Genomic DNA, 65,517 nt, shown 5'->3' on the forward strand with positions numbered 1-65,517 from the left:
GTCGTCAACTGACCAAAAACTGTTGTATCATCTCAGAAATAATTCAAAAGTAAGAAATTTGTGGTCAAAATTGGATCTTGAAATGATCACTCCCGTGTTCATTTCGTCTCGCATTCACTATTGCAATTCTCTTTTCACTCTTTTCAACAAGTCAACGCTAAAGAGACTACAGACTGTACACAATGCGCCTGCCAGACTTTTGACGGGTGCACCCAGAACAGCCCATATTACCCCTACTTTATCCAGTCTTCATTAGCTTACAGTTCAAATCCGCATTGCGTTTAAGATTTTAGTCCTGACATTCTGTGCGTTGCCTAGTGGGGCCCCTCGGTACATCACTGACATGTTATTCCCCTACTCTTCAGCGTGCAGCATCCGGTCTTCAGGCCAGGGTCTTCTAAAGATCCCAAAAACTCGCTTTAAAACCCGTGGAGACATGGCATTCCAGACTATAGTTCCCAGACTCTGGTATAATTTGCAACAGTCCCTTCGTGATCTTGACTGTGTTGAAAACTTTTAAAAAACATTTAAAAACTTTGTTTTATTAAAGTTTTTAGTTAATGCACCATTTAACTATCATTTTGAATCCACTCTGTATCCTTTTTATGATGTTGCCCCTGTTGTTTTAAAGTTAATTGTTGTTTTACATAACCTATGTTTTGTACAGCCCTTTGTGATTTCATCTGTGAAAAGCGCTTTGTAAATAAAATGTACTTACTTACTTACTTACTTCCTTACTTACCTAAAGGCCACTGTGGGCACTGGTGGGACTAATTTGCAATTAGACACGCGGCACATCAGGTATACCTGTCGAGCTTCCAGTTTTTGCCAGAAAAAAACTTTTTTCGTCCTTCTTTGCCAGCGTCTTCCGGGTTGTGTTTTTCCCCCGATGTTCCTTACCACGAAAAACTAAAATCCTCATGAGTACTGCCTCTACTGCAGCTATCAGATCCACTTGACTCAAACATTGTGAATAGAGTGTGGTGAATTGCATGTTACGTACTGTGAATTCTGGACTACAGGTTGGTACGTTTTTTCCCAGGCTTTGAACCCTGCACTTTATACAATGCCGTTTATTTACGGGCTTCATGCCGCCAATGAATTTAGCCTCGTCACAAGTGAACAATTAAATTACCAACCAGGTCGCTCACAAAATCAGCTTCCTAACACTGTACCTAACCCTTACAAGCCTTGCGACCAGGCAAAATATGTTGACGCACTATGCAAGGAATGTCCCCAGCAATTTTCATATTGTAAGATGACAACTATAGACCTCAGATTTAAACAGGCTTTTTATTTATGTATTTATTTAATTGTGTTTCACTGTGTCTTCTGTTTCTTTTGAAGCCATGTGGACACATCATTAACTCCCAGTGTAAAGTGACCTCAGGTCAGAGGTCGATTGACAGCGCTGACAGTGATGTCAAGTGGCTCGACATGCCGTGAGCCCCATCTGGCCTGCAGGAGGACGTGACAGTCTGGTGTCACATATGCATCACCTGGTCTTTTGCAGCTCCCTCTTTCTTAGTTTAAACCTCTGTGTAATCCATTGAAACTGGAATGAGCTCTGTTTACTGTATAGATACAGTAGCTCAAAAGGTTACAGGCAGATTTTGATAAAGCCTTCAGCATATGTCACAAATGAGATAAGGAACAAGCGATTCGATTTTGGGGCTGATGTGGATAATCATCTGGATTGAAGAATTGTAAAATGTGTAAAAAGTGAAGCGCCGTGAATACTTTCCGGCTGCACTGTAGTTCACTGTGTGTACTGTATCTATAGCATTGACTGTAAGAGTTTCACATTTCAAATTGAATTACAGAAATAAATATAAAAAATACTTTGTATACATATAGTATAAAAATACATTTAATTAAAGTAGATTTAAAAATGATGTATTATTCATCTATATTATATACTAGATGAAACATTTAATAAATATATTCTTTTTTTTTAACTGTGTAATATGTGCATTCTAGATCATTTGTCCAGACTTAAAGGGGAAGTGCACTTTTGGGGGGAATTTTGCCTATCTTTGACAATCATTATGTAAGACATGATCACGGATGTATTTTTTTAAATTGATTCTAACTCGTAAATAAACGCAAATAAAAGTCCACTTACAACAGAGCCAAAAGTGGGGTCCTTTATTCCGCCCATAAAACCCAATAAAAAATCATATCAAGAGAGCCAACAATACTCCATTAACATTTCTTGACTATATTAACCAAGTATTAGTGATATTTTTATTATAAGCGCTAACACAGACAAAGTATGCATAGAGGCGACGTGATCCCAAGCTTGTGTGCCAATGTTTACATTATTGACTGGACAGCTGCTTCCTCGCTTCCTTGCTTGTGGAAGTTTATTGTAGATCATAAATCATGCGTCTCACCTGAAATAATGTGATGGTAATGGCGAGAATGACAAGATAAGACGCTTGGTTCCACCCACCTTTTCTTCGCGAGTATAATGAGTCATTCATCATCTAAACAAGAATATAACAAGATCAGTCGGCCTGACAGCAGACATCGTACAGTAGGTGTTGTTTTATTATGTTTGTTGACTCTCGTAAAGTCTGCAGTGAGTAATAATCAGTTATGTTGTAGAAAAAAACAAGACCGTTGATGTTTTCTTTAAATGAACGCGCTGCATATGCTTAAAATGATCCAAATACGTAAATATTAAATGTTATTATAAATGTGCCTCTTGCTACGTTACATATATGCTTACATTGTGTATATAAAACGTTAATGGAGGTGATTGAATGTTTTTTAAGGGTTTTATAGGCAGAATAGGGGATGGCGTGGCGAGGTTGGGAGAGTGGCCGTTCCAGCAACCTGAGGGTCCCTGGTTCGATCCCCAGCTTTTACCAACCGAGTCACGTCCTTGAGCAAGACACTTCACCCTTGCTCCTGATATGTGTGTGTGAATGGGTGAATGTGGAAATAATGTCAAAGCGCTTTGACTACCTTGAAGGTAGAAAAGCGCTCCAAGTATAACCCATTTAGTGTGAAGTGAAGTGAAATATATTTATATAGCGCTTTTTCTCTAGTGACTCAAAGCGCTTTACATAGTGAAACCCAATATCTAATGTTTACATTTAAACCAGTGTGGATGGCACTGGGAGCAGGTGGGTAAAGTGTCTTGCCCAAGGACACAACGGCAGTGACTAGGATGGCGGAAGCGGGGATCGAACCTGCAACCCTCAAGTTGCTGGCACGGCCGCTTTACCAACCGAGCTATACTATAGAATAATAACCATGGGCTCCATTGTAAGATTCATTTATTTACTATTTAGAATACATTAAACAGGAAAACATATGTGTTCTCCTACATAGGAATTGTGAATGATGGGCAAAAAAAGGGCAGGTCCCTTTAAAAGGTTGCACAGTCCTGGTGTATGTAAATGGACAGACAATTGTGCGATGCGACAAACAAACATGATGGCCAACCCCGAGAATAATGTTTCAGCGGCTGTCCATGTGACCACCACCTTACTCAACTGAATTGTGATGTTACTCCTTACAAACATATTATTCTGCAGTCTTTCCATTGACCTTCGCCCATTGCATAGATAAACGAATGCATTTCAGTTAGCTACACTAAGCTTAGATTATGTGCGTGTGTTTTGTGTTGATATCGATACAAGCCACGCCCCTCTCCGCCCCCCACCGGCTACCCCAAAGCTAATGTTTAGGGAAACACTTTGTGTGTGTCAGATTTGTGGTGACGCTGACTTGCAAAAGACGCTTCCAGCATTGAGCCAGAGCCAATATTGAGCCTCAGTAATATACTGTAGTGTAAGCTGGTTAGCATTTCATGACACAGTCCAGATTTGGGCCCAGTTTTAATCTGCCATATTGGGATCATATTTTGGGGGCTTTAAGGGCATGCTTTGCACATTTTTACAGAAGCAGATGCAAAAACGGTTCCGCTACTAATAGTCTGCACAAAATTGCCACTGATAATAAGCCTGTTATGATGATTAAGAGGTTGCCCCTTCCACTGTTGTTTCTGGGTGCGTGAGTTCTTAGTATCGGAAATGTTAAAACAAGCTGAGAACAACAGGCCACATGACAAAAGTAACATCTGGCTCAGGCTGCAGAGATGATTACTCTGCAGCTCTGCGAGAACTCATCCTGCAGGCCTTGCTCTCACCCTGGCTTACGCAGATCTCTACACACAACACGCACGGAGTGATGGAGCCAGATGGCACAGTCTCTTTGACTGTCACCTAAACCTCTATGGAATACTAGTAGGGATATGTTTTGGTACGCAAAAACACCAACAGCAGAAAGCTGGAGGCTGCTAATTGGTGCTGTCGAAGGTGATGTTGTAAACCACAAGAACAAATTATTAGGGGTGTAACGGTACGTATATTTGTATTGAACCGTTTCGGTACGGGGGTTTCAAATCGGTGCAGAATTGTACCGAATGAATTTCCAGACGGACATATTAAGTAGCGTAAACAATACTCAAAATGCCAATTTGAAGCCAATTAAGACACTCTGTCCTGACAGCACCGCAAAAGAGGACATGTCCGGTGAAAAGAGGACGTAAGGTCAGTCTATCCTAGCCCGATCGCTGCTAGCACCGGACATGTCCTCTTTTGCTAACATGCTAGCAGCGACCGGGCTAGGATAGACTGACCTTACGTCCTGTTTTCACCGGACATGTCCTCTTTTGCGGGGCTGTCAGGGCAGAGTTTCTTAAATGCCTCAAATGTCCGGCATTTTGAGTTATGGTTGCGTGTATTAACAATGTACGTTCAGGGTTAAGAAGGGGTGAAAAACAAAACACATTGTGCGCGCAACAGCAGCATTCGTGAGGGAGGGGCAAAGAGCAAGAGAGTTATGATAAACGCGCATGCGTGTCCAGGCTCTGCTTTTTATTTATTGATTTATCAGATATCATTTTTTTATTATCAATAGCAGGGGTATCAAAAGTGTGCCCCTGAGGCCATTTGCAGCCCACAGTTAATGATTTAAAGGCCCACTGCACATTCTAAAAATAATATTAAAATAAACAAAAACATAACAAAAGTGAAAAAAAAAGCTTGAAGGTTAAATGTAATTTAGAAAAAGTTGCGATGTTGACAAATAAAACAAAGCTGTTTTTTTTTCTTTCAAACTGTCATTGCTCAAAACATAATATTGAATCAAGATCAATGTTATTATGAATTATTGACCTATCCAAGGTTCCCACTACTTCACATCAAATATTCCACTAAGAAAAATATTTTTGGTGGAAGATTTTGCAAATTTGGTAACTAAATAACCCAAAAAATTATATTTTGTTGTTTTCTTACTGTACCGAAAATGAACTGAACCGTGACCTCTAAACCGAGGTACGTACCGAACCGAAATTTTTGTGTACCGTTACACCCCTGCAAACTATGGTGACGGTTTATCATTTAACAAGTGAAACTTACTGCTACATATATTGTTTTGTCATCCCTTACAATTTTGGAGGAAAATCATCCACATAACCCATTTGGAGTTAAAAAAAGAAAACAAAGAAAAAAAGCAGTAATAGCCATTGAAGACACTTTAGACCTGTTTTTCACTGCTTGAAAAAGCCGACATTTTAAGTTTTTGCATATGAAGCACCCTGCTGTATTGTGTGTCTGTCACTGGGTCATGCCATTACTATAACTAAGCGTAAATATTTATACAATAAAAAGTATAATTTCAAGGAAGGTCACATTAAACATTTTATTTTCCTTTTGTAACTTTGTTCATTTTTTGTGGGGTTTATTCTACATTCCATAAAGACACTGAGATGAACCATTTCACAGCATAGGCACCATTTGCTGACTCGTTTTAGGTTTTACAAAAGCAATCCAAAAGGTTATTACGGTTCGTTTTCTCTTTGTTCCCATCCATTTTTCTGCTTTCTTTTATATTTCGAGTTATCATTCCATACAGTATATGTATTGTTGCATTTGAAACAGTGGTACTGTTGGTAATAGACTTAGACTTAAACTTCCTTTTTATTGTCATTCAAATTTGAACTTTACAGTACAGATAACAACATTTCGTTGCATTAGCTCATGGCAGTGCAGGATCAAAAATCAATAAGGTGCAGATATTAATAAATACATTACTGTACAGATAAATATATTGCACTTTTGCATATGCATCCAAGTTTATGGATGTATGTTTATATTGTCTTTATATTACAGCGAGTTAATCCGTTTATGGGGGGAATTGAGTGGATTATTATGATGCGTTCAAAAGTCTTATGGCCTGAGGGAAGAAGCTGAGGTAATTGTTGTTATTATTCATTATCAATGGTGCTATTTCTATTGGTATTTGTATTGCGCCATTTGTAGTGCAATAATGCTCATTATCATTAATGTGTTATTGATATTTATTTAACTAAATGCTTCTTTGCTATCACTTTTCATATCATATTTGTACATATCGTATTTGCTGATGCTGTTCTGTTGTTGTTATTGTTGTTGTGCTTGTTTTGGGCATCTACATCAACAATATGATTTGCTTGAGTAGCTGGACAGGACAAAAAAATAGTTTTGGGGTTTTGTATTTTTTTCCTTTGTTTAGTGTTGCTTACTCATGTCTAGCGCTCTTACTGTATATGTGGGGGTTTTTTTCTGTGTTATTCTCCTCACCTGTTCCTGGTAAAAAATTAAGAGACCGTAAAGGTCCCCTGCCTCTTGTAGCTACTTATTTGTGTATGTCAGTGTTCTGTTTGTAGTTGAAATCTTGAAACACATGTGTTTTATTTTTATTTTATTTATTGTATTTCCATTTTTTAAATTTTGACTATTTTATTATTATTTTATTTATCATTTGATTTGATTTTTATTGCCTGGTACCGGCTTCGTCCCACCTCCAAAGACATGCAACTGAGGATAGGTTGATTGGCAACACTAAAATTGCCCTAGTGTGTGAATGTGAGTGTGAATGTTCTCTGTCTGTCCAGGGTGTACACCGCCTTCCGCCCGATTGTAGCTGAGATAGGCACCAGCGCCCCCCACGACCCCAAAGGGAATAAGCGGTAGAAAATGGATGGGATAGATGAATGCCTGGTACATAATTAAATGACCATCTAATCTGGACCTCTCTATATTCTGGAGTCACACCAGCAGCCAAAAAGCACTTCCTTGACAGTAACTTTCTCAAAATAATCTTAAAATCCCTGTTTTCAAATGAGTAACAGGAATGAAAGTCACAGAAGTAAGATTTTTTCGGAACAAGCAAACACATGAAGTATGGACCATGTGACTTTGTTATAGTTATATCTTTGCACAGTGGTTAACAGGACTGAATAAAAAACTATGGGTGTAACAATTAGTTTTAACAACATTCAAGTTGATTCAGAATTTGTGGTTGCCGATATGACAAAAGGACAATATTTTTTCTTTATAGCGATACGATACGAAACAATTCAGTGAGTTGAAATCGATTCAGTAACTTTTTAGCAATATAATAAAATCCAGCTGTGTGACTGGGAAAAAAATATAAGAAACTTTACCTGCACCAACCAGGTAAAGTTTCGTATTTTTCTGTTATTTCTGGTCAGGGAATTATTTATCAATGAATTAACAAGCAAGTAAACAACAAATAATGGCCAATGCATTTACATCAGATTTGAATAAAGTACAACCAACATTTTAGGTTTAATGAACAAGAGGAATCGTTTTCTGCTCACATTTTCAACAGTCAAGAACTTTTCAAAAAAATTACAGTAATCAACATTTCAACAGTACATTACATACAATATCTGGTCTCTCCTCTGGCATCGCCGATGAAGGACTGTGTCCCAGGTGTGCAGAAGCATGTATGTCTCCTCATCCTTGTTGATGGTGTTGGCCCCTCACTTCCTAATTTCCATAGCCTCCTTGATTCTTCTCTTGTATTTTTGTAAAACAACACATTTTTTTGATGAAATTACTGTTCCTTGTGTGCTTCATGTTGTGTTGCAGAAGTTGGTGCATCAGTGTAACTTGCTTCGCTATCCCTTCCGTTGAGTTGATATTTTGTGACTTAAAGTTTTTATATTATTGTGTTGTGTCCTTTATCTTTGTTGTGGCTTTTGTAATCGTGCCGTAACTGAAAATTTTTGTGTTCTAATTTAAGATTTTGTGTAGTGGTATTTGCATTTGTTATGACCTTTCTCGACCACTGTAGCTATCCGCCATTTTTGTTTTGATGACGCCACAAATGGGCAAAAACAGACTTACCCCGAATGTCCTCAGAATTCGAAACGGCCGCGGATTGGCACACTCACGCCGGCAGACTCGTTCTGTTTTTATTCAAGTTGATGTGTCAATTTCCAACGCCTGCAAAACGTCACCGACATGCCGTTGCTAAATATATGCAGAGCTTCTATTTTTGCTGGACGCAGCAACAAATCCGTTCAATTTAGCTCAAATACGCTAGTGTAAGACAGGAAGTCATGCACAAACCCTAAATGAAGTATCCGGTTTACTTTCAAAATAAAATACCCCGTCTTCAAGGCAGGGCGTATTTTACACTTTGTAACATCACAAGAATCAGGGACAAACGTGAAGTCAAGTGTTGATAGTTTTTCAGGTGATTTCAACAACAACATGAATGAGGAGGCGTTAATTTTGGAGGCTCAGAACCATGCAATCAGGCTTCACGGTGGCAGAGGGGTTAGTGCGTCTGCCTCACAATACAAAGGTCCTGCAGTCCTGGGTTCAAATCCAGGCTCGGGATCTTTCTGTGTGGAGTTTGCATGTCCTCCCCGTGAATGCGTGGGTTCCCTCCGGGTACTCCGGCTTCCTCCCACCTCCAAAGACATGCCCCTGGGGATAGGTAGATTGGCAACACTAAATTGGCCCTAGTGTGTGAATGTGAGTGCGAATGTTGTCTGTCTATTTGTGTTGGCCCTGTGATGAGGTGGCGACTTGTCCAGGGTGTACCCCGCCTTCCGCCCGATTGTAGCTGAGATAGGCGCCAGCGCCCCCCGTGACCCCAAAAGGGAATAAGCGGTAGAAAATGGATGGATGGATGGAGAACCATGCAATCATTTTTGACACTTCGCATCCTTTTAAAAACAACATAAAAAATGTAAACGTCTGTGTGGAGGGGGCGTGGTCCAGGTGTCGCCTGTGGGCGGAGCATGTGCGGAATCCGGGTACAAAGCAGCTGCAGGTGAGTGGATAAACCAGCTGGACCAGGTTGTCTAATCACCTGTCTCTCTATTTAAAGCAGCATGAGGAGCCTGGAAGGAGAAGGGAGCCCAGAGAGACTGAGGGGGCCGAGAGAGACTCGACAGAGTAGAAAGTAAAAGAAAATAAAACTCTGTAAACGCCTGCTAATCTAGCCTGATCATTCCCTGTCACCAAGATGCTGCAACCAGAGAGTGGTACAGTCTGGCATTTAACTGCACAAGTTGTTGGGAACTCGCATGGCTGCAATTCTGTGTCCCCGATGATGCAAGAATCCAGGAGAGAGGAGCGAAGGTAAGAAGAATTTAATACTGAACTCATAAGAAAACAAATAAACACAAAGCAGTCTTGTATAGTATCATTCTCAACATGAAATTATCATCAAGCACTGAGGAGTGCTCGAGTGAAAACATAAATAGGCACTAGTTGGATTGACAGCAGGTGTGAACTGCTGCCAATCAACGAAAAGGGAAAAACAACAGTGCTCCGTGACTAAAACAGGAAATACCACAAAATAAGAGCACTGAACAGGAAGTAAATACAAAAACACAAAAAACTAACAGAAATAAAGTGACAGACTGTCACAAAAGTAATACAATTGTACAGTAAGTGGTTAATATTGTTCATTAATGTTTGAAAACAACTCATAGATTATAGTACAGTTTAACATACTGTATGACATAGGGATGTAATTCACGCATTTCTAAAGAATTTGCGAGTCATCATAAAAGACTGCACTATTTTGCTGCATGACAGAGAATTGCAGGACAGGATCGGGTTTACCGTTTAACGTCCTTAATTTTGAAAGTGCGAAACTTCATATAATGTCTGCCGTTTTTAAATCCAAAGTTTTTCTTTGTCTAGTGTACATAAAATCTATCAATCCCTTTTTCATAACGATCTTCGATCGATACCTTTCTCCCGTAATGCAACCTTGCCGAGCGCAGCTCGATATACCTAAAGTTTAGGAAAATAACATACAAAATATAATCGTTAGACCTCTAAATAAAAACCATTAAAAAAGACTAAAGTGTGAATTTTTACTTTTTTCTAAATACACTTAAAGTAGTTGGGATAATGAGTAACACAAATATGTTGAAAAAAAGTTACATTTCTGAAGGATTTAAATTCTCATATTTTATGGTAAAGTTTATATTTAGGAGTGCGGTGGGCAACATCGTCACAGAAACATTTTTCAAAGCAAACAATATAACCACATCACCACCTTATGTTACCTTTAGTGGTTAAGGCTTAAGCTGTTTGTTTACATGCTTTTTTTATTTCACTTTGCTAATTAGAATGAAAACTAAATCATCTTTTGATATGATGTACTTAGTTCATAAGTACACAGACTTGTACTTCATGTTTACTGACAGGCTAATTCTTATTGTTACACTTTTTTTCCAAATGTAATTTTATGTTATACTCTTCTGACACCACCAGATGGCAGTTTAGTGTCCACATGAGCTGCCACCTTAACGTGGTAGAGGAGTTTGCGTGTCCCAATGATCCTAGGAGATATGTTTTCCGGGGGCTTAAACCCTGGTAGGGTCTCCCAAGGCAAACAGGTTCTAGGTGAGGGATCAGACAAAGAGCAGCTTGAAGACGTTTTATGAAGAAGACATATCGAGGACCCAGATTTCCCTCGCCCGGACGCGGGTCCCCGGGGCCCCCCTCTGGAGCCAGGCCCGGAGGTGGGGCACGACGGCGAGCGCCTGGTGGCCGGGCCTGTTCCCATGGGGTCAGGCCGTCACAGCCCGAAGAGGCAACGTGGGTCCCCCCTCCAATGGGCTCACCACCCATAGCAGGGGCCACAGAGGTCGGGTGCGATGTGAGCTGGGCGGCAGCTGAAGGCAGGGCACTTGGCGGTTCGATCCTCGGCTACAGAAGCTAGCTATTGGGACGTAGAACGTCACCTCACTGGGGGAGAAGGAACCTGAGCTAGTGCGCGAAGTAGAGAAATTCCGGCTGGAGGTAGTCGGACTCATTTCGACGCACAGCAAGGGCTCTAAAACCACTACTCTTGAGAGGGGCTGGACTCTCTTTCACTCTGGCGTTGCCGGCAGTGAGAGGCGACGGGCTGGGTTGGCAATACTCGTTGCCCCCGGGCTCAAAGCCTGCACATTGGAGTTCAACCCAGTGGACGAAAGGGTAGCTTCCCTCCGCCTTTGGGTGGGGGGACGGGTCCTGACTGTTGTTTGTGCTCACGCACCAAACAACAGTTCAGAGTACCCACCCTTTTTTGGGTACACCCGAGGGAGTATTGGAAAGTGCTCCCCCGGGTGATTCCCTTGTCCTACTGGGGAACTTCAATGTTGGCAACCTGGAGCGGCGTGATTGGGAAATATGGCCGCCCGGATCTGAACCCGAGTGGTGTTTCGTTATTGGACTTTTGTGCTCATCACAGTTTGTCCATAACAAACACCATGTTCAAACATAAGGGCGTCCATATGTGCACTTGGCACCAGGACACCCTAGGCCGCAGTTCCATGATCGACCTTGTAATTGTGTCATCGGATTTGCGGCCTCATGTTTTGGACACTCGGGTGAAGAGAGGGGCGGGGCTTTCTACCGATCACCACCTGGTGGTGAGTTGGCTGCGATGGTGGGGGAGGATGCCGGACGGACCTGGCAGGCCCAAACGCATTGTGAGGGTCTGCTGGGAACGTCTGGCGAGTCCCCTGTCAGAAAGAGTTTCAATTCCCACCTCCGGAAGAACTTTGAACATGTCGTGAGGGAGGTGCTGGACATTGAGTCCAAGTGGACCATGTTCCGCACCTCTATTGTCGAGGCGGCTGATCGGAGCTGTGGCCGTAGGGTAGTTGGTGCCGGTCTGGGCCGTAATCCTAGAACGTGTTGGTGGACACCAGCAGTGAGGAATGCCGTCAAGCTGAAGAAGGAGTCCTATTTGGGTTCTTTTGGCTCATAGGACTCCGGAAGCAGTGGACAAGTTCGGAAAGGCCAGGCGGTGTGCAGTTTCAGCGGTCGCGGAGGCAAAAACTCGGACATGGGAGGAGTTCGGGGAAGCCATGGAAAACGACTTCCGGACAGCTTCGAAGCGATTCTGGACCACCATCCGTCGCCTCAGGAAGGGGAAACAGTGCCGTGTCAACACCGTGTATGGTGCGGATGGTGTTCTGCTGACCTCAACTGCGGATCTTGTGGATAGGTGGAAGGAATACTTTGAGGACCTCCTCAATCCCACCAACACGTCTTCCTATGAGGAAGCAGTGCCTGGGGGCATCTGTGTTGGGCTCTCCTATTTCTGGGGCTGAGGTTGCTAAGGTAGTTAAAAAGCTCATCGGTGGCAACTCCGCCCGGAGTTCCTTAAGGCTCTGGATGCTGTTGGGCTGTCTTGGTTGACAAGACTCTGCAGAATCGTGTGGACATCGGGGGCGGTACCTCTGGATTGGCAGACTGGGGTGGTGGTCCCTCTCTTTAAGAAAGGGGACCGGAGAGTGTGTTCCAACTATCTTGGGATCACACTCCTCAGCCTTCACGGTAAGGTTTATTCAGGTGTACTGGAGAGGAGGCTACGCCGGATAGTCGAACCTCGGATTAAGGAGGAACAGTGTGGTTTTTGTCCTGGTCGTGGAACTGTGGACCAGCTCTATACTCTCGGCAGGGTTCTTGAGAGTGAATGGGAGTTTGCCCAACCAATCTACACGTGCTTTGTGGACTTAGAGAAGGCATTCGACCGTGTCCCTCGGGAAGTCCTGAGGGGAGTGCTCAGGGATTACGGGGTATCGGACTGTCTGATTGTGCCGGTCTGGTCCCTGTACGATCAGTGTCAGAGTTTGGTCTGCATTGCCGGCAGTAAGTCGGACACATTTCCAGTGAGGGTAGGACTCCGCCAAGGCTGCCCTTTGTCACCGATTCTGTTCATAACTTTTATGGACAGAATTTCTAGGCGCAGTCAGGGCGTTGAGGGGTTACGGTTTGGTGGCCGCGGGATTAGGTCTCTGCATTTTGCAGATGATGTGGTCCTGATGGCCTCTTCTGGCCGGGATCTTCAGCTCTCGCTGGATTGGTTCACAGCCGAGTGTGAAGCGACCGGAATGAGAATCAGCACCTCCAAGTCCGAGTCCATGGTTCCCTCCCGGAAAAGGGTGGAGTGCCATCTACGGTTTGGGGAGGAGACCCTGCCCCAAGTGGAGGAGTTCAAGTACCTAGGAGTCTTGTTCACGAGTGGGGGAAGAGTGGATCGTGAGATCGACAGGCGGATCGGTAAGGCGTCTTCAGTAATGCGGACGTTGTATCGATACGTTGTGGTGAAGAAGGAGCTGCTCCGGAAGCAAAGCTCTCAATTTACCGGTCGATCTACGTTTCCATCCTCACCTAAGGTCATGAGCTTTGGGTCATGACCGAAAAGATAAGAACCCGGGTACAAGCGGCCTAAATGAGTTTCCTCCGCCGTGTGGCGGGGCTCTCCCTTATAGATAGGGTGAGAAGCTTTGCCATCCAGGGAACTTAAAGTAAAACCGCTGCTCCTCCACATTGAGAGGAGCCAGATGAGGTGGTTCGGGCATCTGGTCAGGATGCCACCCGAACGCCTCCCTAGGGCATGTCCAACCGGTAGGAGGCCACGGGGAAGACCCAGGACACATTGGGAAGACTATGTCTCCCGGCTGTCCTGGGAACGCCTCGGGATCCCCCGGAAATAGCAAGACGAGGTGGCTGGGGAGAGGGAAGTCTGGGCTTCCCTGCTTAGGCTGCTGCCCCCGCGACACGACCTCGGATAAGCGGAAGAAGATGGATGGATGAATGGATGGATAAGCGGCTGTAAGACCCCAATTCAGTAGTGTACACAATTTTGGAAATAAGAGCTACAAACCCCGCTTCCATGTGAGTTGGGAATTTTTTTTAGATATAAATATAAACAGAATACAATTATTTGCAAATCCTTTTCAACCCGTATTCAGTTGAATATGCTACAAACACAACATATTTGATGTTAAAACTGACAAACATTTTTTTTTGTGTGCAAATAAACATTAACTTTAGAATTTAATGCCAGCATCATGTGACAAAGAAGTTGGGAAAGGTGGCAATAAATACTGATAAAGTTGAGGAATGCTCATCAAACACTTATTTGGAACATCCCACAGGTGTGTAGGCTAATTGGGAAAAGGTTGGTGCCATGATTGGGTATAAAAACAGCTTCCCAAAAAATGCTCAGCCTTTCACAAGAAACAATGGGGCGAGGTACACCCCTTTGTCCACAACTGCGTGACCAAATAGTCAAACAGTTTAAGAACAACGTTTCTCAAAGTGCAATTGCAAGAAATTTAGAGATTTCAACATCTACGCTCCATAATGTCATCAAAAGGTTCAGAGAATCTGGAGAAATCACTCCACGTAAGCGACAGGGCTGGAAACCAACATTGAATGACCGTGACCTTCAATCCCTCAGACGGCACTGTATCAAATACCGACATCAATCTCTAAAAGATATCACCACAAGTTAAAGTTCTACTATGCAAAGCGAAAGCCATTTATCAACAACATCCAGAAACGCCGCCGGCTTTTCTGGGCCCGAGATCATCAAAGATGGACTGATGCAAAGTGGAAAAGTGTTCTGTGGTTCGACGAGTCCTCATTACAAATTGTTTATGGAACTATTTGACATCGTGTCATCCGGACCAAAGGGGAAGCGAACCAATCAGGCTGTTATCGACGCAAAGTTCAAAAGCCAGAATCTGTGATGGGATGGGGGTGCATTAGTGCCCAAGGCATGGGTAACCTACACATCTGTGAAGGCACCATTAATGCTGAAAGGTAGATACAGGTTTTGGAACAACATATGCTGCCATCTAAGCGCCGCCTTTTTCATGGACGCCCATGCCTATTTGAGCAAGACAATGCCAAGCCACATTCAGCACGCGCTACAACAGCGTGGCTTCGTAAAAAAAGAGTGCAGGTACTTTCCTGGCCCGCCTGCAGTCCAGACCTGTCTCCCATCAAAAATGTGTGGCGCATTAAAGCGTATAATACGACGGCGGAGACCCCGGACTGTTGAACGACTGAAGCTCCACATGAAAAAAGAATGGGAAAGAATTCCACTTTCAAAGCTTCAACAATTAGTTTCCTCAGCTCCCAAACGTTTTTTGAGTGTTATTAAAAGAAAAGGTGATGTAACACAGTGGTGAACATGCCCTTTCCCAACTACTTTGGCACATGTTGCAGCCATGACATTCTAAGCTATTTATTATTTGCAAAACAAAAATAAGGTTTATGAATTTGAACATCAAATATGTTGTCTTTGTAGTGCATTCAATTGAATATGGGTTGAAAAGGATTTTCAAATCATTGTATTCCGTTTATATTTACATCTAACACAATTTCCCAACTCCTATGGAAACAGGGTTTGTAAAAGGTGCTGTCCACGCATGTGGCCACTAAGCCTTTAGACGTTAAACAGAACACTTTTCTTTAACAATTGTCTATAATTTTCACAATGACAAAGTTTCTGTAATAGAAATTTTTACTGGCCCGGATAAAATGATTGGTGTTTCCGGCTGTCACTCACCCGGTTTCATTAACACTTACGCGCAGGGAGTGTGTGCACACATACAAAAGCAGTCCAAGACAAGCAAAAAACAATTTGCAGTGATGTACAGTGGATTGGATTGGATTGGATTGGATTGTTGTTATGATAGAATATACATTCAATGACAGGTAAAACTAGCTGTCCAAATTGCTATTTTTAGCAAACACCTAAAGCTAATGCAGGTGCATGTGTTATGCGCGTACGCTATTACGTCTTTACGTACGAGAAGCTGTAAGAAGGCGGGATATACTGTGTAAAATAAATTGGAAAGATTGGCACCGATAACCATCTGTTTAAAATGTTACAAACAGCACCTTTAGGAAGCGGGAGCAGTCAACAAATGCTGTTTTCCCATTGTTTAAGGTAGATTAAATAAGCATTGTTGGGAACTAAGCACCTCCTAGAGGGTAGCCCCCAAAAAAAATCTGTGTCTAGGCTGTGGTCCGAATGGTATCCATGCAGCGCTCCATTTCTTACCGCTTGTACCTTTTTGGGGTCACAGGGGGTGCTGGAGCCTATCTCAGCTGCATAGGCGGAGTACACACTGGACAAGTCGCTACCTCATGGCAGGGCCAACACAGATATACAGACAACATTCACACTCAAATTCACACAGTAGGGCCAATTTCGTGTTGCCAATCAACCTATCCCCAGGTCACAGGGAGAACATGCAAACTCTACACAGAAAGACTCCGAGCCCGAGTATCGAACACAGGACCTTTGTATAGTGAGGCACATCCACTAACCCCTATAAAAAAATTTTAAGGTAAAGTACCACTGATTTTCACACACACACTAGGTGTGGTGAAATTATTCTCTGCATTTGACCCATCACCCTTACCCTTGATCACCCCCTGGGAAGTGAGGGGAGTAGTGAGCAGCAGCGAAGGCCGTGCCGAGGAATAATTTTTGGTGATTTAACCCCCAATTCCCACTCTTGATGCTGAGTGTCAAGCTCAGGGAGGTAATTTTTTATAGTCTTCGATATGACTCAGCCGGGGTTAGAATTCAGGACCTACCGATCTCAGGGCGGACACTCTAACCACAAGGCCACTGAGCAGGTTACCACCGCAGTGGTACTCAGTTGTAATTCACTTTTCCACCACTTGGGGGAAGAGAGAAGAGACGTTTCTTCAGCGCCAAAAATATGACTAAGTAATGAAACCATAGTTTCATTTGCACTTTAATTTTGTTGAGAGTTTAGTTTGATGTATGTAAATGTAGTTTTCATCAGGGCAGCACGGTGGACAGGGGTTAGTGCATCTGCCTCACAATACAAAGGTCCTGAGTAGTCCTGAGTTCAATCCCGGTGACTGCGTGGGTTCCCTTCCTCCAAAGACATGCACCTGGGCATAGGTTGATTGGCAACACGAAATGGTCCCTAGTGTGTGAATGTGAGTGTGAATGTTGTCTGTCTGTCTGTGTTGGCCCTGTGATGAGTTGGCAACTTGTCCAGGGTGTACACCGCCTTCCGCCCGAATGCAGCTGAGATAGGCTCCAGCGACCCACCGCGACCCCAAAAGGGACAAGCGGTAAAAAAATGGATGTATGGATAGTTTTCATCAGTTGTTTATATCATCTGAGGTTGTATATATTATATTGGATCCACTATGGACTGGACTTTCACAATATCATGTTAGACCCGTTGGACATCTATTGCTTTCTGTCTTCCCTAGGGGGGGTTCCCACATATGCGGTCCTCTCCAAGGTTTCTCATAGTCATTGTCACTGACGTCCCACTGGGGTGAGTTTTTCCTTGCCCTTATGTGGGCTATGTACCGCTGATGTCATTGTGGCTTGTGCAGCCCTTTGAGCCACTTGTGATTTAGGACTATATAAATAAACATTGATTGATATAAGTATTAAATACCATGAAAATCAAGAGTAAGATTACAAACTCAGTGTTAATGTTTGAGTGAGTCCCGGGCCCCTCTGTAGTGGAAAAGTTGGGTCCTGAGGTTCTAAAAGTTAAAAAAGCTCTGGTTTAAATCATATTTTAACATGTATTTATCAATGTACAATGTGCAGGACTCTTTGCTGAATAAAAATGATCTTACAGTTATATTTTTTATCTTGCATTGAATTATTTTATTTGCGGGGGAAGAAAATTATACTAACTAGTGAAGGGGTCTCAAACATGCGGCCCGCAGGACGTTATTATGCAGCCCGTGCTTTGATATGACAATTTAATGTTGGTGCAGCCCGCATGTTTAGTATGAACACCTCTTCATAGGTCATGCTTGCCAACGTCTCCAATTTTCCCAGGAGATCTCTAAATATCAGGTAACCAATTCTCTCGAAGCCCCTGTCAATTTTTACCAGATCAACAGTATTCAGGGAGTGCCATAATGGCACTGCCTTTAGCGCCCCCTAAATCCTGAACTGACAGCGTGCAAGCCCAGTTGTATGTTGCATATGGCCATGTGAGACGCACATGTGGTATTGCAAGATATATTTGATCAACAGCTACACACGTCACACTAAGGGTGGCCGTAAAAAATGTTTTAACACTGTTACAAATATGTGCCAAACTGTGAACCCACACCAAACAAGAATGACAAATTTCGGGAGAACATCCACACCGTAATACAACATAAACAAACCAGAACAATTACCCAGAATCCCATGCAGACCTAATTTTTCCGGGCTACGATATACACACCCATGCTACCACAAACCCCCACCCCTCACCCTCCCTACTTGCGTCTGTTGAGGTGTTGTATATTGTAGCCCTGCAAGGTGTTCTGGGTATTTGTTCTCTTGTGTTTAAGTTGTGTTAGGGTGCGGACATTCTCCCAAAAAGGGTTTGTCATTTTTGTTTGGTGTGGGTTCACAGTGTGGCGCATATTTGTAACAGTGTTAAATTCGTTTACACGGCACCCTTAGTGTGACCTGTATGGCTGTTGAACAAGTACGTCTTGCAGCCTCTGACGTTCTGCACGAGTCTCACACAACATGATACATAGCCGGTACATAAGTTGTGTGATATAAAAGCGTGAGCGATGACATGTAGTGGAGCTGTAGTCTTCTTTAGGGGGTGTGTGGACCCCTGGAGGTACTTGAAGGTATGCCAAGGGACAAGTGAGATTTATTAAAAACATTGTAAAAAAAAGCAGCAATTCATAAATCCTTTATACATATGTTTATTGAATAATACTTCAATGAAGTATGAATGTAAGTTCATAAACTGTGGAAAAATAATACAACAATCCAACATTCAGTGTTGACAGCTATACTTTTTGTGGACATGTTCCATAAATATTGATGTTAAAGATGTCTTTTTTTGTGAAGAAATGTTTAGAATTAAGTTCATGAATCCAGGTGGATCTCTATTACAATCCTCAAAGAGGGCACTTTAAGTTGATGATTACGTCTATGTGTAGAAATATTTATTTATAATTGAATCACTTGTTTATTTTTCAACAAGTTTTTTTAGTTATTTTTATATCTTTTTTCCCAAATAGTTCAAGAAAGACCACAACAAATGAGCAACATTTTTGCACTGTTATACAATTTAATAAATCAGAAACCTATGACATAGCTCTGTATTTTACTTCTTTATCTCTTTTTTTCAACCAAACTGCTTTGCTCTGATTAGGGGGTACTTGAATTAAAAACATTTTCACAGGGGGTACATCACTGAAAAAAGGTTGAGTACCACTGTTGTAGAGGATGTTAAAGGCAGTGCAGTCACGGCAGCCCTTAATAATTTCGGCCGGTTGAAAATTGGGAAAAATTCGGGAGAATGGTTGCACCGGTAGATTGTCGGGAGGTGCACTCGAAATTCAGGAGTCTCCCGGAAAAATCGTGAGGATTGGCAAGTATGTTACTAGGGCGGGAAAGCCATTCATAGAAGGTGAATTCATTAAAAAGTGCATGTTGGATTTTTTAAGAAATCTTTTCTTGCGGACCAGCCTCACCCAGTTTCTGCATCCAGTGGCCTCCAGGTAAATTGAGTTTGAGACCCCTGAACTAGTGAAATGACCCGCAAAGTCAGTAAAACTCTAAACATAGACTGAGTGGGATGCATGACGAAATAAATATTTAGTTTTTAAATCAGTCAAATGAAAATAAATACATACCGGTACCAGTCCAGTCCTCGTGCGTAATGCCGGTCAAAGAAGTGCGGTTCGGACCCAAGAGCTCGGATGTCAGGATGCAGCCTCAGAAACTCCAGCAAAGCCCTGGTTCCTCCTTTCTTCACCCCGATGATCAGAGCATGCGGTAACCTCCGGCTGGCGGTCCATTCCTTCCCCGACATGTTCGCCTCCAGCCCGGCATGGCCGGTGGCGCCAATGACGGAGCCCTCTCTGGAAGCCCCGCTCCCGTTCCTCTCGTACAGCGCGAAGAAGCCCGCGGGAGGCTGCTTGACGTCCGAGTTCCCCACCAGAGCGGACTGGCGGCCCCCGGTGAGCAGGTAGACCAGCGAGAAGCACACGATGCTCAGAGAGGACGCGATGGTGAGCCGGTGGAACAGCCTCCGCAGGTGTGGCAGATGGTGAAGGTGGAGGTGATGGTGAAACGCTGCCATCCCGCACAGGTGCAAGTGCGCCGGGGGGCCATCCTAGCAGGTGTGGGGCTCACATGGCGTCTTTCCGCAAACTCCCGCCGGGAGTCTCTGTCTCTCGTCGTCCGTCATGGCGCGCAGCCGCTGCGCCTCCTTCGCCGTCCAAACTCCGTGGAAAGTCTCAAACTTGATTTAGTTTTCTGCCCGACTGGCAGGATATCATCGCGCTAATGTCCTTTTCTCACCGAGCCTACAGTAGGAAGGATTACTCCGCAACTCTCCACCGTGGCTTATCTCTCGCTCTCAAGCACGCGCGCGCGTGCACGCACACATTGCAACGCTTGGTAAGCATCAATGAGTTTGAAAACGATGATGCTGTGTTACAAATTTAAGTTATTGACGGAAATTGAGTGAGTCTATATGACTTTGCAGTTTGTTTAGTGTATATATATAGTGTATATATATATATATATATATATATATATATATATGTATGTATATATGTGTGTGTATATATATATATATATATATATATATATATATATATATATATATATATATATATATATATATATATATATATATATATATATATATATACACATGGCTGTCATTAGAGGACAGCTTAAACAGTAAATCATTAATGAATTTGCCTATGAATTAAAATATTTTCAAAAAATACGTAAAGTGTAAAAAAAGGTAAAAAAGGGACCACTTTTTTAGTTGCCAGTCTTTTTCTGTAAAATATATGGTGTTATTTTATTATTGTTATTTTTACAACATATTATTTTCAATAGAAATACTGTACCGCTGTTTAATCTTATTTTGGCAACTCAGCTGCCATTTTTTTACCATAATAAAATGTGGTACCATAAAATCATCAATCGTGGATTAAGAAAAAACAAAAAACTGCCAGCTCAGTTGACAGAATTTTACTGTGAAAAACAAACATTGGTTGTGTTTTTTTTTCAACTGACAGTACTTTGCTGTAAATAAAAACCTCCCTAAATTTAACAGTAAAATCCATTGGTCATTTTCATAGTGTACAATTTCAATCAATCAATCAATGTTTATTTATATAGACCTAAATCACAAGTGTCTCAAAGGGCTTCATAAGCCACAACGACATCCGCAGTACAGAGCCCACATTGTCAGTGACAATGACTATGAGAAACCTTGGAGAGGACCGCACATGTGGGCAGCCACCCCCTTCCCCCCTTCCCCCCCTCCCGCTCTAGAGGAGACCAAAAGCAATGTGTGTCTAGCGGGTTTAACATGATATTGTGAAAGTCCAGACCTTAGTGGATCCAACTTAACGGTGAGAGCCCAGTCCATAGTGGATCCAATATAGTAGCGAGAGTCCCGTCCATAGTGGAGCCAGCAGGAAACCATCCCAAGCAATGACGGGTCAGCAGCGCAGAGATGTCTCCAACCGATGCACAGGCGAGCGGTCTATCCCGGGTCCCGACATCCGGACAGCGAGCACTTCATCCATGGCCACCGAACCTGTCTCACCCCCGAACCCCTTCCCCAAGAGAGGCAGGGAGGGGGGTATTAATAACTTGCTTTGAAATCATAAATTAAGCAGATATTTAAGTATGTATTTGGATTTTGACCAACAAAGTTAGGTAGTATAATATTTGTTGCAATATTGGACACTATTTTAGAAAACTAGAAAAAAAACTAATACCTTTAGTAAGAAAATAAGAAAGTAAAGAAAGAAAATAAAAGGTATTTTATTGACACATATTATTTCCAGGATTTTGCGGGCCATGTCAAAGGACGTGGAGGGGCAGACCTGGCCTGCGGGCCTTGAGTTTGACACCTGTGCACTAGACACACCATTGATGTACAATAAAACTCCTCATAGGAAGTTGCCATTTGTTATAACTTTCTGACATGATACAATGCACATTTATGGACAGATCAAATATAAATGTGACAGATTGTAGGCAAAGGCTGATTTCCATCAGCATTTCATTGCAAAAAAAAAAAGGCCTGGGCTCCCACTAATTCAGCGTTGTAGTTGTGGGAAGCCAGTCCCTGAAAATAATGCCTACATTAAACCGGTCCGTGGAGCAAAAAAGGTTGGGGACCACCGCTTCACACCATCCATCCATTTTCTACCGCTTATTACCAATCAACCTATCCCCAGGTGCATGTCTTTGGAGGAAGCCAGACCCTGCGGGAACCCACGCAGTCACCGGGAGAACATTCAAACTCCATACAGAAAGATCCCGAGCCCGGGGTTGAACTCAGGACTACTCAGGACCTTCGTATTGTGAGGCAATTCCAAAAACATGCAACCTATCCCCAGGTGCATGTTTTTGGAAGTGGGAGGAAGCCGGAGTACCCGGAGGAAACCCACGCTATCACGGGGAGGACATGCAAACTCCACACAGACAGATCGCGAGCCCGGGATTGAACCCAGGTCTACTCAGGACAGTATTGTGAGACAGACGCACTAACCCCTCCTCCACCGTGCTGCCCACTGCTTTATACCATTTAAATTAATTCTTAAGAATCGACCCAAACATTATTCAGTGTCGATACCAATTGCGGTATTAATATCGGGTCAATATTAACACGATGAAACAGAATTTTTTTCAGTTCACTTATTGTTTATTTTTCTTAAAAATAATTGTGCGTAGGTTGAGGTGGGCGGGGTTGGGGGGCGGGGTTTCGTGCTAGCGGGGGTGTATATTGTAGTCCGGAAGGGTTAGGGATGCATGGGATTCTGGGTATTTTTTATGTTGTGTTTAGGTTGTGTTACAATAGGGATGTTCTCCTGAAATGTGTTTGCCATTCTTGTTTTGTATCGGTTCACAGTGTAGCGCATATTAGTAAGAGTGTTAAAGTTGTTTATATCACAACTCTCAGTGTAACCTGAATGGCTGTTGTCTAAGTATGCATTGCAGTCACTGGCGTGCATACTTGCCAACCTTGAGACCTCCGATTTCGGGAGATGAGGGTGGGGGGCGTGGTTGGGGCGGGGGGCGTGGTTAAGAGGGGAGGAGTATATTTACATCTACAATTCACCAACTCGAGTATTTCATATACGTATATATATATATATATATATATATATATATATATATATATATATATATATATTAGGGCTGGGCAACGATTAAAAATTTTAATCGAAGTTAATCACACTATTTCTCTGATTAATCGCGATTAACTGCATTGTATACGCAAAGCCTAATAATGAATTCAAAAGTAGTGTGTAGTGCATCCTTATTGGAATATTCCCCCACATGAACAAAAGCGCCAAAACATTTGTTGTGCAAACACAATTTAGATCAGTCCTTGTTAAACAGTAACAGTTAAATAGCATATTTTATGAAAATCAACTCAAAAAATGTAAATACAAACATTTAAGCTTATTACTACCACTGCCAGGGTATTTAAGTTATCCTGTTTGTTATGGAAAATAAATATAATCTACATACAAATCTCTGAGCCACAATCATAACATCTGAACAGGCAGTTTCTGAGGTAACAGCAGAAACATTTTTTTTATCAGGGATCTTATGTTTAAAAAACCTATATTATAGGTAGTGGGCTGTTTTAGGGAATTTTTGATCAAATTATCCGTAGTAGCAATATTAATAATGTTGTGTTTATTCTGCGTAGTGCACTTAAAATAATTATGACCATATCTAGGAATTGATATGATGGAAATTTTCCGATTGTTTGCTTGGTGCTTTGATAAACTGAACGCATCATATACATGGTACTATATTGTGATGTTATGAGCCAGGGAATAAAAGAACTACCCTACCCAGCATGCAACAGGAGTGATGAGCATGCGCGGTAGTCCGGTATAGGTTGTGTCGCCATGATGGCATCTTGTATGTTGTGATATGCACGCTCTGAAAGCAAACGTTAAGAACTCAGCCAACACTCCTCATCTGCATTATTCATGAATAGACAGACAACACATTTACTCCGCTGCTTCACAGGCCGCTGGATGTAGCCGGCAAAGTATTCCCATGCTAGCTAGCCGGTCTAGCAAGCACGCATCATTCAGTCCAAAACGGCCCGATCTATCCACATCCAGAATTGTCTGGCGGTCGTATGTGATCCCAGAGTGACCACGTTGTAAGCCAGCCATGAAATTTGCAGAATTGTCCGGTATTTTTGCCAAATGTTCCATCTTTACCAAGAGCCCCTCGACGCCGGGCGACGCCATCTTGTTAAGAAAAGGCGTTAACAAAATAAAAGCCTGTAAACAACATACGCAAATGTGCGATAAAATAATTGTCGGCGTTAATATATTGATGAGTTAACTCATAATTAACGCACTAATTTGCCCACCCCTAATATATATATATATATATATATAAATGATAAATGGGTTGTACTTGTATAGCGCTTTTCTACCTTCAAGGTACTCAAAGCGCTTTGACACTACTTCCACATTTACCCATTCACACACACATTCACACACTGATGGAGGGAGCTGCCATGCAAGGCGCCAACCAGCACCCATCAGGAGCAAGGGTGAAGTGTCTTGCTCAGGACACAACGGACGTGACGAGGTTGGTACTAGGTGGGAATTGAACCAGGGACGCTCGGGTTGCGCACAGCCACTCTCCCCACTGCGCCACGCCGTCCCTATATATATATATATATATATATATATATATATATATATATATATATATATATATATATATATATATATATATATATATATATATATATATATATATATATATATATATATATATATATATATATAGATGTATAAATATATATATATTGGGGGTGTGGGAAAAAATCTATTCAAATACGAATCGAATCGAATACGTTGTGCGATTCAGAATCGATTCTCTTTTTTTTTTAACTTATTTTTTTTGTTAAAATTTTTAGGATTTTTTTTTTTTTTTTTTTTTTTTAATTACCAATCCAATAAACCACTGCACAGCAATACCATAACAATGCAATCCCATTCCAAAACTAAACCTGACCCAGCAACACTCAGAACTGCAATAAACAGAGCAATTAAGAGGAGACACAAACACGACACAGAACAAACCAAAAGTGGTGAAACAAAAATGATTATCAACAACAGTATCAATATTAGTTGTTATTTCAGCATAGCAGTGATTAAAAATCTCTCACTGACATTATCATTAGACATTTATAAAAGTTTAAAAAAAGAACAATAGTGTCACAGTGGCCTACACTTGCAGCGCATCTCATAAGCTTGACAACACACTGTGTCCAATATTTTCACAGATAGAATAAGTCATATGTTTGGTTCGTTTAATAGTTAAAAACAAATTTACATTATTGCAATCAGTTGATAAAACATTGTCCTTTACAGGGGCTTCACGGTGGCAGAGGGGTTAGTGCGTCTGCCTCACAATACGAAGGTCCTGCAGTCCTGGGTTCAAATCCAGGCTCGGGATCTTTCTGTGTGGAGTTTGCATGTTCTCCCCGTGAATGCGTGGGTTCCCTCCGGGTACTCCGGCTTCCTCCCACTTCCAAAAGACATGCACCTGGAGATAGGTTGATTGGCAACACTAAATTGGCCCTAGTGTGTGAATGTGAGTGTGAATGTTGTCTGTCTATCTGTGTTGGCCCTGCGATGAGGTGGCGACTTGTCCAGGGTGTACCCCGCCTTCCGCCCGATTGTAGCTGAGATAGGCGCCAGTGCCCCCCGCGACCCCGAAAGGGAATAAGCGGTAGAAAATGGATGGATGGATGGATGTCCTTTACAGTTATAAAAGCTTTGTTTTTGTTTTTTAATTTACTACTCTGGTTGCATATCAGCAGACTGGGGTAGATCCTGCTGAAATCCTATGTATTGAATGAATACAGAATCGTTGTGAATCGGAAAAATATAGTTTTTGAATCGAGAATCGAAACGAATCGAAAACATCGATATATTATTGAATCGTGACCCCAAGAATCGATATTGAATCGAATCGTGGGACACCCAAAGATTCGCAGCCCTAATATATATGTATGACATACTTGACTTTCAGTGAATTCTAGCTATACATATTATTTTATTATATATATAAATAAGATAAATAGTTGAGTTTCAGACAGCACCTATCAAATACACCGTAATAAAAACAAAATTTTTCTACTAACTGTAATGTGCGTGCTGGCTACAAAAAACAAACAACAACACTTACCTTTCACTATTTGAGTAACCTTTGTTCTGCCATTTGCGTACTGGCGAGAGTCACTTGCCGTCAGGTGCACAACACCACGTAAATTGTTGGCCAATCAAACAACCCCATAACGCTATAGCCAACATTCACCAGGAGATGGCAACAGACAACATACAATCACTCTATTACAGACAGCGTCGCCATGGCTGTAACTTACTCGTTCTTCTGCCTTGTCTCCTTGTGTGTGCAGTTTTTTATTAAAATCTGTAGCTGTTGTAACGTGATTGGGCAGGCAAGCTGTTTATATAGTGGGAAAGCGGACGTGAAAACAGGCTGTCCCCACTCAGGTCCGCATGGAGCTGGAGGGGGCATGGCCTCCAGCTTCGCTGAATTTCGGGAGAAAATTTCTTCCGGGAAGTTTTCAGGAGAGGCGCTGAATTTCGGGAGTCTCCCGGAAAATCCGGGATGGTTGGCAAGTATGCTGGCGTGTATCAACAGAGGCTGCATATTACATGTGACCGGCTGGCACGCAGATATTGCAACTTTGTGTAAAAGCGGGCGCAACGGCAAGTTTCAGAGGACTGTAATAGCTTTGCTCTCAGGACACACCCTCTATGTATAACACCAGGGTGAAAATCGGAGAGTGCTGGAACCGGGTGATTTCGGAGAGAGACATTAAACTCCGGAAATCTCTCTGGATATTAGGGGGGGTCGGAAAATATGCAGCTGAGCCACATTAGAGTGATCAAAGAGCCGCATGCGGCTCCGGAGCCGCGGGTTGCCGACCCCTGAACAAACAGAATATAACGAAAACGTGATCCAGACCACGGATCGTGACACATATAGAGAAAGCGATGCAGCACACTGAGAAAGCAAAATTGAACATAAGGCATATGAAGACTTTTGATTGACAACCACAAATAGCTATGTCGTCTAAATTGTCAATCAGGAAACAGTTGAGGGAATTTCATGTAAAATACAGGAAAGTAAGATAAAGTCTAAACTGTCATGTGAGGTCATGCCAGTTAGTATTGACTTTGGGTTTGGTATACTGCATTGTTCTATTGTTCATATGTAAGTTTGTTGACAAAGAATTGTGAGGTCTCTGACCCAGATCCTCGTTTGCGTCACGGGAAACACCACACCCTGGCGCAGTGGTTACAACAGTTTTAATGTTTTTCACAATCATCAAATGTTCAAAGTCCTTTTAGCTTTTCAGCTCATGCACGAGGTTGTCTCTTCAGCTTGCTCTTTCGTCTGGCAGTCCCACTCTCGTTCGCCAGCCCCCTCTCATGGTTTCCAATGCTGCTGATAAAGGGAACAGGTGATTAGATAAGTCGTTCCAGCTGAGGTACCTACTCACCTGTATGCTGCTTCATGGCCGGCCCCTGCACACGCCGCGCCCGCATAGGACGCGTGGACCGCACCCCTCTCCACAGAATATATGCTTATTGCCCAGGATCTTTGACATCTGTTTTATTCTGACAAGAGTTATAAGCAAAAAAGGAAAGGCAAAAATCACAAAGTCCTTCAAGGATCATAAAAATTTGTAAAGCGGTTCAAGTATCAGCATCAGTCGGTATCGGAATTGTCATTACTGTACCTCAAGAGTGTCAAACACAAACAAAATATCAAAAGATGCAGGGCCCAATTTGATATATTTAATTCTAAAAACCAATAAAATATAGATTTCTTAAAACAAAACAAAAAGCAGCCTGCATGTCAGCGTTACGTTATTTGTGTCAACATTTGAACTTTTTCCTCAATACATTACACCTGTTTTCTCCTTTATTTAACTCTTTTTGTTTTGAATTATACGATTTTTAGATTGTGTTTCGGGACTTTAAAAAAATGTCTGTGAATGGCTACCGGGGCACACTTTGGCCACCCTTATTCAACCTGTATCAGGGCCAACTTAACCTAAGAGAGGTGCGGGGGTGGAGTTTGGGCCAAAACCCCAAACCTCAACATCAATTTCACATAAAGTTCTGGCAATCCAAAAGACTGCCTGTGTTTTAAGTCAATAGTAGTACACTGGTGTCTCACACAGGTGATGTGGTTCGAGCTCCACTCGGAGCAGTAGAAAAAAACAAGGCAGCCAAGAGAGAGCACACAATCGCGAGACAAAGCTAAACTGTCTGTGATTGACAGCTATAAACACTAATCAATGCATTCCACCATCAAAATCTAGGGCCCCTCATTGAGTGGGGCCCCTGGGCTTAGGCTCAGGTAAACCCATGCATCAACATACACTGTATGTATGCAAGTGTTGAAGGGGGAGGTCACAAAGGGTAAAACATTTTTGCACAACATTTAAGAAAGAAAAGTCAGTAGGCCTGGGAATCTTCGGGCACCACATGATTCGATTCTTGGGGGTAAGGATTCGATTCAGAATCGATTCTCAATTCCAAATCTATTCTTTTGTAAAAAGATTGGATGCCAGTTGTATACATTCCTTTATGAAATAGATGAACAGCCCTGATCAATTTTCATATTACTTAAAAGAAAAATAGTTTTGTTTAATAAAATGTTTTCCAAAAATTTGATAAAGTCAAATACAAATAAAGCAACAAGAGAAGTATCCAACACTTTTATTTTCTGAAGTAAATCTGTACAGCAGATATGACCATCTACATCAACAGTATGATTTGCCTGTGTTGCTGGACGGTACAGATTAAAAAAAAAAAAAAAATGTATACATTTAAAAAAAGAGATATGTTTTATTTGTTTTTAATCGATTAAGAATCGTTACAAATAAGAATCATAATTAATCTGAAAATAACATTTTCGGACACCCCTCCTAGAGAGAGAAAGACAATCACTTGGATTGATTGATTTGATTGATTGAAACTTTTATTAGTAGATTGCGCAGTACAGTACATATTCCGTACAATTGACCACTAAATGGTAACACCCGAATAAGATTTTCAATTTGTTTAAGTTGGGGTCCACGTTAATCAATTCATGGTACAAATATATACAAACCCCATTTCCATATGGTTGGGAAATTGTGTTAGATGTAAATATAAACGGAATACAATGATTTGCAAATCATTTTCAACCCATATTCAGTTGAATATGCTACAAAGACAACATATTTCATGTTCAAACTAATAAACATTTTTTTTGTGTGCAAATAATCATTAACTTTAGAATTTGATGCCAGCAACACGTGACAAAGAAGTTGGGAAAGGTGGCAATAAATACTGATAAAGTTGAGGAATGTTCATCAAACACCTATTTGGAACATCCCACAGGTGTGCAGGGTAATTGGGAACAGGTGGGTGCCATGATTGGGTATAAAAGCAGCTTCCATGAAATGCTAAGTCATTCACAATCAAGGATGGTGTGAGGGTCACCACTTTGTAAGTAAACTGTCGAACAGTTTTAGAACAACATTTCTCAACGAGCTATTGCAAGGAATTTATGGATTTTACCATCTACAGTCCGTAAAAACATCAAAAAGTTTCGAGAATCTGGAGAAATCACTTCACGTAAGCGATGATATTACGGACTTTTGATCCCTCAGGCGGTACTGCATCAAAAACCGACATCAGTGTGTAAAGGATATCACCACATGGGCTCAGGAACACTTCGTAAAACCACTGTCAGTAACTACAGTTGGTCGCTACATCTGTAAGTGCAAGTTAAAACTCTACTATGCAAAGCCAAACCCATTTATCAACAATATCCTGAAACGCAGTCGGCTTGGCTGGGCCCGAGCTCATCTAAGATGGACTGATACAAAGTGGAAAGGTGTTCTGTGGTCTGACGAGTCCACATTTCAAATTACTATATATTTGGAAACAGAGGATGTGGTGTCCTCCAGAACAAAGAAGAAAATAACCATTCGGATTGTTATAGGAGCAAAGTTCAAAAGCCAGCATCTGTGATGGTATGAGGGGTGCATTAGTTCTCAAAGCATGGGTAACTTACACATCTGTGAAGGCACCATTAATGCTGATAGGTCCATACAGGTTTTGGAGCAACATATGTTGTCATCCAAGCAACGTTATCATGGACACCCCTGCTTACTTCAGCAAGACAAGTGTTACAACAGCGTGGCTTCGTAAAAAAAGAGTGGGGGTACCTTTCTGGCCCGCCTGCAGTCCAGACCTGTCTCCCATCGAAAATGCGTGGCGCATTATGAAACGTAAAATATGACAGCGGAGACCCCGGACTGTTGAACGACTGAAGCTCTACATAAAACAAGAATGGGAAAGAATTCCACTTTCAAAGCTTCAACAATTAGTTTCCTCAGTTCCCAAATGTTTTTTGAGTGTTTTTGAAAGAAAAGGTGATGTAACACAGTGGTGAACATTTCCTTTCCCAACTACTTTGGCACGTGTTAAACCATGAAATTGTAAGTTAATTATTATTAGCAAAAGTTTATGAGTTTGAACATCAAACATCTTGTCTTTGTAGTGCATTCAATTGATTATGGGTTGAAAAGGATTTGAAAATCATTGTATTCCGGTTATATTTACATCCAACACATTTCCCAACTCTTATGGAAACGGGGTTTGTACATACTTGCCAACCCTCCCGATTTTTCCGGGAGACTCCCAGATTTCAGTGCCCCTCCCGAAAATCTCCCGGGACAACCATTCTCCCGAATTTCTCCCGATTTTCACCAGAACAATAATATAGAGGGCATGTCGTTATGGCGCTGCCTTTGGCGTCCTCTACAACCTGTCATTGCGACCACTTTTTTCCGGCCTAGTCACATGTTGTATCTGGCTTTTACAGACACACATAAGTGACTGCAAGACGTACTTGATCAACACCCATACAGGTCATACTGAGGGTGGCCGTATAAACAACTTTAACACTGTTTCAAATATGCACCACACTGTGAACCCACAACAAACAAGAATGACAAACCTTAACACAACATAAACACAATAGAACAAATATCCAGACCCCTTGCAGCCCTAACTCTTCTGGGACGCTACAATATACACACCCGCTACCACCAACCCCTCTCCCCCACACACACCTCAACCCTGCCCCACCTTATCTCCATAATTCGTAGATCTTAAGGTTGGCAAGTATGAATATATGCTATCAGCATAATACACTCATCACACAAGTTAATCATCAGAGTATATACATTGAATTATTTACATTATTTACAATCAATTATTGCCCACTACCCCTGTCTACCATGACAATAGCCAGGCATAAGGTCTGAGAAGTGGTGACTGCAGCCTTACACAAATACATGACTGTCCTGTGTTTTGTTGTGATTATGATCACGCTCAAGAAATTCAAGGCAAAATCATGAAAGAAAATCTTTAAAAGTATCAAGTATCAGCATTGCCAGTATCTCCCACCCAGTATAGCTGGTAATACTGCAGTGCAGCAGCACCGTGGACTACCGTATTTTCTGGATTGTAAGTCGCTCCGGAGTATACGTTGCACCGGCCGAAAATGCATAATAAAGAAGGAAAAAAACATATATACGTTGCACTGGAGTATAAGTCGCATTTTGGGGGAAAATTTATTGATAAAATCCAACACCAAGAATAGACATTTGAAAGGTAATTTAAAATAAATAAAGAATAGTGAACAACAGGTTGAATAAGTGTACGTTATATGACGCATAAATAACCAACGGAGAAGGTGCCTGGTATGTTAACATAACATATTATGGTAAGAGTCATTCAAATAACTATAAAATATAGAACATGCTATACGTTTACCAAAAAATCTGTCACTCCTAATCGATAAATCCGATGAAATCTTCTTCCTTGATGTCGCTTCTAAACAACTCTGCCAACTCCAACTGCATATTTCACTACGTCCAGCTTGTAATCTGCAGTACATGATTTCCTTTTCGGTCCGATTTTTGTTCAGCCCTTCTCAGTTTTTATAAGTTACCGCCAACGATGAAATGATCCATTTTAATAGCTATGGCAGTAGCATATAGCATATAGCAGTTAGCCTTCCATGACCCACAATGCACTTCTGCCATGACCCTCCCCCGCCGAATTCTTATTGGTTGACGTGTATGTGACGATTGCTGACATTTTCTTCGTCTCTTCGGCAAATGAGATAAATAATATTTTTTGATATTTTACGGTAGTGTGTTCATAATTTCACACATAAGTTGCTCCGGAGTATATGTCGCACCCCTGGCCAAACTATGAAAAAAACTGCGGCTTTTATTCCAAAAAATACCGTATTTGGAATGTCTTTTGATAATTACAGCAAAGAATCCACCAGTTTTTCTGCATCGGTTGAATCAAAAACAAGCGTATCGCCTTACAGTTTCTCAACTTCTTACAAAAGCGTCTATTCCATAATAACGCCAGCAGCCAGTGAAGCGGGTAAACAAGCGACCTACATAAGATGTCAGTGAGCCTGGGTTCTAAAACAGATGACATAATTGGCTTAGTGATCAGGATATAGTCCAGCTGACTGTCAGCTGATCCTGACCTCGTGTGTGTCTGTGCAGGGCCTATCTTCAGGGATCATGTCTCTGGAATCTTGACTCCTCTATTACAAGTTTCATATGAGCTGGAGAGTACATTTCAGTCATGAAACAATCTGAACAATCTGCTGATATAAGATAACTAAGATCACGCGTGGAAGCCCCATTGTTGTGTTGTTGTTAGGCACCGCTGTTGGTGTGTGTATTTGCAGCCAGTGGGGCTAAGGTACAGATAATAGCTCATAGGAGACTCATTAATTCCCTCTTGCAACTCACAGCGCACAAGCTCATACACACACACAAACACACACACATACACATGCACACACACTAACACATACATGCTTGATGTTCCATTTAGCTTACCCCTGTCATTATCCCGTGGCAGATGTGACCCGGGCCACAAAAACTCTGCATTGTCCTCCAGTGACAGCAAAAGATATGCCTTTCATTTTCAACAACAACATCAAAGAAAAAACCTGCAGTACTTACACACCCAACATTCCGAAAATCCATTTGCTTCATTAATTACGTCATCCAAAATCCAAATGAAAAGGACGGGAAGGGTTGTATTAATTGATCCCTTCAAAACACTCTGTGAATATTGTATTTGTAGGCATTATTGACTACAATGGTCCTAATACCTCATTGGTGGGTGGAAAAATTAATTAGTCCGAACCAGGGGCTTCTGTACAGAGAGAGTTGGGTGGCTTTCCTGGTAAATATGCACCTGAAATCCATAAAATGGTGTACCCCAGTAAAAATCCAAATGTATGAAAGTGTTCGCACAAACAAATCCAAGCACATTTCTTTGTTACATCCTTCGTAGACGTGTGCTTGGCTTGGCACGCCGTTGTTTTTTATCATCTTTAAAATATAGCCAGAGTTCTTCCAATTCTCTCTCAGGGCAACACGGAGACGCTATTGCATGCTTTCATTACAAGTAGTATAGATTACTGTAATGCCCTGCTTTCTGGGCTCATTAAAAATACTCCAAAAATCAGCCGCATGTGTCCTGACATACACCAGAAAGTGGGCTCATATTACACCATGTGGAAGCTCTCTTCCAGTGGGTCCTGAGTCTAAACCAGTGGTCCCCAACCACCGGGCCGCAGAAGATTTTTTTATTCATTTTTATTTAAAAAAATATATATAATAATAATGATATATATATATATATTTTTTTATTAAATCAACATAAAAAACACAATATACACTTACAATTAGTGCACCAACCACAAAAACCTCCCTTTTTCATAACAAAAACGTCCCTTTTTCATGACAAAGAAAGAAAAGGAAAAAAAAGAAAAAAAATGGAGGTTGGGGACCACTGCTCTAGACCAGTGGTCTCCAACCTTTTTGTAGCTGCGGACCGGTCAACGCTTGATAATTTGTCCCGCGGCCCAGCGTGTTTTTTTTTTTTTTTTGGGCCATGAAAAAGGGAGTTTTTTTGGGTTGGTGCACTAATTGTAAGTGTATCTTGTGTTTTCTATGTTGATTTAATAAAAAAAAAAATTATAATAAAAAAAAAATTATAATATTGAAAAATGTAATAAAAAATTATTCTGCGGCCCGGTACCATTTGAGTCGCGGCCTGGTGGTTGAGAACCACTGCTCTAGACCAGTGGTTCTCAAACGGGAGTACGCGTACCCCTGGGGGTACTTGAAGGTATGCCAAGGGGTATGTGAGATTTTTTTTAAATATTCTAAGAATAGCAACAATTCAAAAATCCTTTGTAAATATATTTATTGAATAATACTTCATCAAAATATGAATCTAAGTTAATAAACTGTGAATAAAAATACAACAATGCAATATTCAGTGTTGATAGCTAGATTAAATATTGATGTTAAAGATTTCTTTTTTTGTGAAGAAATGTTTAGAATTAAATTCATGAATCCAGATGGATCTCTATTACAATCCCCAAAGGGGGTACTTTAAGTTGATGATTACTTCCATGTGTAGAAATCTTTATTTATAATGTAATCACTTGTTTATTTGTCAAAAGTTTTCAGTTATTTTTATATATTTTTTCCCAAATAGTTCAAGAAAGACCACTACTAATGGGCAATATTTTGCACTGTTATACAATTTAATAAATCAGAAACTGATGACGTAGCAGAGGTGGGACCAAGTCATTGTTTTGCAAGTCACAAGTAAGTCTCAAGTCTTTGCCCTCGAGTCTTGAGTCAAGTCCCAAGTCAAGACAAGCAAGTCCCGAGTCAAGTCCAAAGTCAAGACTGAAAAGTCTCAAGTCAAGTCCCAAGTCCTGCATTTTGAGTTTTGAGTTATTTCATGTCTTTTTAACCACAGACTAATATATTTACACAAATTGTGTATGCTTTTAAAACGCTGTATGTATTTATTATTAAAAAAAATTGTGCTGACTTTGCACTTCATAATAGCACTATTAACCAGTTATTTTAAACATTTAACTCATTCCTTTACAGAATGAACACATTTGAAAAAAACAAGTGCAACTGTACTTATTTGCACAAAGGTGTTAACATTGTATTTCTGTGGCTTATTGCATTGTAACTCGTTCCATAGCAGTTTCTATCCTGTTCTTACCTTATGTCATTGAGCTCATCTCATACTGTATGTGTGTTGATGTGTGCGTACACATGAAAAACATAACTACATGAAAATAACAAGGAACAGAGTTGTAGTTTTTAGATTTCACGGCCCTATGGAATATGTACACATATTCTTAATATAGTATAAATTTTAATTGACTTTTATTTGACTATGTTTGTCTTTTTGTTGGTGGCTAAAATATGCGGTGCTGCTGACCACCGTATAATGTTACGTTACCGTGTGTGATACATTGACTAACGTAACATTATGAGTGGGTACCTCATGCAACCCTGCTTAAAAAAAATCACTTGACAAAAAGTATGAATAAGGTAGCGAACTGCAGTGGACGCAACAGATTGTCATGTTTGCAATGACGTTATAACCATAGACATATTATAAGTAGACGCAGCATTAGCTGCTGTGACGTGAGCAATTTGGCCGCCATCTTGAAGTGGTGATGAGGAGCCGGCATGCAGCCTAATCTGACAGTTGACAGGTAGCAAACAAAGATGCTAGGCTGGTGTTTAGCGTTTTCCTGCTTTAATGAGCGGACTGTTGAAAATAGAAATCGGGGGATTACTTTTCACAAGTAAGATTGAACATTAACATGGTTGTATTTTGTGAAAAGAATATTACCACAGAGTTGACAAGGAAAAAATATCTTCAATTTGTATGTGAAAATCACAAAGAAATCTTCTGGGGGAGGATGACGCCCCTACAGGTATTTGGTTTACAAACTTTCAGCCCCACCTAAAACAATATTCACCAGCCGCCACTGATTATGATGCATTCTCATTTCAGGCAAAGTATAAGACGATACTTTCTTAACAGTATAATTGTAACCAAGAATAAGTCTTCGAGTAACAATATTCAAATACTAACATTGTTGGGTAAGACAGAATTTGCTTTTATTCTGAATCCAGTGAAACAGATTTGTGGTTTTAGCTGATATAAAGACTTTCAGGTGTTTATATATGTTTATGTTTAAGTATTTTGCAGACGCTTTTATCCGAAGCAACATACATGAAAAATACATATAAAACAATCACTGTAAACATGATCATTTAAGGGAAGAATGTAATACAAAATATTAATACAAAGTGTCAAGACAGAATAAACTCTCTGCTGTTGCAGCAACAGAGATACAGTCTATAAGATATATAGATATCTTATGTATTTATACATTGTTTATGTAGGATATATGCATGTATATACAACCTAATCATATTGTTTCTTCACCTTCAAAATAGCTGACTGTTTTTTTCCCCCTTTTTGGGATTATTATTCCCAGTTTAGATCTTGGATGTCTGCTCACTTATAGTATATAAGAATATTCCACTACTGTTAAGCAAACAATGAACACGCCAAAAAATGTGTCTTTTATCATAGTTACACGTATGAAAAAAAAGCATGTGAATATCAGTGGTATTCAGTGAGGTAAAATGAATTAAATGCGCTGACAGTTCATTGCTCCTGACAAATGAATTGCACTAAGTGGAGGGGATCACCACTCCAAGATGGCTGCCCCGCGTCACGTCAGCGCCAGTAGGCAGTAGCGCTCGATGCTGCGTACCCTTATAAGATGTCTATTTTCATAACGTTAGCAGAGAGTTTACAGCCTCACTGATTCAACTAAACAGCAAATAAAAGTTACGTTACTCAGCCAATAAATGTTAACTTACATTCAAAACTTACCCTTCTTTGTGCAACTTCAAATGTCGAACGAAGTTGGAAATTGTTGCGTCTCTGTCTGTAATCTTTGAACGAACCGTATGCTTTGCACACTGGAATTTGTTTTTTGTTGACCAAGTCGTAGTTTTAATACCCGAACGAAACCATTTTTGGCATCATTTTTCCTCATTGGCGTGTTGTATGAGAGCTCTTCTTCATTGGTTTTCTTGCAATTTGATCGGCTGAATACTGTGTGACGAAAATAACGTGGATTTAATTTGATTGGCTGTTGTTCTGACAGGTAGCGCACACACTGTCATCGCACACGCTGACAGACACGGACAGATACGGAGCGCTCCTGAATGACTTTTTAATCGTTGGGTTTTGGGGAAAGTAGCAAGTCATGTCAAGTCAAAAGGCTCAAGTCCAAGTCAAGTCACAAGTCATTGATGTTAAAGTCTGAGTCGAGTTGCAAGTCTTTTTACATTTTGTCAAGTTGAGTCTAAAGTCATCAAATTCATGACTCGAGTCTGACTCGATTCCAAGTCATGTGACTCGAGTCCACACCTCTGTGACATAGTGCTGTATTTTACTTCTTTATCTCTTTTTTTCAACCAAAAATGCTTTGCTCTGATTAGGGGGTAGTTGAATTAAAAAAATGTCCATAGGGGGTACATCACTGAAAAAAGGTTGAGAACCACTGCTCGAGACGACCAAGCATCTCCAGGCGAGCCCGTTTCATGGTTCAAATACAGTTTTATTTTTTCAATACTGTTCTCAGATAGTTTTTCAGCATGAGTCTGTTGGCCTCTCGCTCTTTCTTCAGCTCCAACAACCTCTCTCCTCCCGGTTTGCTGCTTATACAGAGTGACAGGTGATTAGATAACAAGGCTCAGGTGGGCCATCTACCTACCTGTCGCTGACTTCAAGGCCGATCCTGGCACACCCTGCTTTGCTGCAGGCCCGCAGGCCACGCCCCTCAGCACACCAGTTTTAAAATCTCTGTGTGTTTCAAGATCATTTTTAAGGTTCTTCTTATGTTTTAAAAATGTTTTTATGGTATTGCGCTTTCTTATCTTTCAAATTTGCTCTTAACTTACGAAACTTCATGGACCATGAGATCCTCCGGCACTCATCTCCTAATTATTCCAAAAGTCAGGACACAAAGTCACGGGATGGCATCTTTCCAGCATTATGGCCCCCGTCTATGAAACAGTTTGCCGGAGGACCTCAGGGCTGTGGAGAACGTTCATGTGACGGCGTGGCGCAGTGGAAGAGTGGCCGTGCGCAACCCGAGGGGCCCTGGTTCAAATCCCACCTAGTACCAACCTCGTCACGTCCGTTGTGTCCTGAGCAAGACACTTCACCCTTGCTCCTGATGGGTACTGGTTGGCGCTTTGCATGGCAGCTCCCTCCATCAGTGTGTGAATGTGTGTGTGAATGGGTAAATGTGGAAGTAGTGTCAAAGCGCTTTGAGTACCTTGAAGGTAGAAAAGCACTATACAAGTACAACCCATTTATCATTTATCATTTAAGAGCAGGCTTAAGACCCACCTTTTTGATTTGGCTTTCTCCTATTATTCATTAATTTTATTGAAGTCATTCGTACTTTACTTTTAGTTATGCAATATTTTTTTACACAACGGCAGCAATTTGGATGTCAATAGGCGGGGAGCGAACCTGCAACCCTCAGGTTTCTGGCACGGCCGCTCTACCCACTACGCCATGCCGCCCAATGTCATTGAATAATAATTTTTTTTTTAGCAAAATTTGCGTTAAAAAAAATAAGTTTGTTCAAATATGGTGACTAAAAATTCAGTATTTAAAAAATCAGCGTAAAATAATTAATTGTCTCAGAACCAGCCAATGAGGTGTCATGCGTCGAAATAGCTCTTAAAACTGAGGACATTTCTGAAGGTAAAACTTTAAATTTTGGCTTTTGTCAAATAATTTGCAGTGTTGATAATGACCAGTATATATAGCAACATAGCACCAAGGTCCTCAGGGTTCAAATGTTAACTTTTAATGGTAAAATGTGGTAACTGGCGCTAATATTGAAACACCATTCAATAAACTGTCTTAAACATACACATACGATATCAATAATGTAAGCCTTCATCAAGCATTACACATATTTGTTTGTACACACGCTAGTTAAAGCGCTGATATGATGACTCCATCCTCCAGTCCTTGTTTATTCCATTCCACCACGTCCGCTCACGGATCACGGGGCAAGGTCATCAGGTGAGGTCGTGCGTCTTTTGTTTGCAGGCGCCCGGCAGATTGTGCCGTGATGAAGTGGTCGCCTATAAAAACGTGACCCTGGGGTCAGGGCCGGAGTCACAGCAGCGATTCATTATAAGGAAGGAACTTGATTAATGCGGCGGTGCATGCTGGGTTTTAGGAGCGCTTGATTGCTGTAAAAGAGAAGTGGCTCCACTTAATGTGGGGTGTAAATCCACCGCTGTCAGATTAGAAGTCACGCTTCTATCTGCGTGCAGGAAATGGAAAATTTAGAGAATGTTTCTATGAAATGATATTTGTTTTACATTGCATCTGTGAGTCAATTACATTTTCAACCCAACACTGAGTGACAGCCCAATTAGGCTAAAAGTAATGGTGTATGTAATCAAGGGCAAATTAGGGCCATAACTCACACTGTGGAGAGCAGTATATCTGCCAGACAAACGCAGGGGGCATACCAATCAGCTGTGCACATTTTTCCATGCACTAAGGCCCCTTTTACACTAAGGATAAGGTTATCCAGGGTAAATCCAACCTAACCTTATCCGTGTCCACACACAACAATGCCACCGTTTAAGACCCCCGCCACCCTCCGTCAGCCAGCACAAAGTGACCTAGTACGCATGCGCGGAAAATGCACACGTCATAGTCACCACCAGTGTTGCTTTGTGTGCAAGTTCTTAAATGCAAATTATCTGAACAATATCCAGTGTTGTGGTGTTTCAATTAACTGGGATCCAGTGTGCTGTGGGGCCCTATTGTAGTGAATCACACCTGAGCCATCATAAATTCATCAAATCTTTATTAGACACGTAAACAATGTGATAAAGAACATTTTACATCAATCAAACTAGGGATCCAGATATCTTGTCAGGACACTCATTCTTTTGCCTTCACCTCATTGTCCATTCTTTTTTGGTGACTTTATATACTCTGGACCTAGACGTTAAGTCCGCGACATACATGGCGGACAATAACTGATACAGTCTGCTTTGCCAGTCCTAATGCATTTGCCGTTTTCCTCCACGGCCAAGTAATACAAAGCACACTCTACCTTTTTCATAACATCCACGGGAGTTTGCATTCTCGTTGTCTCTCCTTCAACAAATAGACAAAGTTTTTTGCTAAGTAGAAACACAGCTGACCTGGACATTAAAAAGTTATCTTGCCGTCTGAGAAGTGCTGTATACGAAAAAGCTGCAATTGCTTTCTCTTAAGGTATTCATATGTGATTTCCACAAGCGTTTGTACATGAAGAAGAAGGAGAAACACGGCATGTCTGGATAACTCGCCTCCATATTTCCAGTGGTTAGCTCCGAGTTACGAAACCGCTTTATTATGAAGCGGGCTGTGGCGCGTTCTTTCTGATGGCACTTACTGTGTGGGCGAGGTCTTACTGGCAGTCACTTCCTCTCTGAACTCACTTTGTAAACGATCAATGACTCCATACAAGGCTAAATGCCGGAAATTCAAGAAATACACGGTTGACTTACCCGTTGTGGAGGTCTTGCACCTCAGGGTTCCTTGGATCACCAAAGACGGACATGACAGCCTCGGTCATATTTGCAAACAATGATTTATTTATCAATAAATGTTCCTTTATGCTTTTCAGCATACGCCTGTCGTGTCTGTCAAACTCACCAGTGAGCACATAATTGGTTTTTCTTCAGTTTCTGTTCTGATTCTCGCTCGTGCTCAGCTGCCAACTCTCCACCCTCAACGACCATCAACAACTCCTCTTCACCTTCCCGACTGCTGTCTTTAACAGAGTGACAGGTGATCAGACAAACACTCTCAGCTGTGTGATCTACACACCTGTCGCTAATCTCGAAGCCAGTCCTGGCACAACCCACTTTGCTGCAGGTCCGCAGGCCACGCCCCTCACACCCGTGTAAAAATGTATCCATGGAGGAGGACCTTTAACGGTGGTTTAGTGTGGCTGACACAGGGCTTAGGCTAAATAATTTTTCATTTAAGGGGTTAAACGACTTAGTGTAGACATGGCCTTAGTTAGCCTGATTTGCCAAATAGTTGTTTTTTGTATTTTCACACATGAGGTCCAAGTGTCCCTGCACAGTCTCTGATGCGACTATTTGTCATACGCCGTACATTAGAGGGCGCTTATTTTAATCTTAGCCCGCAAACCAAACTCGCTTCTTGGCCTTTTAGCTGTGATCAAATGTAGTATTTGGTCTTATCAGTTTAATATCTGATACGTCCCCTATCCGGGAACCATATATTAATTCGATTTTTGGAACAGGGAAATGGAATAGGGGCTTGCTCCATCAACTCCCCGCATCGACCTGGTATCGCAGTACCTCCAGGAACGGTGCGCCCCCTCCCGGGCACGGCCACCGCTGCTGCCCACTGCTACCCTCACCTCCCAGGGGGTGAACAAGGGGATGGGTCAAACGCAGAGGATAAATTTCACCACACCTGTGTGTGTGTGTGTGTGTGTGTGTGTGTGTGTGTGTGTGTGTGTGTGTGTGTGTGACAATCATTGGTACTTTAACTTTAACCAAACTATTTGAGAACTTGGACTATTTTAGTGCATGGGCACGTACTGACTGACTGTCCTTTTCAAATATTGTTGACTGCCTACCATGACCATCTTTCAGCTTCACAAGCAAAACTGATGGCGCGTTTTGTGGCGCTTTGAACCAAATCACAGACTTATCCTTTTGAGGCATGGAGCCAGGTAAGTAGATTGTGGGGAAATATGTTTTGTGTGTGTGTGTGTGTGTGTGTGTGTGTGTGTGTGTGTGTGTGTGTGTGTGTGTGTGTGTGTGTGTGTGTGTGTGTGTGTGTGTGTGTGTGTGTGTGTGTGTGTGTGTGTATTAAAATATGTTTCTGCTGGGGCTCAAGTGTCACATGTCATAGTATTTTTCATTATGTCATTCAAGTCTGAAAATGACTCACTATATGCAATATAGCATTATATGCATTATAGCATTTCAACCGAAACAATAGCTAGCTATATGGTATGTGTCGAGATCGATGCTACTCAAATATTTTCCATTACGCCTGTTCACGGACCGGCTTTTCACGTGTGGCAGATAAAAACAGCAAAAAAATTTAGCATGAAAAATCAACTCACCATAACGCTGAAATATTGGGAGCCCTGGAGGTGTTTCTTTGCAAAAAGATGGTCACCGGCACGTTGATGGCATACACTATAAGTTAAAGTTAAAGTTAACATACCATTTTTTGTCACACTTACACTAGGTGTGGTGAAATTTGTCCTCTGCATTTGACCCATCCCCTTGAGGTGAGTATATACCAGTGTTTCTTTACCATTAACCCTGTGTTGGGCCGTGAGCGCCCCCTAGAATGTAATATATGTGTTTTTTTAGCTGTAGTCCGCATGGACCACAGCAGTACTTAGTTGTAATGCACTTTTCTACCACTTGTGGCAGTAATGACAATATAAAACAACCAGAGTGAAATTCATAGAGAAATTATCTTAAGCGCAAAAATTATGACTAAAGTGGTATTTTCATTTGCACTTTAATTTGATTGAAAGTTGAGTTAAATAACACATTTATTAATAATTTAGTTTGTTTATTTTAGCAGAACCAAATGTATATTGTATGTAAATCTATTTTGTCTAATCAGTCTGACCTAAACCTAAGGTTTATTTGTTAAATTATATATTTAATCTTTGTGAGTAACACATGCTTTTATATCATTTTGCAAGGTAAGGAACTGTAAGTATGTCAGATATTTTAAATTGTTTTAATATGATCAAAATCAAGAGTAAAATTTCTAATTCAGTGTTAATATTGGAGTGGGCCCCGGGTCCCTCTGTAGTGTAAGGCCTGAGGTCAAACAGGTTAAGAACCACTGCTATATATAGTACATTGACCCTGCAGATAAAAATCAGCCTTTGGCTACAACCTGACACATTAAAATTGTATATTTTCATTATTTTGCATTAATGTACTATGACAAATGGCGACTTCCTGTCAGGAGTTGTAATATACTGTCACGACGTGGGGTTTTTCGCAACTTACTACAAGTATTGTTCTCCCAGGAAGCAAACGAACTATTCCGGACATGACTTGAGGGTAGTAACATGATTTAATCTTGACTATTAAATAGGTACAAACAAAAGGCGCACAAGGCGAAGGCACTATTTAGCGCAGGAAACAAAAGGCTAACACTTAGAATAAACTATGGCGAGGACAAAAACTCACCAACTATTGCATGAAAAAACAAAAACTTACTTGGCAAGGCATGAAGCAAACAATCGCATGACACATGCAATGACGACAGGCCGACTGACAGACAACGACATAAAATGAATGAATGAATGAATGAATGGATGAATGAATGATCTTTATTGTCATTGTGCATGTACAGGTAGAGGTCCAACGAATTTTAGGTTGCTTCCCTGAGGTGCTTTGCATTTAAAAAAAAAAAAAACAGAAGAAACCACACAATATACAGAAACAACACAATATACACAATATGCAATATACAATATGGCCTAAGACCACTCTAAGAGGCAGTGTAAAAAAACGAGACAATAAAAAGTATAGAGTGACTGGTAAAACTGACTAGAGAGGAGTAATGCTGATTCCCGGTGTGCTGAGGGTTTGGGAGTCAGTATTTCCGACCTCCTATGCTGTGCAGGCTTTTTATAGTGGATTAAGTATGTAAATAAATATGGTAAATATTGTCCAGTTGGCATGTAACCACTGTTTGCACAGTCCCAGATCGTGATTGACCGGTGGCTTACTCATGTTGCACATGAGGGAGTTTATATTTTATTTTTATTTTTTAATTTTTTACATTCCAGCTGCATTTAGTGCAGTTATGGCCCGGGGGTAGAAACTGTTCTTGAGTCTATTTGTGCGGGTTCGCATGGTTCTGAAACGTCTGCCGGAAGACAGCCGTTCGAAGTGGCTGTTGCCGGGGTGGGATACTGGTCTCTTGATTAGAGACAGGTGTGTCCCTAACACAAGAGGTAGGCGAAAATCATAAGTCGTCATGGAAACTAAAACAAACATGGGTGTACAAAAAATGGAACTAATGGAGTCTCAAAACTACCAGAAAATAACAAAAACATGATCCAGACTACAGATCATGACATATACATCCAATAACATGGCGTGTTGAGTGGGAGAGACAAAAGTTAAGTCGGAGAAAATGTGTGAGTTTATAAATCAGTTGCCGTTTCTGTGCGACCCGGTAGCAAATGCGTCACGGACCAGTGCCGGTCCCCAGACCGGTGGTTGGGGACCACTGCCTTAGTGTATGTAACAACAAAGAAGTCATGCTTGATGTTTAGTGTGTCGTGCTTGACTCCCAGCCTCACACCTGCCATCCATCCAGCCACATAGTGCCTCACATTTAGCGAGTGCGTGTGTTTGGCCCGAGGGGTGAGCAGGGATCAGAGTTCAGAGCCAAATCAGAACAGAGCCCTCCGAGAAGGAAAAAGCTCTACTTGTGCAGCTTTGGGGATAGTTTGGTTGTGTGTGTGCATGTATTTGCAAGAGCAACACCCCCACCCCCACCTGTGAACACTTCTTTTCATGTGCATATATGGCTTTGCTTTAATGAGCCAGCTCCCTCTGTGACCTCTCCTTGTCAGAGCTGCAATGAGGTGATTGTGTCATTGTAAAACACACATCACGGTCCACTGAGCCCCTTCTATTAAGACAGTCTGTATAGTCTGAGGTTGATTCTGAATGTTGTGTCCTCGTTACATTATTCGATTATTTCTCCCACAGAACGTGTAAAGTGTAGGAGGTGCTGAGTACTTGTTAAACTACGATTGTAACATGAAGTACTGTACTGTATGTCACGCTGAGCATAGCATTTGTACGGCACGTGAAGACAAGCTGTTGAGTGAGAGCAATGTGCTGAAGGTGGGTGAAGTGATGACAAGCTATTATTTTGAAGCATACAAACCAAACACTGCTTTGGCAAGAGGTGAAACAGGCCAATAACTACATTGTTCACCTAATTCTCATACTTCCATCCATTTTCTACCGCATATTCCCTTTTGGGGTCGCGGGGGGCGCTGGCGCCTATCTCAGCTACAATCGGGCAGAAGGCGGGGTACACCCTGGACAAGTCGCCACCTCATCGCAGGGCCAACACAGATAGACAGACAACATTCACACTCACAATCACACACTAGGGCCAATTTAGTGTTGCCAATCAACCTAACCCCAGGTACATGTCTCTGGAGGTGGGAGGAAGCCGGAGTACCCGGGGGGAACCCACGCATTCACGGGGAGAACATGCAAACTCCACACAGAAAGATCCCGAACCTGGGATTGAACCCAAGACTGCAGGACCTTCGTATTGTGAAGCAGACACACTAACCCCTCTCCCACCGTCTGAGCAAATATAAGCTCCCAATAATTACCGTATTTTTTGGACTATAAGTCAGGGGTGCGAATTATACTCCGAAACGACTTATTTGTGAAATTATTTACACATACCGTAAAATATCAAATAATATTATTTATCTCATTTGCAGAAGAGACGAAGAAAATGTCAGAAATCGTCACACACACGTCAACCAATAAGAATTTGGTGAGGTAGGGTTATGGCAGAAGGGCTTTGTGGGTCATGGAATGCTAAATGCTATATACTACATGCGACTGCCGTAGCTATTAAAATGGATCATTTCATCATTAACGGTAACTTATAAAAACTGAGAAGGGCTGAACTAAAATGGCACCGAAAAGGAAATCATGTACTGCAGATTTCAGAATATCAAATAATATTATTTATCTCATTTGCGGAAGAGACGAAGAAAATGTCAGCAATCGTCCCACACACGTCGACCAATAAGAATTCGGTGCGGGAGGGTCATGACAGAAGTGCATTGTGGGTCTTGGAATGCTAACTGCTCTATGCTATATGCTACTGCCTTAGCTATTAAAATGGATCATTTTATCGTTGACGGTAACTTATAAAAACAGAGAAGGGCTGAACAAAAAAGGCACCGAAAAGAAAATCATGTACTGCAGATTACAAGCTGGACATAGTGAAATATGCAGCAAAAAACGACAAAAGGAAGCGGCGCATACCTTTGGAGTTGGCAGAGTTGTTTAGAAGCGACATCGGGGAAGAAGATTTCATCGGATTTATCGATTAGGAGTGACAGATTTTTTGGTAAACGTATAGCATGTTCTATATATTACAGTTGTTTGAATGACTCTTACCATAATATGTCACGTTAACATACCAGGCACCTTCTCAGTTGGTTATTTATGCGTCATGTAACGTACACTTATTCAGCCTGTTGTTCACTATTCTTTATTTATTTTAAATTGCCTTTCAAATGTCTATTCTTGGTGTTGGATTTTATCAAATACATTTTCCCCAATAATGCGACTTATACTCCAGTGCGACTTATATATGTTTTTTTCCTTCTTTATTATGCATTTTCAGCCGGTGTGATGTATACTTTGGAGCGATTTATAATCCGAAAAAGATGGTAACAAAATGAACAAAGCACCACTTTGAGGTATTATAATGAGGCTATTTGAATAAGTCCTGTGTCGGTTACGTTGTTATTCTAGATTTATGTTGCCCGAACTCCTGGTCCTCCTTGCATTATGTTATTGCACGGAGCGCCGAGGCTTATGCACCTGTTTCTGTCTGTTGATTGTCATTCCCCTTTATATTTCCATATCACCATGCCTGTCGTTGCGGATTTTTGGTCCGCCACACGCGACAGATGCGTTTTCCGTTTGCCTCGCTTAGGTCTTAAACAGACTGGAGGTTGGCCAGGATTGTGTTAGTCAGGTATTGTTAGCCACTCTTGACAATGGACACTTTTCAAAATGATAACAAAGTATTGCTTGTTTTTTGTTTCGAATTTTCTCCATCTCTCGGAATCAATAGTAACAGTCATGTTGAATAATACGAACCACCTACTTTGGACAGAACAAGTAACCTTTTTGCTTGATCTGTTTACATGGCTACAAATTGACCTTCCAGCACTGTGCTGTGGGGCACCTGCTCATACAGCACCTCCAGCATAGCTCAAGAAAAGGCAAGCTTGCTTCAATGGACTTGCTTGGTTGACCCTAATCTGTCCAAATGTCCTTCTGCCAGCGCCAACACCTCCATCAGCACCACTTTGTCTCCACAACGCTGCAGCCTTACACTTTAAACACCTTCGAATTAAAAGATTAACACAGTTGAAGAGATTAACTATTTTCGCCTGGAAGGACAGACAACATTTACAGTCTGGGTAAGTGAGCCTGGAGCAGTTTTGCATGAGTCATTCTTATCGGCAGTCGTAATGGATTATTAATGAATACAAGTGACTAAAGCTTTCCGGTGCAGTTTTTTATATTGACCTGTGCAGTCAGTCGAATCATGAACGCCTCAACTTCCATATTGATTCGACTTTTACAAGGAGTGAAATATATTTTCCAGCATGTTTTCCGTCATCAAAATGCATTATAACGCTCATGCATGAATGCTCACCAGCACATAGTTCCACCATAAAAAACTCTACAGCAGGTTTTTTTACAGTGCGGGTCTGTCGGAACGGGGACTGTGGTGTGGTTTGTTTTCCCGGAATGCAAAAGAACTGGACCGGTCGTGGTGTGAAGGTAAAGACATATTTAATATTTTACTCAAAAAGTACCAAACAAAAGGCGCTCAGAGCGGAGGCAAAAAACTCGATTAAGGAAACAAAAAACAACCCGGAGGCGAGCGTGCCTAACGCACGTAAAAGCATAAGCAAAACTGAGGACATGAAACAAAACTTACTTGGCAGAGCATGAGTCAATGGCATGAACAGCAAAATCAGAGTATTGAGTGCAGTATTGAGGCCGACTGCCTGGCAACTACAAGCTTAAATAATACAGACATGATTAGTGACAGGTGCGTGAGTCCGAACACATGACAGGTGAAACTAATGGTTGTTATGGTGACAAAACAAGAGTGCACAAAGAGTCCAAAAACCAACAGAACATAACCAAACAAAACATGATCACAGAGACATGACAGAGTTGTTGTGAATCTTGCTGTTTATCTTTTTTTTAGAAAATGACAAACACTGAACTGTTGAAAAGGCGCACACATGTGTTCAAAACTTTAGAGAACATCAAATTAAGTTAACAATAACTTTTTGTAAAAAACAGTGATACCTTAACTCAGGAGGGCTCCAACTTATTACTGTTTTGAGATAAGAACTGTCTCTCAGCTAATTGTTCTGTTTTAAATCATTGGTGTCAAACTAATTTTAAATCGGAGGCAAAATAGAGAAAAATCTACTCCCAAGTTGGCTGGACTGGTAAAATCTTGGCACGATAACTTAAAAATAAAGACAACTTCAGATTGTTTACTTTGTTTAAAAATGGAACAAGCACAATCTGAAAATGTACAAATCATAATGTTGTTGTTGTTTTTTACACTTACATGTTGCGGTTGATAGTATTCTATTTTTATTTGTTGTTATTTTACTTTCTGGATAAACTATGTGATAATGTTCATCAGTCAACTCATTGGTGTTAATTTTCAATCTATCAAGATAAAAAAAATTATATCAAAATCAAATTACAGGATCTTATTTATGTAGTTTGCTCATTTTCCTCAACTGGTGCATTAACATCATGGGGTTTATTTTTTTTACATACCTGTATGTAGCATCATCTAGAACGATACAAAGAATTGCTATTGCGACATCTAGTGGACACATTTAGAAGAGCGGATTCTTTCTTTCCAAAATTTGGCTAATTTTTATACTTAGCAGGCTCATCCCGCGGCCAGATAAAAACTGTCGCGGGCCATACGTTTGGCACCCCTGCTTTAAGTTGAAAGCAATCATTTGCGTTACAAGTATTCCTGCCATTAGTTGGCTTAGCAAAAGTCACCCAAAAACCTTTGGTTTTACTTGCTAGCATTAGCGTATACCTTAAAATCGACATAACTTTGGTTTGTCAATCTCATAGGAATAGAGTGAGTGTGAAGGAGAGTGCTGAGAAGAAGAAGTACATGATATTTTAAAGAAATAAATCACCAAAAACATGACTGAGCGTGTTGCCGACTTGGTGAAGCAATTCGAGGGTATCACTTCCAGTCTGCACCATCCTGAAGCAGAATTTGTCGAACATTAGCCAAAAATATCAAAACGGCAGACATTTATCCATTAAAATATGGAAAAGCTGCTTATGGTGTGTTTGACGGAAAAGTAGTTGGAATGAGATACCATGAATATCTACTCTCCAAATGTTGCTGTACATTGGTACATTCCTTATTAAAATTACTGAATGTAGATATAAGTAGTACATTCATTTGAATTGTTTTTATACATGATTTTGTTGTCTAAAATTGTTCTTTTTAAAGGGCATGTTACATATTTAAAATACACTGTTTGGGAAGCCAAGCACCAATTAAATTAATTTTAATTATTTTTTTGATTGATTGGTTGATTGATTGATTGATTGATTGATTGATTGAGTGACTGATACTTGTATTAGTAGATTACACAGTTCAGTACATATTCCGTACAATTGACCACTAAATGGTTACACCGGAATAAGTTTTTCAACTTGTTTAAGTCGGGCTCCACGTTAATCAATTCATGGTATTTCAATGGGACAAGTACATTTGAGACACAAGTGTTTTTGGTTAAAACTCCATATTTTGCTCGTACTACAGTACTACAGCAGGATATTCAACAAAATAGTTTTTTTGGGCCGCATTTCTTGGAAAGCGAAAGACCTTGGGGCCTTTCTTCTCCCTGTTATTGTTTATATTGTTACGTTACTTCTATTGTTCGACAACACAAGCTTCACTGAAAATGTAGGCTTCTAATAGAGTTGTGGTGAGTTCGGAATTTGGATCGTCAATCAAAATAGTTTATAAAATGCAGCAAGAGTCAAAGAACAACAGGGCATGTGATCTAAAATTTGACAGCAAACTCAAATAATAGCACAGCAAAATAGTGAAATAGCGGACTTCAGTCCATCCCTCAGCAATCCTCACCTTAACAGGCTAACACATGCTGTATTTATTATCTTTTAATCAGCCACCAGAAATCAAGAACTGGATGATTTGAGAGGTTGTGTTAAGGAAAAAAATAATCCTTTAAAACTAAAACTAAAAATGGACTAAAGAATTGCAGTGTCATCTTGCTCTTTAAGCCCATATGCCATTTTCCACAGGTGACAGAAAAACATTATACAAGGTGCCCTATCACACAATACTACCAAGTTGGCAAAATACAAACACACAAAACATTAAAAACATATTTTTATTATGCATGTGTTAATTTATGTACATACTTTGTAGCAAAATCATATGGTCAAACATTTCTTGTGATTCATCGTCCTTTTTTAAGAGCCAAAACAGATGCAATGATTCTATGCCTCACACATTATGTGGTTAAGATACAGCTGTTGTCTTATACATTTGGCCAGCAGGTTGTTTTTTGTGCCAAAGCATGCGTGAAACCTAGAGAAATTCTTGAACCAATTAGCTCAAGCGGTTCAATGTCTCATTCGTATTCATCTGAAAATCACTACTTAGAATGTCAATCAATCAATCAAAGTTTACTTATATAGCTCTAAATCACAAGTGTCTCAAAGGGCTGCACAAGCCACAACGACATCCTCGGCTCAGATCCTACATCACGGCAAGAAAAAAATCAACCCAATGGGATGACAATGAGAAACCTTGGAGGGGACCGCAGATGTGGGGACGTCGAGCGGATCTAGCAAAATAGTGTGAGAGTCCAGTCCGTAGTGGATGTAGTTAATGGTGTGAGAGTCCAGTCCATAGTGGGGCCAGCAGGAGATCATCTTGAGTGGAGACAAGTCAGCAGTGCAGAGACGTCCCCAGCTGATGCACAGATGTGTGGTCCACCCTGGGTCCAACTTTTGGACAGCTAGCGCGTCATCTGTGGTCACCGAATCTGTGCCCGAAGCAAAAAATAAACAGCAGATCAACTGGTCTAAAATGTGTTGCAATAGTGTTGTTTTTGATTCCAGGATGCAGTGACGGTAGGCAAGGTGCAGGTAACAAGGGTTTATTAACCTAAACTAGAGCATCAGAGAAGTGCACAAGAAGGAAATCAATAGAAACAGCAACCATAGGGAAAGCTATGCTGAATGGAGGTTATGAGCACAGAAAGCGAAACAATGACCCAGTCCCATCCATAGGACTGTCATTTTTAAAGAACCCAGATTGGCAAGCAGAAACAGGTCTGTCCTAATTGATAATCAGGGACAGGTGACATCCTAGCCCAGACTGGAGAAGTAGTGGCAGGAGAAGACAAACATGAAGTGTAAAGACTAACTAGAATGCTGGACAAAAAACAATTCAAAACACAGAACCATAAAATATACAAAGTCAAAACCTGTCTGTCAAGTCAAAAGACAGAGCAGAAAAAACACCACTGATTTGCAGAGCACACTCCAGGCCTAAAGGGGCAACAGTGAGAGCTGAGGGCTGAACATCACAACCTGCTTCCACCAGATTTGCTTGATTGAGTTCACCTGGTTACCTGCTCAGAGCACATGCTTAAAATGTTTGAGCTTCAGTCAGTCACCCCTTTTGACATGCTGCTGAGAGGAAGGAAGACAGCTCTTGTGTGGACTCAGAAGACGCAACTGGTGAGAAAACCAAAGGAAAGAAATGTTTGTTTGGACTGAGGGGAATGTTTCAAGAAAATAATTTCACTGGGGAAATGTTCAAAGGAGATAATTTCACTGATGTTTGCACATTGTTTAAGTTGACTGAAAGTAAATTTAAAAAGTTATCAGTGATGTTTAAGTTTATTCTTGGATTGTTTGAGTTTAATTTCATTCATATTATTGGAAATGTTTAAGTTTATTCTTAAACCTAGTCCCTATCAGTGGAAATGAATTTTGTTTGGATTGATTTAAAAAGAAAGCAAAGCATTTATTTTGATGTATGTTTATGAAACACTAATGTGTTCTTTTTTTTTCTGTTTGATTAAGGTTATCAACCTAATCGCCTATCCTACTATCCAGCTAATCGGCTATTCTAATACGCTAATCAACCCACCACTAATCAACTATTTTACTATTTAACTACCGACTATTCGACTATTCATTCATTTCATCCATTCATTTACGCCGAAACCCAGTTTATTTGATTGCTTAAAATCAAATATCAATAAATCACAAGGAAAGAAGATTGAGTTGTCCCTTTGTGTCCTTTTTGAGTCCCACTGGCCCTTTCAAGTTTGGGCACGGCTGCAAAAAACCTGAAGAACTTGACACTGTCATAACAGGTCATGACATACAATAAATTCCCGAGAACCTCTACAGTAGACATTTGATGTTGGTCTTCTTATTTTGTCAGCTATAGGAGCACGCTGCTGTTTTTTGGAACCTTCTACAAAGAAACTAGTCGAAGATCATCTCCATGACAACACTCTCGTGTTTTTTTAAGTATCTGCAGGAAAAATGTGAGTCTCTCGCAACTTTTTTTGCACTAAACTCAAGGGGCACCAGTTGAATAGCCCTAGTGATGAAAAAGAGAGAACCTGAAATGGAACCTTGAGGAACACTACTAGTATAACTAAAGAAGTTGAACAAACAACTACTGACTGCATATGACATAAACAATCTACAGCAAGTTAAATAAATCACAAAAATGTGCAACTGCTAAAATGGATTGGACTTCAGGGAGTGCCTTGAGGAACGCGTCAGTTATGTAAATCATAAGTTTGAACTTGCTGGCAAGGTTAAAATGTCACTGCAAGAATCTGTCAAAGTGTTTACACTGGTCAAAATTCCTCTGTATAACAGGAGCACAAAAATGTTTGTTTTGAACTGAATTCAGGGGCCAGTGTGGTGGGCTGGATTTGGCCTCGAGACTGCAAGTACTCCTGTAAAAGTAAGTTATATTATCGGTTTGCAAATGCCTTCCATTTCCATCCATTTTCTACCGCTTATTCCCTTTGGGGACGCGGGGGTCGCTGATGCCTATCTCAGCTACAATCAGGCGGAAGGCGGCGTACACCCTGGACAAGTTGCGTTTGCAAATGTATGTTGAATAATTTGGTGGTTGACCACTGAGGGGTGACCAGTAGACCTTGTAACACAAGAGTATCTGCAGGGTCTTCAAAAGGACGGTTCCATGGAAATCTCTAAAATTGTCCTAAAACGTCTTAAAATATCTTTAATACGATTTAGAAAGGTCTTAAAAATCTATTAACGTTAGTGTTATATAAAACGTGCATGAACTTCAGTGTTGCTTTAAAATGTTTAGATTTTTGAAGATGCTATAACATAACTACAAAACAGAAAAAAGTAGGCTACCCGTACTACCCTGGTTGGAATTTATGGAGCCCCTGCAGTGAGTATACTAGGCAAAGCAGCAGGGAAACTTAAGAAAAACCCACAGCAAAGCCGATTTCTTTTCACAGGATGGGTAAGAGCAGGTTTAACAACTTGTGGCTCCAGAATGATCAATTTAAAGTACCAGTGGAGTGGAAAAACAAGTTGGCTCCATATTGAAGCTATTATCACATGTATCTTAATCATGACACTAAAAGACTTCCAAAGTTTGCGAATGATTCCCAAGCCATTTTGAGAGTTAAAAAGGAATCCCGTCGGTGTGGCTCGGTTGGTAGAGCGGACGTGCCAGCAACCTGAGGGTTTCAGGTCCAACCTGCTTCCACCACCCTTGTCACAGCTGTTGTGTGCTGGGGCAAAACACTTTACCCACCTGCTCCCGGTGCCACCCACACTGGTAATAAATATATCTGAGATAATGTAAAGCACTTTGAGTCCCTAAATTCGTGATGCAGAGTCCACAAAAATGCTAATCAAGCAGACTTTGTGAGAACCAACAACGATTACTTGTGGGAAAAATTATGATCCAGAACCTAATATTTTTGAGCCCGAACACAAGGAGGATAAGCAATAGATTTTAGAAGCAGAGTGCTAAACGCATGTAGCTTTATTAAAACGCTATAGCATCAGCAACATTGCTAGGTGCTAAACATACAAACCAGCTGTAATAAACCAAAATAAAACAAACACTTACTGTACAACTTCCACTCTTGCTGGGATGCCAACCGACGGGAGGCTCACATATTCCGTTTAGATGAAGATTCAATCACAATCCTCAAAGTGGTTAAAAAAAAAGTTGCTGCAACTAAGTTTTTTTTGCCATCTTGGGGGATATCAAAGTCCACCACCCTATTGGTCCATGGCCACATTTGTCTACCAGGTGAGAAATGCATGAATTATAATCTAGAATTTACTTTTAGCAGGTTTCAGACGAAGCAAAAATAGCCACCGGCTCAGTGTGTCAACAATAACAGCGTAAGCTAGAATTAGCTTACTGCTAGCAATGCGCTTAAATAGGCCGTCTGTGTTAGCACTTATAACAATATCACTCATATTTGGTTAATTTTCGGGTCACGACATGTAAATGGAGTATTGTTGCCGGTTTCTGGACGTTTTAGAGAGGGTATAATGGGCGCAATAGAGGACCCTCAATCTATTTACTCAATTGTCAGCTATTTATTTATGATTTCGAATACATAAAAAAAGCTGAGCATATGTGTTGTCTTACAAACCCCGTTTCCATATGAGTTGTAAAATAGTGTAGATGTAAATATAAACGGAAAACAATGATTTACAAATAATTTTCAACCCATATTCAGTTGAATATCCTACAAAGACAACATATTTGATGTTCAAACTGATAAACTTTTTTTTTTTTTTGCAAATCATTAACTTTAAAATTTGATGCCAGCAATACGTGACAAAGAAGTTGGGAACGGTAGCAAGAAATACTGCTAAAGTTGAGGACGGCTCATCAAACACTTATTTGGAACATCCCACAGGTTTGCAGGCTAATTGGGAACCGGTGGGTGCCATGATTGGGTATAAAAATAGCTTCCCAAAAAATGCTCAGTCTTTCACAAGAAACAATGGGGGGAGGTACACCCCTTTGTCCACAACTGCGTGACCAAATAGTCAAACAGTTTAAGAACAACGTTTCTCAAAGTGCAATTGCAAGAAATTTAGGGATTTCATCATCTACAGTCCATAATATCATCAAAAGGTTCAGAAAATCTGGAGAAATCACTCCACGTTAGCGACATGGCCGGAAATCAACATTGAATGACTGTGACCTTCGATCCCTCGGACGGATTTTTATCAAAAACCGACATCAATCTCTAAAGGATATCACCACATGGGCTCAGGAACACTTCAGAAAACCACTGTCACTAAATACAGTTTGTTGCTACATCTGTAAGTGCAAGTTAAAGCTCTACTATGCAAAGCGAAAGCCATGTATCAACAACATACTGAAACGCCGCAGACTTTTCTGGGCCCGGGATCATCTAAGATAGACTAATGCAAAGTGGAAAAGTGTTCTGAGGTCTGACGAGTCCACGTTTCAAATTGTTTTTGCAAATATTCTACATCGTATCATCTGGACCAAAGGGGAAGCGAACCATCCAGACTGTTATCGTCGCAAAGTTGAAAAACCAGCATCTGTTATGGTATGGGGGTGCAAAAAAAAAAAGTACCAATGATTGTCACACACACACTCGGTGTGGTGAAATTATCCTCTAAATTTGAGCCATCACCCAACCCCAGGATTGTTATGTGAGTAAAGTGGCTCCTATTGCCTAATGAGACCAATATGAGATATAGTAAGTGGTAGAGATGTGCGGTTTGCGGTCTCATCCGCGGAGTCCGCGGATAAACCGCGGGTCGGGCGGGTGACATGACGAAAAAATAGATTTTAATTAGATTCGGGCGGGTGGCGGTTGAACCATTCGGAAATATTTGACATATATGGTTCAGGGATCGGTATCCTTTACCATTCATAGCGCTATCTAGGTCCCGTGTCACAATGCGAAGAAGACAATAGGAGACGCATACATTCTCCAGAATGACTGCCGACGGTCACCCAGTTAATAAGTATTAGGGTGTGCTATGAAGCCAATGGCTTTGTCGCCTTCTACAGCATGTACGATGTGCTTGTCACTCCAGCAACATGTTGTATGTGGCTTCCGCAGACTCACGCACACGACTGCAAGGCATACTGGGTGACATAGAGTACACTTATGGTTGTGATATAAACAATTTTAACACTCTTAGTAATATGCGCCACGCTGTGAAGCCACATCAAACAAGAATGACAAACACATTTCGGGAGAACATCCTCACAGTAACACAACAAACGCAACACAACAAATACCCAGAATCCTTTGCATCCATGACACACCCTGACTATTTTATACACCCCGCTAGCAGCAAATCCCGCCACCCCCCACCCATGCGTCGGTAAGGTAGGCGGGGTTGGAGGCGCGGGGGTGTAAAATATATTCAGGAAGTGTCACGGATGCAAAGGATTCTGGGTATTTGTAGTGTTGCGTTTATGTTGTGTTACTGTGAGGATTTTCTCCCGAAATGTGTTTCACAGCGTGGCGCATATTAGTAAGAGTGTTAAAATTGTTTATATCCCAACCATCAGTGTACTCTGTATCACCCAGTATGCCTTTCAATCGTGTACGTGTAATTGCGGAAGCTGAATACAACATATTGCTGGACTAACAAACGGTTTGTACATGTTGTTGAAGTTGTCAGAAGCAATGGCTACACAGCACGCCCTTATTGTCATCCGGATGAATACCGTTGGATGTTCGCCAGAACATTAGCGGCTCCCGTTGTCTTCTTTACTATGTGAAACGGGTTTAAATAGCTCTTTGAGTGGTAAAGGTGGCCGACCTCTGATGTATTTCAACGGGCGGGTGGCGGGCGCGCGGTTACGGTTCTGATAGAATGTCGTTTCGGGTGGACGGCTGGTGGATGACGACTTTGGTGATGCGGTTGAGGATGATACAATTGCCTATCCGCGCATCTCTAGTAAGTGCTCATAGTAGTATATTGACAGCAGTAAATCTATATTAAAAAAATATCCTATATTATGTCTACAACTTATTCCTACAATTTCAAGTCAGATTATAATGCTTATCTTTTCTCCAAGCTTATACAGGGAGTGACATTAAAAGCTATAAAGGTTGTCTGTTTAGTGTTTGCAGTATATGGTGGGGTGAGGAGAACAAGAAAGTTTTGCGAATGTCATCTTCCATCCATCCATCCATCCATCCATCCATTTTATACCGCTTGTCCCTTACGGGGTTGCGGGGGGTGCTGAAGCCTATCTCAGCTGCATTCGGGCGGTAGGCGGCGTACACCCTGGACAAGTCACCACCTAATCACAGGGCCAACACAGATAGACAGACAACATTCACACTCACATTCACACACTAGGGCCATTTCCATTCATCCATCCATTTTTACTGCTTGTCATGCCTAAATAAAAAGTAGTCTTTGTTTATTAGCAATAGGTTTTCAAAAAAGTCACAAAAAAAGAGGTTAAATGTTTTCATACATACCAGATACAAAATGAGCAAATCAAATTTGAATGTTATTCACATTATTTACGTCCAAATTATGTTTGAGGCTTGCAAGACATATTAGGTCTCTGCTTTTTGTAGATGATGTGGTCCTGATGGCTTCATGTGGTCGGGATCGTCAGCTCTCACTGGATCGGTTTGCAGCCGAGTGTGAAGCGACCGGAACGAGAATCAGCACCTCCAAGTCCGAGTCCATGGTTCTCGCCCGGAAAAGGGTGGAATGCCATCTCCGGGTTGGGGAGGAGACCCTGCCCCAAGTGGAGGAGTTCAGGTACCTACGAGTCTTGTTCACGAGTGAGGGAAGAGTGGATCGTGAGATCGACAGGCGGATCGGTGCAGCGTCTTCAGTAATGCGGACGTTGTACCGTTCCGTTGTGGTGAAGAAGGACCTGAGCCAGAAGGCAAAGCTCTCAATTTACCAGTCGATCTACGTTCCCATCCTCACCTATGGTCATAAGCTTTGGGTCATGACCGAAAGGATAAGATCATGGGTACACGCAGCCGAAATTAGTTTCCTTCGCCGGGTGGCGGGGCTCTCCCTTAGAGATAGGGTGAGAAGCTCTGTCATCCGGGAGGAGCTCAAAGTAAAGCCGCTGCTCCTCCACATCGAGAGGAGCCAGATGAGGTGGTTCGGGCATCTGGTCAGGATGCCACCCGAACGCCTCCTAGGGAGGTGTTTAGGGCACGTCCAACCGGTAGGAGGCCATGGGGAAGACCCAGGACACGTTGGGAAGACTTTGTCTCCCGGCTGGCCTGGGAACGCCTCGGGATCCCCCGGGAAGAGCTAGACGAAGGGGCTGCGGAGAGGGAAGTCTGGGCTTCCCTGCTTAGGCTGCTGCCCCCGCGACCCGACCTCGGATAAGCGGAAGAAGATTGATGGATGGATGGATGGATGGCTTGCAAGACATAATCACCGTCTTCCTTTTTAGAAAGTTGTGTTTTTCACAACTTTGTGCAGTTTCAATAGTAAAATACTGTACATGTTTGAATCTGTTTGCTCAATTTTGACAAAACACTGCAAGAGTTAACCATTTAGCTTTAGCAGAGATGTTAACAGTCCCTTTCACAGACAATATATTGTTGTGCTTTCCTCTACCATTGCTTATGTCTGGTTGTTGTTGTTACATGAAAACTTTTAATATGAACCACACTGCACCTTTTGCAAGAAAACACTTACCGGTATATGGCAAATCTGAAAAATGGTTGTTGTGATGTTTGCTCATATTTTTTTTCAAGTAGTTTTCAATAGAGATGCTTCCGGTGTGTTTAGTTTGTTTACCCATTCTGTTTTCCAACGTGAAAGAGCAGTGAATCAATTCATATACTTACAATTCATTCTGACCCTCTGATTTTCATTTATGCTTTTGTACTTTTCTGTCCGTAGGGATGTGAAATGGTCTTAAATCACATTCATTATGTTCTTTAAAAAAAGTCTTAAAATTTGACTTGTTGAAACCCGCAGAGGCCCGGATAGACTTTGGTCCACGTGTTAATATATTGGCCACTCAGAAACATGCAGGCCATGTTTCAGCGAGAGAGGGATATTGGGGGGGGGGGGGGGGGGAAGAGATTAAGATAAAATATTACCTGTTGGAAAACCTGCCCTCATTTTTTACAGGCTCCCTCGCACATCTGCTATTATTGTTTGACATTCTGTCACAAAGAGAGTTGGATTATTGAAGGGTAGACTATGTAACAACATGGACGTGATCCTGGATAAATCTGGCTTGTACAGGCGGGATCGTCTCTGCAAGAGGGATTATAGCAGAAGGGAGAATAAAGCAATATGGATGTAATCTTATGTTATCTTCTGTTTCATGTTTTATGAAACCTACTGTTATGAAAAGATTCATACATTATTATTAATATTAGAACCATAATTACAATTAGGTAATAAAACCAAACAATACAATTAATTCATCTTGCTTTTTCCTATTCCACAATGATCCAAAAAAATGCATGCATTTTTCTGATCCTGTTCCTCGTTCATGATTATTATTGTATAAATAAACAAGGAAACAACAGTGACATAAAACGTTGGACTCAATACCTCAAAACCCAGACATAACAGAATGATCTAAATTTCCAAATTCCAAACAATGGCACTATTATTTATTTGAGCCCATTGTTAGGACTATTTATTTGCATCCAGTGACCCGTGAGCTTTCCATCTGACAGCATTTTACTGCAAAAACATATTGAATATCAAACCCTATTTGCATGTCTGATCACGGAAGTGGTGTATGTTTCATTAAAATGTATCATGCGTGGCTGTAGCAGGGATTAAAATCCCCACCGACCCCCTCTTGCGTCTCCCACTACTAGATTAGCGCCCTTTGACCTTTAATCTCAAGTAGGATTACATCCCTAATGTATTTACTTGGATTTCATCAAATTTGGGCACCAGGAAAGTTTTTGTTGTAAAAAGATATATTTAGAGCGTTACTCTAAATACTATCCCCTCATGTGGTGAGCACTGAATGAGGAATATCTTAATAACCAGTAGGCATTGTTTTAAAAATTCATCTCAACTGTCACTTTTCTTAAATTACTACTCTAATGCAGCAACGTTATTGAAACCCTTAGGCAGACTTCAATCCTGGATAGGCTTTAAAGAAATTATAAAGCCCAAATAACTTCCGCATTACCCCCAAAATCCCCATAAGATTGGTTGGTGCTAGCAGCAGACCTTTGACCCCGTTTATGCAGACAGCCAGTGTCTTCATCTCAATAGCCCTCAGCAGGACATACACATATGTACACTATTTTGCCGAAAGTATTTGGCCACCTGCCTTGACTCACATATGAACTTAAAGTGCCATCCCATCCCTAACCCATAGGGTTCAATATGATGTTGGTCCACCTTTTGCAACTCTTACAGCTTTAACTCTTCTGGGAAGGCTGTCCACAAGGTTGTGTAGTTTGTTTATGTGAATGTTTGACCATTCTTCTAAAAGCGCATTGGTGAGGTCACAGACTGATGTTGGTCGAGAAGGCCTCAGTCTCCGTTCTAATTCATCCCAAGGTGTTCTATCGGGTTCAGGTCAGGACTCTGTGCAGGCCAGTCAAGTTCATCTACAACAGACTCTGTTATCCATGTGTTTATGGACCTTGCTTTGTGCACTGGTTGATTGATTGATTGATTGATTGATTGATTGATTAATTGAAACTTTTATCAGTAGATTGCACAGTTCAGTACATATTCTGTACAATTGACCACTAAATGGTAACACCTGAATAAGTTTTTAAACTTGTTTAAGTCGCGGTCCACGTTAATCAATTCATGGTACACAGTCATGTTGGAAGAGGAAGGAGCCTGCTCCAGGAGTTGGGCTTGGCCCCTTAGTTCCACTGAAAGGATCTTTGAATGCTCCAGGATACCAAAACATTTTGGAAAATTCCATGCTCCCAACCTTGTGGGAACAGTTTGGAGCGAGGCCCTTTCCCTTCCAAGATGACTGTGCACCTGTGTACAAAGCAAGGTCCAAAAAGAAATGGATAACAGAGTCTGTTGTGGATGAACTTGACTGGCCTGCACATACTCCTGATTCCTGCACAGAGATCATATTGAACCCTATGGGTTAGCAATGGGATGGCATTTCAAGTTCATATGTGAGTCAAGGCAGGTGGCCAAATACTTTTGGCAACATAGTGTACATATGTGAGTCTGATGTTTCCACCCCCATGCTTCACAGTAGGTATGGTGTTCTTGGGATGCAACTCAGTATTCTTCTTCCTCCAAACACGATGAGTTGAGTTTATACCACAAACGTTCTATTTTGGTTTCATCTGACCACATGACATTCACCCAATCCTCTGCTGTATCATCCATGTATCTATTTTGGTATAAACTCAACTCGTCGTGTTTGGAGGAAGAAGAATACTGAGTTGCATCCCAAGAACACCACACCTACTGTGAAGCATGGGGGTGGAAACATCATGCTTCGGGGTTTTTTTTCTGCTAAGGGGACAGGACGATTGATCCGTGTTAAGGAAAGAATGAATGGGGCCATGTATCATGAGATTTTGAGCCAAAGCCTCCTTCCATCAGTGAGAGCTTTGAATGGTTGACCAAATACTTATTTTCCACCATACTTTACAAATACATTCTTTAAAATATCTACAAAGTGAATTCCTGGATTTTTTTTTCACATTCTGTTTCTCACAGTTGAAGTGTACCTATGACAATTACAGACCTCTGTCATCATTTTAAGTGGGAGAACTTGCACAATCGGTGGCTGACTAAATACTTTTTTGCCCCACTGTACATATATGTATATTCCGGAGGTTGACAAGATTCGTCCAGAAATGCTGAATGTTCTGGGTGTTGAGGGGCTGTCTTGGTTGATACGCCTTTTCAACATTGTGTGGAAGTCTCTGACGGTGCCGATGGAGTGGCAGACTGGGGTGGTGGTTCTCCTATTCAAAGAGGGGGACCAGAGGGTGTGTGCTAATTATAGGGGTATCACACTACTTAGCCTCCCTGGGAAAGTTTACACCAAGGTACTGGAAAGGAGGGTCCGGCTGATAGTCGAACCTTAGATTAAAGAGTAGCAATGTGGATTCCGTCCTTGTCATAGAACAACTGACCAGCTCTTTACTCTTGCGGGAATCCTGGAGAAGGCCTGGGAGTGTGCCTATGCAGTCTAAATGTCCTTTGTGGATTTGGAGAAGGCGTATGACCGGGTCCTCCAAGATATCCTGTGGGAGGTGCTGAGGGAGTATGGGGTGAGGGAGACCCTGCTAAGGGCCATTCAATCTCTGTACAACCAAAGCGAGAGTTGTGTCCGTGTGCTTGGATGTAGGTCGGATCCGTTTCCAGTGGGGGTTGGTCTCTGCCAGGGCTGCGCTATGTCACCTATCTTGTTTGTGATTTTCATGGACAGGATCTACTGGGAAAAGTCGTGACCGTGGCGGAGAGGGTATACGTCTCGGGGGGCTAATGTTTGCAGATGATATGGTCCTGAAAGCAACATCGGTTTGTGACCTTCAGCTCTCACTGAATCGGTTCACAGCCGAGTCTTCAGTAGCTGGAATGAGGATCAGCATCTCCAAATCTGAGGCCATGGTTTTTTCAGCAGGAAACCGATGATGTGTACAGTCCAGGTAGAGAACAAGACTCTGTCCGAGGTGGAGGAGTTTATGTATCTCAGGGTGTTGTTCACGAGTGAGGGAAAGATAGAGAAGGAAATCAGCCTGAGAATCGGAGCAGCTGGGGCAGTATTGCAGTCTCTCTGCCGCACTGTTGTGACGAAACGAGAACTGAGCCAGAAGGCAAAGCTCTCGGTCTACCGAGCTATCTACATTCCTACGCTCACTTATGGTCATGAAGTGTGGGTCATGACCAAGATCGTGGACACAAGCGGCCGAAATTAGTTTCCTCCGAAAGGTGGATGGCATTTCCCTTAGAGATAGGATGAGAAGTTCAGTCACCCGAGAGACTCGGAGTTAAAGCCCCAGCTCCTTCGCTTGGAAGGGAGCCAGCTTAGGTAGTTCGGGCATCTTGAGTGGATGCATCACGAGCATCTCCCTAGGGAGGTCCTTGTTGCACGCCCCACTGGGAGGAGACCCCGGAGCAGGCCAAGGACCAGATGGGGGGATTACATCTCCTCTCTGGCCTGGGAACATTTCAGGATCCTCCAGGAGGAAGTTGCTAATGTTGCTTCGGAAAGGGATGTCTGGGGGTCTCTGCTGGAGCTGTTGTCCCCGCGACATGATTCCGGATAAGCGGTTGAAGATAAATGTGTGTGCATATATATATATATATATATATATATATATATATATCAATCAATCAATGTTTACTTATAAAGCCCTAAATCACTAGTGTCTCAAAGGGCTGCACAAACCACTACGACATCCTCGGTAGGCCCACATAAGGGCAAGGAAAACTCACACCCAGTGGGACATCGGTTACAATAATGACCCAGTGGGACGTCGGTGACAATGATGACTATGAGAACATGATACTGTGATACTGATGATACTGATGACTATGAGAACATGATACTGTGAAAGATGGATCCAACACAGTCGCGAGAGTCCAGTCCAAAGCGGATCCAACACAGTAGCGAGAGTCCCGTTCACAGCGGAGCCAGCAGGAAAACATCCCAAGCGGAGGCTGATCAGCAGCGTAGAGATGTCCCCAGCCGATACACAGGCGAGCAGTACATGGCCACCGGATCGGACCGGACTCCCTCCACAAAGGAGAGTGGGACATAGAAGAAAAAGAAAAGAAACGGCAGATCAACTGGTCTAAAAAGGGAGTCTGTTTAAAGGCTAGAGTATACAAATGAGTTTTAAGGTGAGACTTAAATGCTTCTACTGAGGTAGCATCTCGAACTGTTACCGGGAGGGCATTCCAGAGTACTGGAGCCCGAAATGAAAAAGCTCTACAGCCCGCAGACTTTTTTGGGGCTTTGGGGATCACTAATAAGCCGGAGTCCTTTGAACGCAGATTTCTTGCCGGGACATATGGTACAATACAATCGGCAAGATAGGATGGAGCTAGACCGTGTAGTATTTTATACGTAAGTAGTAAAACCTTAAAGTCACATCTTAAGTGCACAGGAAGCCAGTGCAGGTGAGCCAGTACAGGCGTAATGTGATCAAACTTTCTTGTTCTTGTCAAAAGTCTAGCAGCCGCATTTTGTACCAACTGTAATCTTTTAATGCTAGACATGGGGAGACCCGAAAATAATACGTTACAGTAGTCGAGGCGAGACGTAACAAACGCATGGATAATTATCTCAGCGTCTTTAGTGGACAGAATGGAGCGAATTTTAGCGATATTGCGGAGATGAAAGAAGGCCGTTTTAGTAACGCTTTTAATGTGTGCCTCAAAGGAGAGAGTTGGGTCGAAGATAATACCCAGATTCTTTACCGTGTCGCCTTGTTTAATTGTTTGGTTGTCAAATGTTAGAGTTGTATTATTAAATAAAGTTCGGTGTCTAGCAGGACCGATAATCAGCATTTCCGTTTTTTTGGCGTTGAGTTGCAAAAAGTTAGCGGACATCCATTGTTTAATTTCATTAAGACACGCCTCCAGCTGACTACAATCCGGCATGTTGGTCAGCTTTAGGGGCATGTAGAGTTGGGTGTCATCAGCATAACAGTGAAAGCTAACACCGTATTTGCGTATGATGTCACCTAGCGGCAGCATGTAGATGCTGAAGAGTGCAGGGCCAAGGACCGAACCCTGGGGAACTCCACACGTTACCTTAACGTAGTCCGAGGTCACATTGTTATGGGAGACACACTGCATCCTATCAGTAAGATAAGAGTTAAACCAAGACAGGGCTAAGTCTGACATACCAATTCGTGTTTTGATACGTTCTAATAAAATATTATGATCGACAGTATCGAAAGCAGCGCTAAGATCGAGGAGCAGCAACATAGATGACGCATCAGAATCCATCGTTAGCAATAGATCATTAGTCATTTTTGCGAGGGCTGTCTCCGTCGAGTGATTTGCCCTGAAACCGGATTGAAAGGTTTCACATAGATTGTTAGACGCTAAGTGTTCATTTAACTGCTCCGCAACAATTTTTTCGAGGATTTTTTAAATAACGGGAAGGTGAGACACCGGTCGGTAGTTTACCATGAGGTCAGGATCGAGGTTAGGTCTTTTAAGAAGAGGATGAATAACCGCTTTTTTGAATGCTAGGGGAACAGTGCCCGAGGAAAGTGATAAGTTTATAATATTTAGCACTGATGGACCTAATAATACAAAAAGCTCCTTGATAAGTTTCCCAGGAAGAGGGTCAAGTAAACATGTTGTTTGTTTTATTCCATTTACACGTTGTAACAATTCCTCTGTTATTT

General features: G+C 41.5%; 1 protein-coding gene and 1 non-coding gene across 2 annotated transcripts in view; one reads left to right on the plus strand and one right to left on the minus strand.

The window, feature by feature from the left end:
• Positions 1-20,517, minus strand: part of hs3st3l (heparan sulfate (glucosamine) 3-O-sulfotransferase 3-like) — a 46,460-nt gene extending 25,943 nt beyond the window's left edge. The window contains exon 1 of the mRNA XM_061908755.1: positions 19,800-20,517. Coding sequence (XP_061764739.1) covers positions 19,800-20,248 — 449 coding nt within the window. The 5' untranslated portion in view covers positions 20,249-20,517. The remainder of the gene's footprint in view (positions 1-19,799) is intronic.
• A 20,922-nt stretch (positions 20,518-41,439) lies between these two features.
• Positions 41,440-41,630, plus strand: LOC133558472 (U2 spliceosomal RNA). The gene has a single exon (XR_009807954.1). It is a non-coding gene; the product is annotated as a U2 spliceosomal RNA (small nuclear RNA).
• Positions 41,631-65,517: the final 23,887 nt, after the last annotated feature.

Source organism: Nerophis ophidion, linkage group LG08 (genome assembly GCF_033978795.1).
Source record: "Nerophis ophidion isolate RoL-2023_Sa linkage group LG08, RoL_Noph_v1.0, whole genome shotgun sequence".
Classification (NCBI taxonomy): Eukaryota; Metazoa; Chordata; class Actinopteri; order Syngnathiformes; family Syngnathidae; genus Nerophis; species Nerophis ophidion.